General features: G+C 45.7%; 1 protein-coding gene across 1 annotated transcript; it reads left to right on the forward strand.

The window, feature by feature from the left end:
* The first annotated feature begins 24,210 nt into the window (after window positions 1-24,210).
* On the forward strand, window positions 24,211-59,754 carry GALNT15 (polypeptide N-acetylgalactosaminyltransferase 15). Its single transcript, XM_029070017.2, has 10 exons — window positions 24,211-25,338; window positions 34,694-34,860; window positions 36,632-36,836; window positions 43,631-43,798; window positions 45,537-45,654; window positions 48,621-48,815; window positions 54,436-54,567; window positions 55,949-56,050; window positions 56,965-57,108; window positions 58,059-59,754. Exons 1-10 carry the CDS (start codon window positions 24,773-24,775, stop codon window positions 58,200-58,202), a joined length of 1,941 nt encoding a protein of 646 aa, XP_028925850.1. The 5' UTR covers window positions 24,211-24,772; the 3' UTR covers window positions 58,203-59,754.
* The last annotated feature ends 1,194 nt before the right edge of the window (window positions 59,755-60,948 follow it).

Below are 60,948 nucleotides of genomic sequence, written 5' to 3' on the forward strand. Positions count from 1 at the left end.
CAGTGGAAATCAATCCTTCCTTCCCGAAGAAAGCTTTTTACAAGGAATGGGTGTTTTTTCCCCTGAAGGCAGGTTCTATAATATTTGCTGCTTCATTTTCCTGAGTAATATGTTCCATCTCCCTTAAAAGTGATGGATTTGGCCCTGAGCCAAGATATATTTTAAGTATGTACATTTTACTTCTGGACTGTACATATTGCCACCTTGTCCAAGAATCTGCCTTCTCCTTCCACTCCCAGGGGGAAGATGAAACACTCTCTCAGAATCGAAAGGCACCGATTCATTCCTTGACTACACCATTTCTTCTTTCCTCCCTTCTCTCCGGTCAGTCATTACTCTGTCTCTTAAGACCCTGAGAGGAGATGAATACCTAGGCAGAGAGTGTGGTAACGGCCTCCAGATGTTAATAAGCATGTCAGGTTTATTAGCCCTTCAATGACACAACCTTTTCCATTCCTGCTTCTCTGCTAATGTTTTTTGGGTCTTTTTCCCCCCTTCTTCTGAAACCTTATTTCTTACTTGGGTTTCTGTCCCCTTACAGTTCGCTTCCTTTTTCCCTTTCCTGTTTTGTGCTTCCTACTCATAGGTGCAAGAAAGATTTTGGATTTCTCCATGACACTGCCCTAAAACAGCATCAAGAACAAAAACCCTGGCCCAGCTTTCAGCGGGCTGAGGACTGGATGGTGATTCTAAAAGTCCTTGAGGTTGCAAATAATTCAATATTGGTTGGGGTATGTGTGTGGCATACCTCAGTTAAAACAGTGAGCAAAAGGAAGCAAAGGGGAGAGGGGACAGCTCTTGGGAGCTGTGTTTAACTGATTTATAACACAGGAAGATTTATCATACAGCACTATGCAGACCACCTTGCATTATTGGCAGCAGGTAATTTTTAGGAATCTTGGTACGGATTTCAGCCCTGAGTACTGATGATATGACCCAAAACGGCCCAAACACAAGTAGCATCATTTCATCCTAGCTGCCTCTAAAGCATTCAGGTCTTCATCTACTTGTTATCGATTTAGTTATTCTCTTGGGCTTATTGTTTTCTTAACTATTGCGTATTTGTCAATTTATGCCATCTACATCTCCCCAGTGTATTGCAAGCTTCTTGAGGATGAGGTTTACTTCCTTTTTATTTTCCCAAGAAGCTAATACAGTGCTCCATACATTATAGGTGTTCAATATACATTATTGATGCTATTTTTGGCCAAAACAAGAATGGTCTGGGTAAGGTGGAGATTTGGTTAGGCAGAGGCTGCATCTGCCATTGAAATGACTATCTGAGTTAGGCCATTATCATCTCAGTTTTATCCCCCATTTTCTAATTTTCTGTAGTACCTCATTCTATAATTCATAAGGTGACACCTTCTGTGAGGGAGTGAATGCAAAATGTGCTTTGCTGGTGTTTTACAGCTTACTTACAATGATGCCTCCACTGCAGCTCTCTCCTTATGAAATATTGAATACTTTCTTCTCTCACTTTCAGGAAGAAATGTGGAAATGCTTTCACAAGAGGCACAGGAATGTATTGTGAGGCTAGCAGATAACATTCGGCTCGGAATCTAAGCACATTACTGAGTTTTCACATAACCTTTACTTCTACCTCTCATAGAAGCAACATGATGCAGATATAATGAACAAATAATAAAATATAAAAGACCTTTAAATGAGGTAAATCTGCATACTGGGTACTGTAACTTTGTATCTTCCCCAGTGTGTAGCACATAGTAAAGTGCTTAATAAATCCCATATCTATTAGAGCCCTGGGGGATTCCCAAACTACTTGGCTTTAGAGTGAACCAGACTGGATTTGGGAAACTCTGGTCTCCATTAGGCCTGCCCAACATGGCTGCCTACTGTCCTTCAGGGTCGTACACCCGGGTAGGAGGGTGACACCCCTCTGAGGTAATCAGCACACTGGAGACAAAGCTATAAATGGCACATCCTTGTTTGAGCAGACCTCAGGAGAACCCAGGTCGGTCTTTGTAATTACAAAAATTCACTTTATTGAAAGTGCCTCAGCTTGTCTTAAGATCACATACAGACAAGCACGCTAATTTATATTGAAAAGGTTACTATTGTGGCATTTGTCAAAATGAGTTGACAGTGATGGTATTTTCTAGGTGATTACCCCTGAAGCTCTGATAGACAGACCTAATATTGCTTGTGTCATTCAGGAGAAAGCTCACATTTGGGACTCTTTAAACAATGGTATTTATTAAGCATTTGCTCTATGTTAAGTAGTGTACTAAGCCCCTGGGATAAATACAAGATCATCAGATTGGATTCAACCCGTGTCCCATAGAGGGATCACAATCGAAAAGGGAGGGGAAAAATTATTTTATCTGCATTTTACAGATGAGGAAACTGAGGCCCAAAGAAATGAAGTGACTTGTGCAAAGGCATGTGTCAGAGCAGGGACTAGAAATAATAATAATGTTAGTATTTGTTAAGTGCTTACTATGTGCCGAGAACTGTTCTAAGCGCTGGGGTAGATACAGGGTCATCAGGTTGTCCCACTTGAGGCTCACAGTTAATCCCCATTTTACAGATGAGGTAACTGAGGCACAGAGAAGTTGTGACTTGCCCACAGTCACACAGCTGACAAGTGGCAAATCCGGGATTCGAACTCATGACCTCTGACTCCCAAGCCCGTGCTCTTTCCACTGAAGCAGTCAGGAGTGCAGTCAGGAGTGCTCCCAGTTCCAGACTTTTTCTATTAGGCCATGTCTCCCCCTGGCAAAATGCTTCACATGTTTTTGTGTGGCACCTCTGCCCATGAAGGGACCCTGTTCATCTCTGTAGTTTTCCATTTCTAACTATGTGTCCTGCTAGAGCTAGCCCCTGGCCAATGCTTGCTGCTCTGTGGGAATCAACTAGCGATTCAGTGCCACTGAACCAAAGGCTGATTCATTCATCCATTCAATCAATCGTATCTATTGGGCACCTACTGTGTGCAGAGCACTGTACTAAGTGTTTAAAAAATACAATTCAGCAATAAAGGGAGACAATCCCTGCCCAGACCGGGCTTATAGTCTAGAGTGAGGGAGACAGATATCAAAACAAGTAAACAGGCATCAATATAAATAAATAGAATTATAGATATATACACATCAAAACAAGATTCTGGATTCTGGATCTTCCTGCTGGGGGCCTGGTGAGATGTAGAGTGAATTAAATTGTTGCCCCCAAAACAATGGCTGTCAAAACATTAATCGAGGGTAATGTGAAGGGCCAGGGCAGTATTGCCTAACCATTCAACCTTTGGGTGTGGTGGGGTAAGAAAAGGAGAAACAGGTGAAGAGGAGGAATAGGGGTAGTAGTGGGACCAGAGAAAAAGGTTCTCCTTCATGTGCTTTCATTTCTCTTGTCTTCACCCACTGTCCAAGGACAATATTTAGAGGATCATCAGTCTGCAGGCAGCCAACCGCTGTTCCCTCTCCTTGGCCCGTACCCAGTGAGAAACCAAGATGATCTAGTGAGGCATCCAGGAGCCCCCAGATTCCCTTCAATAGGGACTGCAGGGGCCTGACGGGCCCCCCCTCCCTTCAGGGCAGGTCCAGGCCAGAATGGACCACGGGCCCAAAGCTGGGGTGGAGCTGTGCCACAGGAAGGCAGACTGAATGAAAGCCAGATTTTTCAGGGTTTTAAAGGTGCACAGCCCCAAAGTTAAAAACTGGAAGCTTGAAGGTGTGATCTGGAGAACAACGAAAGGCTTGAAACAGCTTGAGAGGGTTCCAGACTGTGCTCTTTGGATTTAATGAGCCCCTGCAATAAGAAAAGGAAGCTGAGAAATTTAACCCCAAATCTAAGATGTTGACCTTTGTGCCCCAAACAGCCTGAGCAGAGTCATTAGCGTGATGGGACAATACATGCCATATTCTTAAGTGACCAGCAACTTGACTCTTCTTTACCCAGCCTAGAGGTGACAGTTATGCCTACATACATAGATTAATCACCAGTGGTATTCACTGAGTGCTTACTGTGTGCAGTGCACTGTACTAAACACTTAAGAAAGAATACAACGGAGCTGGTAGACACGTTTCCTGCCCAAAGGGAGCTAGCAGTCTTAATTAGTGCCATAAACCAGGTGGCAAGATTTTAATATTCTTTTCCTCCACAGAAATGTTCTGTTTACCCTAAAGATTCAGATGCTTTGCCATAATCACAGATAAGACACAAACGACCACATAGTGGAAAGAGCATAGTGGAAAGAGCATGGCCTTGGAAGTCAGAGGATGTGGGTTCTGATCCTCTGCCACTTGTCTGCTCTTGGGCAAGTCACTTCATTTCTGTGTGCTTCAGTTACCTCATCTGTTCCATGGGGATTAAGACTATGAGCCCCATATGGGACATGGACTGTGTCCAACCTGATTATCTTGTATCTATCCCAGTGCTTAGAACAATTCTTGGCTCATAGTAAGTGCTTAATGAATGCCATAATTATTATTGTTATTATTCAATCAAGTCCTTGATCCCAAAAGCAATTTTTTGAACCTTGATCTTTTATCACCATTTCCCCACCTGCTGAAGGCTCTTCCCCTCTTTTCCCACACCACACCTAGACACCTTCATTCTAGCCATCAGTAAGTCACAAATGCTCCCAGCCTACCACCTCTACCTCATATTCATTTTATTAATTCAGTAATACAGTAAAGATTAATACAGTACAGTGGTACTCTCTCTACCCTCTCTCCATTCTCCTCAGCTGTGAGCATCTTTCTCAGTTTTTTTCATATAATCCTTAGACCATAGTCATCTATGTCAGAAAGGCCCTGGTCCACCCCTTAGGGCTCTCTGTAACCTGGTAAGGATCGTACTGGATCTTAGCAGGATCACTAAGGCCCAGTTCCTTATTGTCTGGTCAATGGCCAGACAAGATAGTGTGATCCCTTGGCTGGACCCTCTGCCCAGGATGGTGGCCCCCTTTCAGATATCCAGAGCCTTGGTTCAGTTGCCAGTTCCTAAAGGAGGAGTGGGTCTTTCTCTTGTAGGCAGTGGTCGTTCAAAGAGGCAGATGCAGGAGCTTCCTAACAGGAGTCACTAGTTTGGAAAGGCATTGATTATCAGGTAAAAACCCTCTGATTTGAGGGTAGTTTAGGGTTTTTTTATTCTGGTAAATATCAGGGTTGTTTTTAATTATTATTAATTTGGATGTTATTTTATGGTTTTGTTTGTCATATTTCCCCAGTTCAGGAAATCCCGGCAAAGGGAGCTAGTGGAAGGGTTGGAGAGGGGCTCACTTACCCTAACAAGTGGGCTGTGGGGAAGGTGCCAGTCGGGGCAGGGCACTGGTGTGCAAGAGCTTAGTGGAGCTCGGCACTTTGAAACAGAATTTCTCTTTTTAGGACTTCCTGTGCCCAGAGGTAATGCTGTTGGCTCATCCCCCAAGGTGGAAAGGGAGACAGGGGAAGAGAGCAGAAAAAGAAAAATGGGCATAGATTGCTCCAGAGCTCAAGGGCAGGCAGATTGAATTCAGGGGATTTTTGTGTTTAAGTCAGGTAGAACTTGAAAAATCCCTAACCTATGGTTCAGGGTGGCAGGTGCCAGATCTCTCTTAACAGGTGGCACTGTTCTTTCCAACCCAGACCTCCAGCTCCCTCTCTGACTGGGTTTAGTGGTACCCTCCCATGGGACCACACACAGCATTAGTCATGGTCTCTCTTAGTGTTCTCTTCATCTCTCTTGTCCGGACAGTGGCCTCTGGGGCAGCCGGCCCGGCCTTGCTCTTATTGACCTCCCTAAGTAGTCTGTGGATACCAACTCTGCTCCCTAGAAGTCCTAGAAAGAAGGTAGTTTCCAAATCAGTGATCATTATTATTATTATTATGGTATTTGTTAAGTGTATACTATGTGCCGAACACTGTTCTAAGTGCTGGGGCAGATACAAGGTAATTAGGTTGTCCCACAAGGGGCTTACAGTTTTAATCTCCATTTTACAGATGGGGTTACTGAAACACAGAGAAGTTAAGTGGCTTGCCCAAGGCCACACAGCAGACAAGTGGCAGAGCCAGGATTAGGACCTGTGTCCTCTGACTCCCAAGCCTGTGCTCCTTCCACTAAGCCACACATTCCCTGGCATGACCAAGTCGGAACTGAGTTCAGCCACTGGGGAGCCAAAAAGCCTCTTGACCAAGAAGCCCCTCCTGCTGCAGAGAGTTCAGAGCAATTTCAAAACCTGGTGAAAACATCACTTCTATTTTAATACAAATGCAAGCTGCGCCCCGGGCGTTTTATTCACGACCATGGCAACGGCACAGACATGAGAATTTGCAAGGTAGTAAATTTTCTCTCAGCTCTGCGAGCTCTGGTTCTGAGAAAAAGCTTCAGCTCTACCCCAGAGCACAAACAGCCATATCCTCGCAGGACCCCCCGGCCACTGCCATTGAGTAGACAGGAATTATTGGTGCCATCCTCCCAAGGCCACTGATTTTCTGAAGAGTCACGCTACCTATTCCCTCAGGCCACTGGATGGAGCTTCCAGGGGTGGGACTTATGTGGCTTGGTGATGCCCATAGTAACGTCATGAGATGAAAGTTTGGGGGCCAGGCAGAGATGTAGCTCAGCAGACAGACACTGAGGTTTCTATCCATATTCCAGCCCAGAAGGAGTGAGCTTTCAAGGGCTCTCTGGGGCATTCCAACATTGACAATCTGTGTTCTGGAATCAGGGTGGCAGTAAAGGTTGCCCTGCTGGTTGTTCTTACAGCCAAAGTGGGCCAGGTGTGTCAGTACAGTCTGAGTAGCACTGTGCAGCACAGTGCAGCTATCTTCAGCTGCATTCTGAAATCTCAGGTGGGGATTTGATTCAGTAAACTGACTAAAAAAAAATAATCTATTCAGCATTTCACCAGGTTACCCTACCATGGCCCTAGATGTCAATCACAGCCAACTGCATAAATGACATTTTCTTGTCTTTTACTTTTCAGAAGAGAAGGCCTCCTGGGCTCCACGTGCAAATCTTTGCCCAGTTGATCCATTCCTTGCAATTTTGATTTGAGATCTAGTATTTCCTTTTAACAGGGCTATGCACAACCGGATTACTGCTGAACACAGATAGTCACTTGGCCCCTTAACTATGTTTTCTCAGATGTTAGAAACTGAAGAAAACAGAAGGACCTGAAGGCAGATTTACAGAGGGAAGATTTGCAAGAGTGATAGAACTTTGTGGAAGCTACAGATAGTTGATGTTTAATTCACATAGCTCTTCTCTTCAAGCTGGAGGAATGAGGAACAGATATCCTTAAGCTATCCAAGCAGGCAGGACCTTCCATTACAGACCATTCTTTACACCTCAGTAACTAATACTTGGAAATCATGACCAATTGTCCATTACCCACTATCCTTGAATAGCAGAAAATCCTTCCCTCTCTGTGCTCTTCAAAATGGCAGGGGCTCACTCCTCTGGAGCACTGTGGACCTGCTATCCCAGTTTATTAGAGAGTGGGTCTGCTCAGTTCTTCCTCCTCACCTTTCAGTAGTTCCCATGTTTCAGGAATCTTCTCTGATAAAAGTTGTCTTTTATAGGGACATACTCCTGTTTTCCAATAAGATCTTAGAGAGGTTCCAGGAGGTTCATCCACCCCACCCTTCCCCCTAGGGCAGGTGACTGGAATATTCTGAGGGGCAGGCTGACCATTAGGAGTGAACACCCTCCCCTGAGTTCCCAAGAAGACATTCTCAACCTCAACTAACTCCACCCAGGATTTCTAGTCACTTATAAACTACATTTCCTTCCTCCCCCTTGCCTCCCACCCCCACCCTCATGTGAGCTCCCCTTCAAGGCCAGTATTATGAGCAGGAAGAAGTCAGTGGATCCTGGATTACAATGCAGCTTTATAAAGGGGAGTCCTGTGTGCATGGCAAGTGCTCCCAAATAACTAGGCTGGTATTTTTAATTTTCCTGCCTCTATTTAGACTGCCAGAAATTCATCTCCTTCCTGGAATGCACTCAAATCTACCAAAATTTTGGGCGGTGAAATGTCAGCTATTCTCTCTGTCCTCTCTAAACAGCAGCTAAAAGTAGAACAGTTTGAACTTGGCTGCTGCCAACAAGTCATGGGTTTCGGGCGTGTGACCCATTGTTTTGGTCTCAGAGTGGTAATGCTCCCGTCTAGGTTTGTTTCAGAAATTCAAACCATTGATCCAAGTCTCCAAAAGGAAGCAATGCAGAAACTTTCCAAAGCTCTGGTAAACACTGAGGTCACAGTCTGCTCATCGCGGACTTTCCTGGACCCAGCAGATACCCCGTGGTTATTGAAAGGCTCAGAATCATGGCTGCCAGAGTCAGGCTCACGTTCTTTCACAGGTGGACTAAAGAGGGGGTGGGCCTGCCCCAGTCTTTTCAGAGAGGGCTCTCAGGAGAGGCTAGCCCCTCATTGAACACCACATGCTCATTCTTGGAAGCATTTCAAACATGCAGTTGGTTCTTCAGCTGTGGTTTCTCAAGGAAATTAGGTTCTAAGAAACTGAGTTTTCATTTTTCCTAACGATCCATCTGCTTCAGTTCAATGGGCAGGCCTCCATTTGGGGACGGTTAATGGGAAGCTTCCTTGCCCTGAAGTGCCTCTGGAATTTATACCACCCTATTGGTCCCGATACTGAGTGGCTCTCCCACCTCCTGCTTAGTACACAGTACTTGGCACCCAGTAAGCCTCTTACAAATACCACATTTTTCTCAGCAAGAATCACAGACGGCACGTTTCAGAAACACATTCCTCTGTGTCGCAGAGGAAGCCTACTTCACCCTTTGCAAAGTTAGATGGGTGTGGTGGCAATCTGGGCACCATCTGCAAATGGAAGTCTCGTTTAGGAGACGCAGAGTGGACTGACCATATGTGCAGACAAATGGCGGTGGACCACCCCCAGAGAGCGGGTTCCCGGATTGGGGTCGCCGTCTAACACGTGGGTGGTTGGGTGGTTGAATGGAGTGAATCCATCCTGTAGTGAGAAAGCCAACCCTGGAGTAGGAAGCTACTGGCAGCTCAAGGGCAAAGAGTTGATAGATGGATGCCCTTTGGCTTCCTCTCCAGGTGAATATCTAGGGAGAAAATGGCCAAAGGGGGATCAGCTAGCAGGGTAGTCTTTAGGTTTCAGATCGGGAAGCTGTTCGATTCCCATGCGAGCTTCGGAGAGCCTGTTTCTTTGAGCACTCTAAACCCCTTCAGGTGAATAAATCAAGTGAATCAGTCAGTAATCTGTTGAGCACTTCCTGGTGCAAAGCACCATACTAAGCACTTGGGAGAGTACAATATAACAAACATATTCTCTGCCCACAACAAGCTTTCAGTCAAGGGCTGCCAGCCTCTCTCTTGAGAAATGATGCCAATCAATCATATTCATGGGAATCATTTGTCCTCGAAGATTTGAATGTGCTCCTGTGAAGCCACACTGCCCATTCCATTGTTTTTTCTGAACAACGATGATGCCCAATGTCCAGAGGATGCCTCTTCCTGAGAGCCAGGATGTGGGCCAATCTGGCTGTGATCCTGGCTCTTGGGAGCAGGCATCCTCTGGACATCGGGTATCATCATTGTTCAGAAAAAAAGCCCCTCCTCCTCCAGATTGGCCCACTGCAGTACTGGGACCCCCCAACCCCATGCCACCCCACCCAAGTGGGGCAGTGCCTTGGCAGCTGGCCTGGACCCCATCCATAGCCCTGGGAAACAAGTTGAGGGTGGAACTGCCTCACAGGATCTGGACAGCTCCTCATTAACTGTTGAGGAGCACATTTACAGGGTGAAGAAGAACTTTTAAGGGCTGCTATTTCTCTGCTGTAACTGCAGGGACAGGGTCAAGGATGGACCTCCCTCAGCCCCTTTCCCAGATTTCCCAGGGCAATGGAAACTGGCCCTAGAACACCTCAGCCTCTGCTTTCAGCTACACTCTGGGCAGTGTGGTAGCCAGCACTACACTATTTATTGATTAGTGATGTGGAGGGAACCAGAGAATGTCCCACCCATTCATATATGCAACCAAGCTTTTTCCTTGGTGAAATGGTTAGAGAGGAAATGCTTCCATATGCATTCAGGCAATAGTGATTGATCCCTCCCTTGCTGAATTTAACCAGAAAATCTGGCCAGATCAACAGATGATTCCATCTGTGGATTCTCTGGGCCCTTAATGTCTTCTTCTTTGGTCACTCCCTTCTTGGGCTATTTCACCTGTATTCATTCAATAGTATTTATTGAGCGCTTACTATGTGCAGAGCACTGTACTAAGCGCTTGGAATGAACAAGTTGGCAACAGATAGAGACAGTCCCTGCCGTTTGACGGGCTTACAGTCTCCTGTAGTGAGCACCTATAAAAAGAAGGATGGACCAGACTGTGTGAGTCAGGGCAAGAGTGTTTGCTGAAATTCAATCAGATCATCTTGCTTCTTGTCTATGCCAGAGGCAATCTGGGTGACCAAATTTGGGAATAATCTGACTATCCTCACGTAACTAAACATGCACAGTCATTCAAAGTCATTCAGTCAGGTTTTCCCCTAAGGAAATCAGGCTCATTTCCAGCAGTCAGAGGAAGGCAGTGTCCAACTTATCAGTGATCATGAAAATACTGACTTCCTTCTGTCAACCTGTGGTGATTTTTGTCTCAGGTCTCCTGGGAGTGGGTGGGGTCATTATCTTCAGGCTACTGTCTGCTTTAGCCTAACCCACCTTCCCAAACCCTTGCTCACATTCACTACAGCTCCTTTATGTCCTCAATATAGGCATCTTACTGGCACTGTTTCCACCACTAAAGCCTTCTAAAGTCAGAGTTCAATGTTCTGCTTCCTAAACTTCAAACCAGGGAGCCTTCATTATAAGTCCTGAAGTAAGACCTTGATTGCCTTATTTAATTATCATATAATATTTATGTGTTACAAGCCCCAGCCCCAACAATCCTTAGGTCTGAGCAGCTCAATCACTGTTCACAGCCTGAAATTCAAGCCCACTTTGGTCAGGTTATTGCTGAACAGTACATCTAGATCCTGGCATCAGCAGAACAGATGGAGTAGTCTTTAGTGAAACCCCATCATATTCAGTAGAATTATCTCTCCATACTATTTCATCTCAGCCATGCCAAGGGATTTAAGCACAAAGCTTTAAGCCTCAGAAGCTGAGCTGGAATCAATACTCTTCTAATTCATTAACGCATGCTACTAGAAAGTCTCTTTGAAAGCACAACAGGCAGGCAGCTGATGCCAACTATGCAAGATAGCTGCAGCTCTGGCAGATGCGTGTCACTTACTGATGGTTTTCCAAGATATCACCAGCTGTGAACAACAGTGAAGGTTATCAGCCAGGATGTTGCTGTCAATATCCAAATTCAGAAAAATCAGGTGGTTTTTCAAAGTTAGCCCTTCTTTCTTCACAGCCATATATGTGAAAAGGCTGAAGACAATGGAGGATTAAAACACCAGGAAGGTCTGGTGCTCAGATTTTTGCCTTTGTTTTCTGAAAACATTTTTTCTGAGAACGTGGAGATTGGAGCAAATACATTAAAGAAGGATTTTTTCTCACAAAGAAAAGAGAGGGTTCATTCCACTAAAAGAAATTACTGATAAAAGATATCTTACCCTGATAAAATTCAGGACGTTTCTCTATTTTTCTATTTATGATACCTTCTCTCTGTGCACCTAAAGCCTCCCTGGAGGCTTATACATTAGTCGGCTACACATCCGTGTGGCCTAATGAAAAGAACATAGGCTTGGGAGTCAGAACACCTGGATTCTAATTCTGGCTCTGCCACTTCCCCGCTGTGTGAGCTTCAACAAGTCATTAATAATAATGTTAATAATGTTGGTATTTGTTAAGCGCTTACTAGGTGCCAAGCACTGTTCTAAGCACTGGGGTAGATACAAGGTAATCAGGTTGTCCCACGTAGGGCTCACAGTTCTTCATCCCCATTTTACAGATGAGGTAACTGAGGCACCAAGAAGTTAAGTGACTTACCCAAGGTCACACTGCTGACAAGTGGCGGAGCTGGGATTAGAACCCATGACTTCTGACTCCCAAGCCCGTGCTCTTTCCACTAAGCCACGCTGCTTCTCTTTACTTTAAAATTTATTTTACTTCTCGATGCCTCCGTTTCCTCATCTATAAGTACCTATTCTCCCGCCTACTTAGACTGTGAGTTCCAAGAGGTCCAAACTAAAGTCACATCTCTTTCAAAGGGCCTTCCCAGACTAAGCCATCATTTCCCCTACTTCCTCTCCCTTTTGCATCACCTATTCACTCACATCTGTACCCTTTTAAGCACTTGAAATTCAACCCACCCTCAGCCCTACAGCACTCATGTACATATCTGTAATTTGTTTTAATGTCTAAACTGCAATCTTCTTGTGGGCCAGAACCTGTCTACCAACTCTTTTGTAATACACTCTCCCAAGCACTTAGTACAGTGCTCTGACCACATTAAGCACTCAATAAATACCACTGACTGATGGTATGAAGGGACAGGGGATTGTGTTCAACTTGATTACCTTGTGTCTATCACAGTGCTTAGGATAGTGCCTGGCACATAGTAAACACTTTACAAGTAGTCCAATTATTGTTATTGTTATTATCACAGTTTTTCTGGGGTGACTTTAGGATGTAGGGAATGCTTACTGGCATCCCCTACATACCTCCAGAATACCCTAAAATACAAAGAAATGGTGAAAATTTCCATGAGCATGTTTGAAATTCAAGCAAGGGTTTTTGAGAACTGTAGTCTCAGAATTAATTTCTAACTCTTTGCTCAGTGCTGTTTTTGAGAGTAAGGGCGTTGGGAGGTGGAGCGGTGGGCATTTCACAAACTGAAAACTCCTTGGGACCTTCGCCTCAGTCCATGCTTCTAATTTGAGATCTCCGATTTATGAGCAGTGTATGAGCGTGTATGAGCAGTCTAGGATGATGATTACCTAGCTTTCAAGCCACTATGTAGCTAATTGAGTGAGGAGCTGATGGAGTCAGACAGCTTGGGACTCAAAGCCAAGATCTTCCTACTTACCGCTCTTTTCCATGAGTAAAAGTCAGGCAGCCTTCACATTCAAATAATGGAAACTTCATTTGGTTGGATGACTGGCACTTCAAGATCCTTCCACGTCAAGTAATATCTCTTTGCCTCAGCTTCTCAGTCTGAAAAATGGAAATAGCAAAACTCAGAGATGCCGAGGTAATGAATTCACCCATTTTAATGAAACTTTTAGAGCTATAAAAAGCAACATTTGACAAAAGTATTATTGTTACTTACAAAACTGAGATCTTTTCAGTCAAGCCAGGAGAGCTTCTTGCTTCCAGTTTTCCCTTTCACATAAAACCCAGAAACTTTCTCAAACCCACTTCTTCCCGGAATGGACAAAGAGATCTCTTGAAGTGGTTTAAGTGGTTGAAGGAGTGAAGTGGCTCTTTCACTCCTGGATCTGACAACCATAGAAAAACCCCACGAACAAATCATACTAATGGAAAAACTAGAAAAGAAAGAATGGAAAGCCTGACATTAAAAAGGCATCTGCCTTGTTTCATTTCATCAGAATCTGAGCTCAGAGAGGGCCAGTCTGTGGCCTCGTTAGGTGTATGTTAGCCATCTTGTCTTATCCTGTCGATTCATCTCCGACCCATAATAATAATAATGTTGGTATTTGTTAAGCGCTTACTATGTGCCGAGCACTGTTCTAAGCGCTGGGGTAGATGCAGGGTAATCGGGTCGTCCCACGTGGGGCTCACAGTTAATCCCCATTTTACAGATGAGGTAATTGAGGCACAGAGAAGTAAAGTGACTTGCCCACAGTCACACAGCTGACAAGTGGCAGAGCCGGGAGTCACCCATAGTGACTCCATGGACACATCTCTCCCAGAACGCCCCGCCTCCATCTGCAGTCTATCTGGTAGTGTATCCATAGTGTTTTCTTGGTAAAAATATGGAAGTGGTTTACCATTTCCACCTTCTGCACAGTAAACCTGAGTCTCCGCCCTCGACAGTCCCATGCTGCTGCTGCCCAGCACAGGTGCGGTTTGGAAAGCAGCATGATGTAGTGGATAGAGCATGGGCCTGGGAGTCAGAAGGTCATAAATTCTAATCCCTGCTCCCCCACTTGTCTGCTGTGTGACCTTGGGCAAGTCACTTCACATCTCTGTGCCTCAGTTACCTCATCTGTAAAATGGGGATTGAGACTGAGTCCCACATGGGACAGAGACTGTGTCCAACCTAATTCACTTGTATTTACCCCAGTGCATAGTAGAGTGCGTGGCACATAATAATAATAATAATAATGATGATGGTATTTGTTAAGCTTTTACTGTTTGCCAAACACTGTTCTAAGCACTGGGGTAGATATGAGGTAATCAGGTTGTCCTACATAGGGCTCAGTCTTAATCACCATTTCACAGATGAGGTAACTGAGGCACATAGAAGTGAAGTGAATTGCCCAAAGACACAGCTGGTAAGTGGCAGATCTGGAACTAGAATCTATGACCTCTGACTCACAAGCCTGTTCTCTTTCCACTAAGCCAGGCTGCTTAAGCGCTAAACAAATACCATAATAACTATTACTATTTTGACTTGTAGTAGATTCCCTTCCACTTGCTAGCCACTGCCTAAACTAGGAATGGAATGTATAGGCCTCTGCTTGACTCTCCTTCCCGAAGACAAGACTGGTAGAGTGCTGGAAACCCTCCAGGTGCGATCCTCAGAGGGACTGTTAACCATCACAGTTAGTTAATACATTTGGAAAACAACCTATAATTATACAGCAGGAGGACCAGAGCTTTGTGAGGGTGAGAGAGAGAAGTAAAGAGGAGCAGGTTTGAGATATAGATTAGGTCATACAATCCAGCCCCCAGTCTCCACACAGGTGAAAAACTACTGGAAGTGAGTGTGTGTGGGTGGGTGTCTCAGATCCCAGCAACCCATTCCAGAGTTTAAAACCTTTAGTGCTTGCTGGCAGCCAAGATCTGTGTTTGCTTAAAATCATTATAATCGTGATGGTATTTGTTAAATGCTTACAGATTGCCAAGCACATAGTTTCTGGGTTTCTCTGTTCCTTTATAGCATTTCTTCTGACCCTGCAGCCAAAAGCCCCCAATCTTCTGGCCTCCGGGGCCTGTAGGAGAGCCACTGAGGACCCTGACCACATTCTCCCTCCTTGCTGACTATCTCTGTGGGGAAGGAGGAAGGAAGAAAGAGAGGGAGCCTCACAGACTAAGACATACAGACAGCGGTTAAAGTTTTCAACACTCAGCCAGACACAAAGGCGTGTGCATGTGTACGCACGCACACACATGTACAAACACACATACACATTTTCTCACCAAAAAAGACATTTTTGCCAAGGAGCAGAGTAAAAGTGGGAACCCATTCGATGTCTTCTGCCTCTATCTATCTGCCTCTTGGACAGTCACCCCATTCTTTCTCACCCAATAAATATGAATGACTCAAATGCCCAATATTTTAAAATAGAGGGTTTAGCAATACTAAATAGGAACACAGGCTAGTGGTGAATCACACAGTGGCTCAGTTTCCACCTAAACCAACTATTATCTTGCCTAGAGCTGCTAAAGCCCAATATTAAAATATACAACTGGGCCAGAAATAAAAAGATAATTTTGTTAGGTTGTCTGGCAAGAAGATAGCAATGGTTTTTGCAGGATGGTGTGTTGTGGAGGGTGGGGGAGGGGGTTGTTTTTATTTTTTGCTTCTTATTCTTCCTTTTCCTCTCTGGTGACTATGGGACCCAGTAAAACTGAACGGGCTGCAGTTACTGCAGCCAATTCTTTTCAAATCATCTGGAACAGGCCTCTCCATTTACATTGCAGTTAGTCTTTTGGTAGCTGATATGCACTGTTATTTTAACGAAGGCTCTGGAACTCCTGATGTGTTCCATGCAAATTTGTGCTGCTACCCTACAGATTTAGAAACACCAAGTGCTTTTCTATGAAAATAAGTACAAAAATTAGCAGTGTTTGCCCAATAGCCTTCTTGGCACTGGAAGTGGGCTGGGCTATGAAAGACAAATGCAAGGAAGAAGCTAAATAAATCAAACCAAACCACCAAAGAGACCCACCTGCTCGCTGGGTTCTAATAATGATGGCATTCATTAAGTGCTTACTATGTTCCAAGCACTGTTCTAAGCGCTGGGAGGGTACAGGGTAATCAGGTTGCCCCACATGGGGCTCAAAGTCTTAATCCCCATTTTACAGAAGAGGTAACTTGTAAGAAGTTAAGTGACTTGCCCAAAGTCACACAGCTGACAAGTGGCGGAGCTGGGTTTATAACCCATGATCTCTGACTCCCAGGCCCGTGCTGTTTCCACTGAGCCATGCTGCTTCTCTAGGCCCCTGCCTGGTTCTGCATAGCCTGGGCTAGAGAAACAATCAATTCCCTTCCCTCTCCAGCAACCTGGATTAGTTTAACCCCTTGGGGAGTGTTTCTTGGTGGTGGTGGTGGTTTGAGGGCACTGTTCAGTTGTTAATCTAATGAAGTTAGGTAGGCAGTAGAGCCAAAACGCATCTCCAGGGCTGCAGGAATGTTACTGACCTAGTTGTGACTGGCACCAGGTGCCGGGCCCACCACCTTCACCCCAGAGTGATTGTGACAAGATGTCTTGTCTATGTTGCTTACCAGGCCACTGAGACTGGTGCTGCCCTTAAGAGAGCACTGACAGACAGGGAAGGGCAGACTCCAGGGAAAAAGTCAACAGTTGAAAAGTTTCAACAGCAAAAATGATGCACTGCATTTCAGTCGGCAAGGGTCAGTCACCGGGCAACCCAACACTTGATCCTCAATGATGGTTTGCCACAACCTCCCACTGGGCTACCTGTTGTAATCACTCAATCAATGGTATTTATTGAGCACTTAGTGTCTGCAGAGCACTGTACTAAGCGCTTGGGTGAGTACAATACAACAGAATTAGCAGATATGTTCCCTGCCCGTAATAAGCTTACGGTCTAGTGGGGTAGACAGACAGTAATATGAATAAATTATTTGCAGTATATAATTTAAAGATATGTACCAAGTGCTCTGGGGTTGGGGGTGGGGAAAATATCATATGTCCAAAGGTCACAGATCCAAGTGCATAGATGACATAGAGGGAACATGATCTAGGAAAATGAGGGCTAAAATGGGGAAGTCTTTTTGGATGAGATGTGTCCTCAACAATGTTTTGAGGGTAGAGAGAGTGGTGGTCTGGCACATATGGAGGAGGAGAGAGTTCTAGGCCAGAGGAGGATTTGGGAAAGGGGTAGGCAGGGAGGTAGATGAGATGGGGGCACAGTGAGTAATCTGGCTCTAGGTGAGTGGACTGTGTAGGCTATGCTGTAATAGGAGATTAGTGAGGTGACATAGCATGGGGCAAGCTGATTGAGTGCTTTAAAGCCAATGGGAGTTTCCGTTTGATGCAGACATGGAGGGTCGTGAGGAATGGGGAGATATGAACTGAATGTTTTTGTCAATAAATAATCCATGCAGCAGAGTGAATTATGGATTGGAGTGGGGAGGGAGAGCAGGCTGGGAGGTCATCGAGAAGGCAGATGCAGTAGGCAAGGCAGGTTAGGATAAGTGCTCGGATCAGCAAGGTAGCAGTTTGGATGGAGAGGAAAGGGCGGATTTTAGCAACGTTGTGAAGGCAGAACCAACTGGATTTGGTGACAGATTGAATATGTGGGTGGAATGAGAGATATAAGTCGAGTAAAACACCAAGGTTATGGGCTTGTGAGATAAGGTGGATATTGGTGTTGTCTACAGTGATGGGAAAGACAGGGGAAGGAAAGGGTTTGGGTGGGAAGATAAGGAGTTCAGTTTTGGACATGTTTAATTTGAGGTATTGGCAGGACATCCAAGTAGAGCTGACTTGAAGGCAGGAGGAAATGCAAGATTGCAGGGAAGGAGAGAGAGATCAGGGCTGGAGATGTAGATTTGGGAATCATCTGCATAGAGATGGTAACTGAAGCCATGGGAGCGAATGGGTTCTCCAAAGAAGTGGGTGTTGGGGGAGACTAGAAGGGGATTTAGGACAGAGCCTTGAGGGCCCCTTACTTTCAGAGGGTGGGAGGCAGAGGAGGAGCCTGCACAAGACTCAGAAAGAGCCGTCAGAGAGATAGGAAGAGAACCAAGAGAGGTCATTGTCAGTGAATCCAAGGTTGGTTAAAATTTCAAGGAGAAGGGGGTGGTCTGCAGCGTCAGAGACGGCTGTGAGGTCTAGAAGGATTAAGATGAAGTGGAGGTCATCAGATCTGATGAGAAGAAGGTCACTGGATACCTTAGAGAAGGCTGTTTCTGCTCAGTGAAGGGGGCAGAAGCCAGATTGGAGGGGATCTAGAAGAGAATTGGAGGACAGGAAGTGGAGATAGTGGGTGTAAACAACTCTCAAGAAATTTGAAGAGAAATAGTAGGAGGGTGATACGGTGATAACTGGAGGGAGCTTTGGGGTCAAGGGAGGGTTTTTTTTAAGGATAGGGAGACATGGGCATGTTTGAAAGCAATGGGGAAGAAGCCATTGGAAAGTGAACAATTAAAGATGGCAGTCAAGGATGGAAGAAGTTAGGGGGCGAGTGCCTTAAAAAGGTATGAAGGGATGGGATCGGAAGTACAGGTGGGAGGGGTGGATTTAGAGAGGAGACAGGAGACTTCATCTTGAGTTACTGCAGGAAATATAGGGAGAGTCGAACAGAGTGGAGGAGGTTTGGGGAGGAGCAGGAGAGATTTTAGGGAGATCACACCTGTTGCTTTCAATTTTTTTGATTATGTGGCCAGGCGATTAGGGGAAAGAGATGGTGAGACCAGGGGGACAGGAGGTTTGAGAAGAGAGTTAAAGGTCTGGAAGAGCAGTGGGTATGGGAGTGAATTAGGAAGGAGAAGTACTTTTGTCGGTTAGGGGAGAGGGCTGTAGTGAAGCAGATAAAAATGAATTTAAGGTGGATAAGGTTGGGGAGATGTCTGGATTTCCTCTGACAGTGCTCTGCAGCTCAGGCATGGGAGCAGAGGAAGTATACTGCGGAGGTGATCCAGGTAGCAGGTTAGTGGTATGACACTGGCGGAGGAACTGGGAAGCAAGGGGAGTTGATTATAGGTGAGATAGTGGTGTTGGGTGTGTCAATTTATGTGTCACGAGAGGGTAGTTTAGTTATGGAGACCAAACGGGGAAGGATGTACAGATACCTTTCATCCACCTGCCACTCCTGAAGGTTGAGGGTGGGACTTCTCCCCAGAGGTAGCCAGCAGGGTGGGAGAAATGTGCTCAGGGTTCATAGTGATCCTCCCACAGATTCTTAAGGCCAAGGGCTTGGGGGCTCTGGGCTGCAGCATCTGAAGAAATGCTATCAAACCCAGATCCAAGTCCTGAGAGCATGGCTGAGGATTGAAATTAGGGCAATGAGGTGATCAGAAAAGAGATGCTTGAGAGGCAAAGAGACAGAACTTCAAACAACTAGTAGACTATGCACGTAGTGGCTAGAGATACAAACCAAAAGCTAAGAAGCAGCGTGGGCTAGTAGAATGAACCCAGGGCTAGCAGTCAGGAAACCCATGTCTTATCCCAACTCTGCCATTGGCCTGCTGTGAGGCCTTGGAAAAGCTGCTTAACCTCTCTAGGCCTCAGTTTCCTCATTTGTAAAATGGGGATGAGAGAGTACGAAGTGGAACAGGAACCATGTCCGATCTGATAGCCTGCTATATACCCCAATGTTTGACACATAGTCGGTGCTTCCTTAAATGTCTTTATTATCATTATTATTATTATCACCATCATCATCATTAATATTATTATTTTATGCAGCATGGAAAAGACTGCCAATCAGCAAGGGTTTGTCAGTCATACTTCACACAGTCAATAGGGTAATTTCTGAAAACTCTGGATATATGATTCTATCTACATGCCACTAGAGGTGCAGAATGGTGTCAGACGTACGTGCCAAATGAGAATCACTGATTTATAAAATCGACATTTGGACAGATGTATAAACAGATGCCTACTTCATTAATTCCCCACACTTCAAATTAACACCTTTCCATTAACCTTACCTGCCTGCCACACACAGAAAATGCATTCCATTTGTCAAATTAAAAAAAATTTCTTCAGAGATGTTTGCTACAGGGTCTCGAGGTTCCTGCTTTGGTGAGGTTTAGCTGGTAGTTAAAGGTAGAGGAGGGAGAGAAGGATTTAGGGTCCTGGAAGAGAGCAGGGTTGGTGGAAGGTAGACTGCAGAAAATGCAGAAAACTATTCCACAAGCAATCAATCATATTTATTGGGTGCTTACCGTGTGCAGAGCATTGTACTAAGCACTTGGGAGAGAATTCATTCATTCAGTTGTATTTATTGTTTATTCTGTGCAAAGCACTGTACTAAGTGCTTGGGAGAGCACAGTATAACAATTAAAGGTCACATTCCTTGCATACATTAATATAAATAAATACATAAATAGATAGTGCAATGAAACAGAGTTGGCAGACACTGAGCTTACAGTCTAGAGGCGGAGTCAGAGAGAGGCCTCTTTGGTCCAAATTTGAGTCGTCAGGGCTACACCTAGGGCCTTCTGTACATTAGACAGGTTTGTATTTCTATGTCTCCTCTATCCCAGCTCTGGGATCCCTCTCCCCAGCCTTTAGGCCCCACTCCCCCACAACCTCCTTCCCTCTCTTTCACCTGCAAAATACATCTTCATCTCTTTCTCTCCACTCTCCAGTCTGAAAGTGAGAGGCCCTTCTGGTCCCCAGCCTCCTGATTTGGCCAGAATGAGTAAGTGCTGAGCTTCAATAGCAAGATATCTTCAGGAAAAGGAAATAAAGCTATCAGTTAAACCCGAAGTCCAACAATTTGTAAACTAGCCCCAGGTCTTCATCTCCCCGACTATTTGACCCTTTCAAATATAGGACACAGTCCCTGTCTCCCATGGGGCTTGGAGTCTAAGGGGGAGAAGAACAGGTAACTTACTCCCATTTTTACAAAAGAGAAAACTGAGGCACAGAGAAGTTAAGTGATTTGCCCAAGGTCACACAACAGGCAAGTGACAGAACCAGGAATAAAACTAAGTCTTCTGACTCCCAGGCCTGTGCCCTTTCCACTAGACCACACTACTTCTCATTGCCAGCATAAGGAGAGGAGAAAGGGCTGGAAAGAAGAATAGAATGGGGAAGAAAATCAATTAGTGGTATTTTTGGAGCATCAGTTAGTGGCAGAGCACCAGTCGAAGCACTTTGGAGAATACTCCAGAAGCTAAGTTTTTGTCCTCTGAGTTTAAGGAGTTTACAGTCTCCTGGGGAGACATAGACACAGATTACTGACCAGTAGTTGAAGTAGAAGGAAGAACTGCAAGGATTTAACAGCTGATTGAATGTGAGGGCTGAAAGAGTGAGTTGGATGTAAGCAAGGTGTGGGCAAGGATTGTCTCTTTTTATTGCTGAGTTGTACTTTCCAAGTGCTTAGTACCATGCTCTGCACACAGTAAATGCTCAATAAATACAGTTGAATGAGTAAGTGACACCAAGGTTGTGACTTTCTACCTAGTGATGGTGTCATCAGAGATAGAAGTTATGAGAGGATAGTGAGTGGATTTAGGAGAAAAGAAGAGTGGTACCTCACATTGAGCCAAACTCAGAGAGGGGTGTGTGGGGAGATTGGATCAGGTCTGGCCCAACCCAGGGGACGAGAATCAGGGCCAAAGAGGGTGATGGGCAACCAGAGGAAGAAGGGATACCTGGGCCTGAAGAGTTCTCTAGAGGCCAGCCTTTTCTGGGCTGTATTGGAATCCAGATTTTTCTTTTTTTAAGCAAATGTTAAGTGCTTACTGTGTGCCAACCACTGAATTAAGAATTGGGGTAGGTACAAGATAATCAGGTTGGACATAGTCCCTGTCCCTCATGAGGCACACAGTGTAAGTGGTCCCTGGGATGAACCTAAAGTAGAGTCCCAAGAGTGCCCATCCCAATTGGCTCACTTAACAGAGAATCTGGAAGATCCAGTCTCTGGGTTCTCTGGGCAGGGGATAACGCTGGTGCTCTGGACTAGAGTGGGAGATTCTGGTCTGCCACAGTTGAGACTCACTATTTGTGGGGACTGGGTGGGATGGATCCAGATGGTTTCTAAGGATGGGAGAGCAGGGCACTGTCAACCTCCCAAGCTAAGTGCAAAGCTGGATAAAAGAGAAAGGCAACCGGAGGTGGGAAGAAAGCAAACACAGCAGACCGAGACAGAGAGGCTGCTCGGTCATTCATCACTGTCCCATTCGGCGCACACCCACACCGGTTGCTCTCTCATTAGTGAGCAAGCCCTTTGCCTTACTGACCTTTGCTCCAGAAGGTGAACCATCACCAACAAATCAAAAGGCTGGGAGTTTGAGGAGCAGCTGGAAGCAAAGCAAGTTTGGCAGCTTTTCAAGGTCACTAATCAGCACCAGCCTTTTCCCTAGAAACTTCCCCAAAGAGAGCGGTCCAGAATCTAAGCTGTGGAAGTCCAGGGAGGGAAAGGGAGTCTCCGGCTAACATGGCACTGTTTCTTGTAGGTACCAGCAGGTCGAGGGAAGTCATTAGCCATGACAACTGTCCTACCGAGCCCAGGGAGAGACCTGGTCTCCTCTTACTGGTCTGCTGCTCAGTCTGCCTTTCCCAACACTCTCAGCACTGGCAAATGCCCCATGGAGAAGGGGCCTGAGGCAGGGATGGGAGCAGGGGGTTGACCTGTAAAACCTGCACAGGGTTGTGTTGAAGGGTGGTCAGGGTGGCCAGAGCTGGGAGTGAGGGACTAGCCCCAGGGCTGGGCAGTGGTCAAATGTGTTGCAGGGATTTACTCTGAGCCCAGAACAGGTCAATCAGAAACATTTTTCTATGTTCCCAGTTCTCAGAATGAGGGGAAAAATGCTAGAGAGGCTCAGGAATGAAGCCTTATTGGGGCCTTGAGGTTGTAACCCCTCCCAACCCTTGAGCCTCAAAAGGACTCAAGGCAAGGTAAGGTCATGTTGTTCCTTGACCCCTGACCTCTCTCTCTTTCCCATAGAGCCCTGCATGAACTGGGCTTGACCCAAAGGGCCCATCAGTCCTTATTAGGAGGACCAGATTTGGGGCCACCCAGGGCAGGATGAGAGCAAGGCCTGAATAGCATCCTAGAAATATGGGGGGACAGAGATGGGGCAGCATCAAGGGGAGAGGCAGAGAGATGTGGGAGACAGGAGAGAAAGAGAAAGATAGATCAGAGAGGCACAATTAGCATCTTCCCCTGCACTGCCATCCTCCATCCCTATAGCCGTCCTCCCTGCCAGCAGTTGCTGATTCTCCCACAGGCCTAGTCGAACTGGCTCGGCCTGGACATGGTTGGAATCCCATCATTATGGCTGCAAAGGAAACTCTGAGTATCAGCCCAGGGAGGGCCGGGTGAGTCAGAATGATGGTGGCAGCGGCAGCAGGAATGGCTTTTGCTGCTGACCCTGAATAGGAGGAAGAGAAGAAGGCAGCACAGTCTCTCACTGTTGCCACATCGCTGCCACTGCCTTCACAACCATTGGGTTCCCTCCTGTCGCTCCAGCATGGTAGGACAGAAGCCTGTGGTTTCCTGACGGAGCACGATTTGTCCCTTTCACCCAAAGGGCGATGCAGAACTGACCTAATGACCATCACCACCATCATCCTTAGGCGAGCACGAAGGGCAGTCCCTGGCCTAGGGGAGCCCCCCATCTGATGGGAAAGATAGACTGACAGAAACTGATGAAAAACTGGTTAAAAGAGTGTCAGAGTAGATTGATAATCTCAGTGCTAAGCTTTAAATGATAGTCAATAAATAAATAGGTCGGTGCTCCAGGAATAGCATGAGGGACTTACCTTGTGACTAGGGTTAAGGGTTTCCTTTTCCAGTGTACAAACAAATAAAGGGACACTGAGGAAGTTGATGGTGTTATGTTCTGGTTCACAGAGGGGTTGGGGCAGAGCCTGGATTAGCACCTAACTGCAGGCTGGTCTGCTGGATCCTTTCAGAAAGAAGTTTATGGCTCTCCACGTACCTAATGTGTATATGTAGCCAGTCAGATCCGTATCGGTGCACGGTATCGGCCTTTCTGAAACCAGGAAAAATCTTTCCTGTTACTCCCAGGGGGGAAAAATAAAAACTACCCTATTAAGGAAATTCTAATCCAAGCACACGAGCTGTTCCTGTTTTGATTTGGTTTTGGCAGTCCCTACATTCATTTACTTCCAAAATTGTTCTGCACAAAGTTTGGATAGGACAGGGAACAGTGAGGGCATTAGGACCAAGAGAAAGACACACACTTTGCTCAGTATTGTGTCTGGCAAAAGGCTTCCTGACTAAGTGCTGGAGTTATGTGTGAAAGAAAGTCAGGGACTGACTAGTTTACATCTGTTCATCTGACCTGGCTTGGAGCGACAAAACTGGGAAACGCTGTCAACTGTGCTTTGAAACAGGACAAACCACCTCGCTCCAGGCACCTATGGGAAACTTTGGCTGCTTCAAGAAACCTTGTGGAATGAAGGACTGAGCAAAATGGAATCTTTTTTTCTCTAGAGGGAAAAAAGGGGCAACAGATTAAATCCAGACTTGAGCCACCCTGAATGGACTCCGTGGGTGACGTCGCCAAGGCACTTGCCGACGATCGGAGTTGTGGTTTGTGTCCTGAAAGGTCTCCCAGGTCTGACTGGAAGCAAGTCACCTCCTAGGAGCAGGTACTTCAGAGGGGGCCGACCAGTGAGGTCAGCAGACCCGGAGACAGGCAGCCTATTATCTGCTGGGCTTGGGGAGGCTTGACTGGGGATAAGGAAAGATGAGTTGAGGGAGATGTAACGTGATCTGCCGCACCTGAGGGTCGTCAGCAATATGCCATTAAGGAAGAGGTGCCGGTACGGATCTCGCCAGCTGCAGTTCCTTTTACTGTTCCTGATGCTGGGATGCTTCCTGATGATGGTGGTGATGCTGAATCCACCATCCCAGGACCCCCAGAGGGCCAGGATTTCCCGCCCTGAGCAACTTCTCCCTGAAGACAGGTACCAGCTGGACTTTGGGGAGTCCCAGGAATGGGTGCTGGAGACCCAGGAGGAGAGCCAGCAGTACTACCCCCTGGAGGGGCTGGCCCCTTTCCTCTCCTTGCGGGAGGATGAGCTTCTGGTCGCCAACCCCACAGCCCGGAGGAACCTGAGCAGGGGGAGGCGAGGCGGGGGCTACCGGCTGGTGAAACAGCAAGGCAGGAGGCCGGGGGAGTTTGCTGAGGTCAGGCCGGGGGCCGGATGGCGGGGGATGTTTGTAGCTTTCCCCCGCCCGGATGGACGTGACCCAGGCGGGGATGAGCCCCTAGGGGAGCTTGGGTTAGAGACTCACGGCTTCAACGAGGCACTGAGTGAGCGGATCTCTCTGCACAGGGAGCTGCCTGAGGTGCGGCATCCTCTGTAAGTACGGTTCATGTCTCCTTCCCTCCCACTCACTGTGAAACCCGTCCCCTCCTCATCACCCTTCTCTGGAAGGAGCTCTCTCCCTCCATCCTGTCCCAAGAGGCCTGCTGCTGCCGCTGCCACCACTGTCACTTTCACTGCTCCTAGAAACCTCCCTCCTCTACCCTTCCTGCACCTTGGGGCTTGGTTCATAGTGGCTGCTGAAAGGGGGCTTTGGGAAAAAGGAACCAAGAGGATTTCCCCTCCAAATCCATGCTCGAATCAAACTTTTCCATCAGTCTTCAGGGGAGCACTGTGCCCAAAGCAGAGGCAGAACCTAGGGTATGAGAAGCCTCCCTTCCTCTTCCCTATCTCTTCTCCTTCCCCTCCCCCTTCCTATTCTTTTTCCTCTCCTTTCCCTTTCTATGTTACAAGGAACAGGAACACGCATTGCTGGAATTTATCACAGTGCTCTCGTAATTTGCTGCTTTTCCTGCCTTAGATACTTGGTCCAAAGAATTAAATCATGATGTTTAGAGACCCCCAGGGGCCCCTGTGGCCCCTGGACTGAGCTTTCCAGCCAGCGACCAGTCGCCCTCCCAGCTGGAGCTGGGCCGCTGTCCCAAACCGCATAGTGGGAAGACCTGGGTGATGGTGCCAGCTTGGCAGTGGCCAGAGGCCGAACAGGGAATTGGACCTGGCTCTAAGACATCCAACATGCCTTTCTGTGCCTTTCTGACTCAGATCCTTTTCCAGCCCTATAAACCAGCATTCCCATTTAGGGGACTTGCAGAGATTATCCAGAACATAAAGAAAACTCTCTAGGTGAGCAACGGTGTGGAGAGCAGCTACTGCTGAAAGACCAGTTTGGACAGAGCCAGCTAGGGGTATGACAGGCTTAACAGGTCCCTACCTTGTGTGGGATCAGTTAAAGGAATGCCTCTTTACACCACCCATCTGGCTAGCTTCTACTCCTCTTCCTCCTTGTCTTCCTCCTCCTCCTCCTCCTCCTTCTAATAATTATGGTGTCCGTCAAGTGTTTACCATGTGTCACGCACTGTACCATGTGTTGGGTGAGTTAAAAGACAATCAGGTTGGACACGGTCCCTGTCACGCACATGGCTCACAGTCTAAACAGGAGCATGAACAGGTTATTTCATCCCCATTTCACAGATGAGGAAACTGAGGCACAGAGGAGTTAAGCGACTTGCTCCAAGTCACCCAGCAGGGAAGTGGGGGGAGCCGTAATTCGAATCCAGATTTGACCGTCGGCCCCTGGCTCGTCCTTCCAGGTGGAGCTGTTTTAACCTATCCCGCTGCAGGGCCTGCTTTGCCCAGGTCACCCCAGTCTTGAATGGCTGCAAAAGGGCAGGAAGGCTGGGCCGTTTCCTGAGGTGTGTGGCGGCCTCTGCTGGTCCAAGGAGGCCTGGGAAGAAAACCCAAGCAGCCTGGCGGAGCAGGTGTTAATGGTCAAACGCAGTTTAATGTCCCAGTTGCCAGCAGCCTCACCCTTGGAGGCTGACCCAGTTGGCAATCATCACATGGGCAGTCTGAGGGGATGGGGGTGGATGCGTGGTGCCTTTTAAATTAATATGCGAGGTGGGGGAACGTGTTCAAGAGGAGGGTACAAGGTCATCAACTTGTCCCACGTGGGGCTCACAGTCTTCATCCCCATTTTACAGTTGAAGGAACTGAGGCACAGAGAAGTGAAAAGGTTTGCCCAAAGTCACACAGCTGACAAGCAGGGGAGCTGGGATTTGAACCCATGACCTCTGAGTCCCCAGCCTGTGCTCTTTCCACTGAGCCACAGTGCTTCTCTCAAGAGCCTAGAGACAGGGTAAGGGGACCTTTCGGCCTGTCACTGACAGAGCATTTGCTGACCCATCTCCGGTTCTGAGCAGCACGCTGCTCTCCTCCCTATCTACCCTGTGCTGGAAGCCTCTTGGCTCCTGGCAGCTTTTCTCTTGCTAAATGCAACTCTGCACTTTCTCTCTCCCACCATCCCCAGCGCCTGTTGGTGGCTTTCATCAGGCTGAAGGGCAGGAAAACTGATTTATTGGAAAAAAGAATAAACGATCCCCTTTCCATTCATACCAAAGTAGAGCCTAGATTGTTTTGATCTGCTCTAGCCCTGGCATTTGGTTAACCGATAATCCGGATAATTCCTAGAGGCATTTAAATGGATTCTAATGTTGCATATGGTGGATTTAAGCCAAATCTGGAGCTGGGGGTTCCCAGAAGAGGTAGAAGGTGGATTGGGGTCTTGTACAAAGCTGCCCAGATTCCCCCAGTGGCTGGACTGGAACCATGGCTGGGGCCTGACTTTGGCTTTTAGCAAGACTCCAGTTCTTCTGGATATCTTCTGAAAGCCCAAGGGGTTAGTCCGGAGAGGCCCCGAGAGAATCCTTAGGCAAGTGTGGGCTGAACTAAAAATGGTTCTGCTTATCCAGGGATCCGGTAAGTATTATTAGTGGCATTTTAATTAATAATAATGATCACATCCTCATGGGGGTAGCAGAGCCAGTAGCTTCACATATGTAACTTTGGCATTATCTCGATTCATCTCTCTCATTCAATCCCGTTTTTCAATCTCTCAGTTCTACCTTTGCACCATCTCTAAAAATCTGTCCTTTCCTCTTCATCTAAACAGCTACCACACTGATACAAGCATGGACCCACCATGACTACTGTTTCAGTCTCCTCTCTGACCTCTCTCTCTCCTCACTCCAGTCCATGCTTCACTCTGCTGTCCAGATCCATTTTCTGAAAAAAAGTTCAGACCGTGTCTCCTCACTTCTTCAAAACCTCCAGTCATTTCCCATCTACCTTTGCATCGAACAGAAATTCCTTACCATTGGCCATAAAGCACTCAATCTGCTCTCCCCGTCCTACTTCACCTCACTGATCTAGTACAACTCAGCCCGGGCACTTTGCTCCTCTGCCAGCCTATTCAATGTACCTCAATCTCATCTATCCCACCACCGACCCCTGGCTCATGTTTTCCCCGTGGCCTGGCACTCCCTTCATATCCATCCGACGGTCCACCACCATCTCTTCCTCCAAGAGGCCTTCCCTGACTAAGCCCTCATTTTTCCTATTTGTCCTCCCTTCTGCATTGCCTCTGTACTTCAATCTGTGGCCTGTAAACATTTGATATTCACCCCACCCTCAGCCTCACAGTACTTATGTATACATCCTCGTATTTTGCCACTTCCTGTACCTCTAATTTATTTTAATGCCCAACTCCTACTCTAGACTGCAAGCGCCCTGTGGGCGGGGATTGTGTCTTCCAACTCTATTATATTATACTCTCCCAAGTGCTTAGTATAGATGTCCCAGATGTCTTTCTCTAATTTGGTAAGTGGAATAGTGTGGGGTTTTGCAAGCATGATTCTGAGCTGAAGTCGACTGTAGCTATTTAGCTTTCCTATCCCATATGATCCAGTGTTTTTTTCCCACATTTCAGAGTGTTGCTGACAGTGTGTTGCAGTGTCTCACAAGGCAATCAGTTTGTCAGATGCTACAGCAGTTGGTAATGCTGTAATGCGTTTATCTAGAACCTGTACATAGACTCCAGCCTCCGTTTTGTGTCTGTGTTGGGGGGGGAGTATAATAGGCACTAAGGACTAGAGCATTGCTCTTCTGTTCTAAAGGAAGGTGAAGGGTCATTAGAGACTCACTCATCCCATTTGGCGTATGCGGAAGGCTTGAAATGAACAGCTGTCTGGTTGCAAAGCCTATGTCTGACCTTCAAGGGATGGAAAAATCTCCTGAAAAGGTGTATCCAGCACCTTTCTGTATGATATCCTTCATCAGCAATTCTTATTTTGCTCAGTGCTGTGATGTTCATTCCATGCTTGATTAGCTTCTATCATTATCAGCAGCCCAGCTTTTATTGAGCATCAGCTGTGTGCAGAACACTGTGCTAGGCACATGGAATTTACCAACAGAAGTGAAAGATGTTGTCCCTGCCATTTCAACCAATAAATTCTGTTCTCCTTTTGGGGTGACTGCAAGTCTCACCACGTAGCAAACTGATATTCCAGACTCTATTATATTTTACTCTCCCAATCTAGGTACTGTGTTCTGAACACAGTAAATACTCAGTGAATACATTGATTGTTTGATTTTCCTCAGTTTGAGGGGTGTCTGTTGGATTTTGCACCTCAAAATTAAGTTAAGTCCGGCGTATCTATTGTAGTGCTCTGGTTTGCCTCTCTTTTGGATGAGCTGGTATATTTGTTGGTTGGGGGAGTCACCTTTTCTTTGGGGACAAGGAATGCCTTCCTAGGTGGGACCTCCCAGACAGCTTCTGAACAGTCTGCTGCCTCTTCAGCAACTGAGAGACTAATGGATTTGCCCATCTGGTGGTCACTAAACTGTTGGATAGATTTTCCCACCAGGGTCAGAACATGAGCATCCTCGAGAGATGATAACTGCAACGTAGGCACTTTTCATTCCAATCCCACTTGAGGCTGGTGGCATCCCACAGCTGACGAGTTTCCTCCTCATCTTCCTCCCCACTTCCACAACCACCAGCATCGGATGGGAAGTGGAAAGAAGACACTGGTGACCCTGCTGGGGGGAGAGGCCACATCTCCTCACCTCCCTCCCCCCATCATGAGGATGCAAAAGCCTGACCTGTGACCCTGAGACCAAGGTCCCTTCGCCCTTAGAGTCTCAACTGGCAAAACTGAAAAAGAGGGAATAACCCAGGGACCACCTATCAGAGAGACTTGGTGCAGAGCCACCAGTTGGCAGGGTCGGGGAAGGGGACCTGCCAAGTCCAGGCTTTCTCAGCATTCCGCTCATCCCTGAGCTTCCAGGGCTTCAGATCGGGCTGGCTTCCCTCTGAACCCCTTCTGGGGCCCCTACTCTAAGCTCTGATTTCAGTAGTCAGGCAGGGCTACCACCCTCATCCCCAGTTTATGCTTTTGCATGTTCTGAGTGTGGAACATATGGGTGAAAGTGCAAAAGCAGCTTTTTTGATCCAGAAGCCTTTGCAGAGAAATTTTAAATTAGTAAAAATAGAAAATCAAAAATTAAATTTCTTTTCGGAAGTGAGTTCTAGCCAACTGGCTACAACCAGTAGAAATGATACACACTTACTATAAATTTCTACGGACTCTCCAGTGGCCTTGGGCCAGTCACTTAATCTTTATGCCTCAGTTTTCTCATCTGTAAAATGAGAAAGATGCCATCCATTCACCCTTCCTTCCTCCTTGCCTTCTTCCCTTCCCTGCTCCTCATGGGTGGTTAAGGAGGATAAACAACATAGTAGTTTGGAAAGCCTTTGATCTTTCTCTAGATTCCAAACTTCTTGTGGGCAGGGGACATGTCTACCAACTCTGTTATATTTTACTTTCTCAAGTGCTTAGTTTAGTGCTCTGTACCCAGTAACTGCTCAATTAATACAATTGATCAATTGACTAACTCTCATAAAGAAAGGTAACAGTGTTCTGCCACGGTGTTGTGACTAAGTGAAATCAAATCTAGTCCCACCAGTGGTTTTCTTGGCTTTCCTGTAGCATCCATTAAAAGAGAACAAAAATAGGACAGTCATCTCTGCTGTTGATCCAGAGTGGGCAGTTCACGCTGCTGGTGTCCCACTTGCATCCCTTGCTAATCTTCGCTGCACCCTCCTCCTCAGCCTCCACAGTAGTTTGGTAGCATCCACAAGCCTGCAAGGCATGTTCTCTCTGCTCAGAGAATCTCAGACTCAGGAGACCCAGGCTCTTGCCCCGACTTTGCCGCTTGCCTTCTGTGTGACCTAAGGCAAGTCACCTAACTTATCTAGGCCTTGGTTTCCTCACCTGTCAAATGGGGTGAAACTATACATCCTTCCTTCCTCTTAGACTATAAACCTCATGTGGGACAGGGTGGTGTCTAGGCTGATCATCTTGAATCTACCCCGGGCCTTAGCACAGTGCTTGAAACATACTAAGCAATTAACAAATACCATCATCATCTTCTTCGGAGAAGCAGCATGACCTAGTGGATAGAGCATGGGCCTGGGAGTAAGAAGATAATGGGTTCTAGTTCCAGCTCCGCCACTTGTCTGCTGAGTGATCTTGAACAACTCCCTTTACTTCTCTGTGCTTCTCATTTCATTTCTCTGTGTCTCAGTTCTCTCATCTGTAAAATGGGGATTAAGACCACGAGCCCTATGTGAGACGGGGACTTTGTCCAACCCGATGGTCTTCTGTCTACTCCAGTGCTTAGAACAGTTCCTGGCACATAGTAAACGCTTAACAAATACCATAATTATTATTCTTCATCACCACCTCCACTATTTGTCTTGTACCTGGCTTCTCTATGTAATTTCCGTGCATGCATTAAGCTATTTAACATAGCATAACCTAGGTGTATATTTTCTAAGGCTTAGCTTTTTGATCAAGGCAACAAGTCAATGTTGGAAAGGTATGCTGAGCCCACAGAGCTTGACGATGGATTGTTTGACATACTTGCACCACTTCAATTCAAAGAAAATAAGCCTAATGAATGCCCAGTAGAGTAAAATAAACAGATATTTTAGTGGGTGGTGTTTTTGCCACATTTTTAGTTTCCTGGCTGGTCACGAACAACAAGTCTGTGATTCGGGTTTAGTGTTCTCATTTAAGCCTTTTTCTCCACTCTAACATTTGGAACGCTCAGGCTTCAGGCCATCCCTCTGCATCCTCCAGTTAGCAGTTCCACACTGTTTTCCAGAGCTCTTTCATTCCATATCTTTCCACAGATCTCTGCTAAAGTCAAGCCAGCAATAATGTTTTTCACACTCCTCCCCTTGGGATCCATAGAGGTCAGAGGGTTAAAATGACAGAACTCAGCTGCATCGAGAAGCCATGGAGAATTGGTGGGAGGGAAGAAGGGAGGAAGTGGTGTCTCTGAGCTGTCCCGGTGAGGACAGGGACCCTGGTTGGGCGGGCTGGGAGGATGAGCTGTGCCATCAGACTCTGTGCAGAGTCACCCACCCCCTGCAGCCCTCTGGGGGAGAGATTTAGAGAACCTGCCAAGTGAGATCGCTTCTGTAGCAGCCCCGAGCCATTCTTCCCTTCCCTCTGGATTGCTTCTCTTCCTTTCAAGGCACCTCATGCTGCAAGGATAGTATTTTTGCCTCTCCTTACGAATAGTCAGAACACCATTGTTCATGTTCATAGATGAGGCTGCCAATAGTGTTGCTAAGCCAGTGTGCCTGCCTGGGTGGTTGCCAGTCAATGTGTAGTGTGGCCTCCAACTAGCTTCTGCCTGCAGAGTTTCTCTCTCCATTCATGGCTCAGCTTCACCCCCATGCTTGTTATCCCCTTGGCTGCTTCAGCATGAACCATCTGTCACCATTTTACCCAAGCCTCAGTGGCTCCACTGCAATAAGTAGATGGGTTCTTTGATATGTATAATATTCATATTACCATAGCTTAACTCCAACTTGAACATTTTTTCCCTGGGCAGATATGAGACTGACTGACTGATATTTCTTTACTGTAACCCAATCCAATAGGTGGGGGTAGGTTTGACCACCCTTTTCAGTGGGACTGGAGACATCAGACACATATTCAAAAGCTCCAGCAAATTAGCAGTGGATCCAGGCCCGGGTCAGGGTTCTTTCCACCACCTGCCCCATATCACTTTCTCTGAGAATGGAGCTCCTGGCTGAGGTGGTGTTTTGGCCCTCAGCTTCTCCAACAGGTGAACGGTGGCAGGCTGCACATGCCATTCAGATTCTGCACAAGAGGGGGAGGAAAAGAGGGAGAGAAGGGGTTACTGCTGAGAGGACTTGAGGACCCCTCTTCCTCCATACTATACAGGTGATAGATTTATTTTCTTGGAAACATGATCTCCCCTTGACCTCCTCAACTTCACAAGAGGTTTTGTTTTCCTATGATCCCAAAGCAAGCTGGATGTCCCATTTCCGTAAGAGTTCCAATCTGCCCTTGTAACTAATTATGTGGAATAGAGCAGGACCAGTAAAATTTGGCTGATGCTCAGTGAACAAATGTGAAATAAATCTGAGGTATTCTGGACCCCTAATTTCCAGAATGACCTATGACTGTATTGAGGAACTGTTAAAAATAAAATGCATTTACTGAACCTTCAGCCCAGACCTTTTACGAGAATAAAATAATAAATCTTGGGTTTCTCTTGAAAGCCTCTAATGGGCCATAGTCCAAGGTGAAGTTGAACTGTTTTCATCTTTCACACAACCCCCGATTGGGTTCACTTAGAGCCGAGTATATTTCTTCCCTGCACACTGATGCTTTGTGGTCATTTTCTGTTCCCTCTCAGTGGTGAATTTGGAAAGGTGCCCAGCACAATCCTGGGAAATGAAGTCTTCTGTGTATGCAGAGAACCCAGGGTGAGAGTCCTTCCCAAACATGTCCATATAGAATCCTTGGTTCCAGGAGATCTGGTCTCTTCCTTGGGCTCTACAGCTAACTGTAAACCTTGGCAGATTCCCCATTTCCTCAACAAGGCCATGGCCAGTGTGGCTAGGTGATGGGTAGTGAAATGCATGGCCTTTGCCTCCTCCTGCTGTTGCTCCAGACCATCCATCGCCCTAGGGTCTGCTGAACTCCCTCACACTCAGCCTTACAGCAGCATTCATAAAGATGGGAATCTGGGTATGGAGGCGAGGTAGGGTGCAGGGGGTGCACAACTTTAAGCTGATCCTGGAATGGAAAAACCTCTCCAGCAGCCTTGTAAATAGCTTTCAAACCACATACATCCATTAAAATCCTATCCAGTCTATAAAACTCACATTTCCCCACCTGCATTTATTAGTCATTCACCACTACTTACTAGTCACTCACACCACTTACTAGGCATTCAATATCTCCTCCTCACTTTCCCCTCCTCCTCCTCCTCCTCCTCCTCCTCCTCCTCCTCCTCTTCCTTTTCCCAAGGTCACTGGACTAAGAGAACACAAGCTTCTGGTTGAAGCAAAAGATCTCAGAATTCCCCTACTGACCCAGATTCCCATACAAATCAAACCCGAAGGGAATAGGAAAGAGAAACCTGGAAGATCCAATTTCTTTCAGTCCCATGGCCCAAGTTTTATTCAGGCAGGCCAAAAATATCACTAGTTCCAAAGGAATTTAGATAAATCCATGGGCATGAGCTCCGCAATGGGTTAATAGAAAGAAAGTAAGGGATGTTAGATGGTAACATTCCTATTAGGATGAATACCAAGGAGGGCAATCTTCATACAATTCCTCCCCAAATGTTGTTTCGTGTTGCTAGTCAGAGACAGAATATTGGGTTGGATGGTCAGACCATCCATTGGTCTGACACAGTAATGGCATTTTTCATCTCTTCCCTACTCCAAAATTAAGGCTCTAACACTTTTTCTGCACTTCATCCTTCATTGTCTCACCCCCAGGTGTCGGCAGCAGCATTACGGAGACAACCTGCCCTCAGCCAGCATCATCATCTGCTTCCATAATGAGGCATGGTCCACTCTCCTCAGAACAGTGCACAGCATCCTGGACACCGTCCCCAGGCCCCACCTTAAGGAGATCATCTTAGTTGATGACCTCAGCCAGCAAGGTAGTACCCACTGCCTTTCAGTTCTCTCTGACTTGGTGGGAGGCGGCTAGGAGAGGCCCCCTAAAAGAAACCATGCACAAGTGTAGGCAGAGCTACCTGGTGGCAGTGAGTGTGAACCTTTACCTCAAATGCTGGAGAAGCTGGATGTTTTTTCCGGCTTGTCATCCTCAATGACCGAATCCACTCACTGTGCCTTCCTCCCTGGTTTTTCCACCGCAGACCCCTTGTTCACATCCTTCCTCCTGCTTGGAATAATAATAGCAATAATAGTAATAATGATAATTTGGTATTTGTTAAGCACTTACTATGTGCCAAGCACTGTGGTAGATACAAGGTTATTAGTTGGGGCACAGACCCTGTCCTGCATGGGGCTCACAGTCTAAGTAGATTTCACAGTCTAGTACCTCCTCCCTCTTAACATCTGACAGACCACTGCTCTCCCCATCTTCAGAGCTCTTCTGGAATCATATCTCCAATTGACTTTTCCTCTCTCCAGATTGAATTTTCCCCACTACCACCTCAGTGTTCCTGAGCCAATTATACACTCTCACAACCACCTGTAGAATTTTGAACATATTGATTTATATACCCTGCTACTTACACACTCATCTGCATATCCACTGTTAGCTTCTTCCTCCTATCTGTAGTCGATTTTAGTGCCTGCCTCCTCTCGTAGATTTGAAACTCCTTAAGGGTGGGAACCGGATCTATTAACTCTAGTGTACTCTTCAAGTGCTTTGTACAGTATTCTCTACACACTACCACATCTCCTCCTACCAATTCCCAGGAAAATCAGCCCCAGCCTACAGAGTGCCTCACAGACCCATAATCCCATGAACAGCAAACACAAAGGGACTATGAAGAAAAGAGTTGGTAGATTTGATTTTTTTTAGGCTTTCTGCTATGAGTCCTTTTAAGTCCTCTGCAGATAGCCCCGGGCTCGGTGTTTTTTTGCCAAATTGCAGAAGAAAATGTTAGATGGTCAGACCGTGCCGACCATCTTTAAACCTTAGAGTGGTGGCCTGCCCCAGTCCCTGCCTGATGGGATCAGAGCAGGGCTCCTCCTCAGCCATTGCTGAGGGCCGTTGCTGCTGTCTCATGTAGTCAGTGGGCAGCTTCCTGTAGAGATAGGGGTGTGGCAGTGATGCTGTTGAGCAGTCGCGGCAGGCAGGATTTGCAGGAGGGGTGGCCTGACCTCCTCTTTCCCTTTGGGGCTGGTTCCGAGGCTCCGTCAGGGAAGCCTGGTTCCAGATAAACGTCGAGAGGATTCATTGCATTCCTTAGACTTCGAGCCACATGTGGGACAGGGACTGCATTCAACCCGATTACCTTGAATCTACTCCAGTGGTTAGTACAGTGCTTGGCATTTAGTAAGCACTTAAATGCCACAATTATTACCATTATTATTATTTTTTCCTAGGGGCCACAATTCACCCCCAAATCCCAGGGTAAAAAGTGATTGAAACTATTTAGAATGAGTGACTCCTAGGTCTGGGTGGGCCATACAAGAGGCGATGCTCTCCAGCCCAACTCCCTATTTCCTGGCACGTCCTTGAATAAGCCATTGAGACAAATGTTCGAGGATGCCATCCCTAAAGCTCCTTGGGAAAGAGGTTATATTGCCTCCATCAGGATCCTAATCCAGCAATTTCTCAGGTGTCCTTCCACATGTGTCTCCCTATCATGCCTGGTTGCAGCTCAAGCCCATTGTGGTAACCCGCTAAGTCCCAGCGCATTGGTCACGTCGTTAACAGCATCCCGTTTGTTCCAGATCACCTCAAGTCTGCACTTAGTGACTATGTTTCCAAGCTGGATGGGGTGAAACTTCTCAGGAGCAATAAGAGACTGGGGGTCATCAGGGGGCGGATGCTTGGAGCTGCTCGGGCGACAGGGGATGTGCTGGTCTTCATGGACTCCCACTGCGAATGCCACCGGGGCTGGCTAGAACCCCTGTTGAGCAGAATAGCCAGCAACAGGTAACTGCAGGTGGGGAGACGAGGGTGAGGGGGGAGGGACAGTGCGAGGGAGGTGGGAGGATTGGAGCCAGGTCGGGGCGGAGTGGGGGACGGAGTTGGGGCCGAGAGGCAGCTGGAAGAAGATAATGTCCCCAGTCACTGGTCGAGATATGGTTTTCTCCCTGATTGAGGGCATTTTGGAGAAGGAAAATTAGTAATTGCCAGAATTGGGGTTATTTTATCAGGGAAACCCATCTTACTTCATTTGTAAACTAACAGGTGAGATGTTTGGGTAGACTTATAGTGACTTTAAGATTTACTCATTTTAACATCCAGAGCTAGGTGGAGTGTTTCCTGAGGTGAATGGAGTTTAGTAAAATTTGAACAAGATATAGCTGGGACAAAGGTCCCCTCCCATGGGGTGGGTCCAAGCAGGTCAGAATCCATTTTCTTTCCAACCTTGAAGGTTTTCCCAGTCCATGTTGATGGCATGTAATAATAATAATAATTGTGGTATTTATTAAATGCTTACTATGTGCCAGGCACTGTTCTAAGTGCTGGCGTGGTTACAAGTGAATCGGCTGGACACAATCCCTGTCCCACATGGGGCTCACAATCTCAGTTCTCATTTCACAGGTGAGATAACTGAGGAACTGAGAGTTAAGTGACTTGACCAAGGTCACACAGCAGACATGCAGCAGAGCTAGAATTAGAATCCAGGCTCTGCCACTTGTGTTCTGTGTGACCTTGAGCAAGTCATTGTCTGCTCAGTTATCAGCTGCTTGGATTCAGAGCAGGGAGGGCAGGGTGGGCATACCAAGTATTGGTAGTCTCTGTGCACTGGGAGAATTCATTCATTCATTCAATAGTATTTATTGAGCGCTTACTATGTGCAGAGCACTGTACTAAGTGCTTGGAATGAACAAGTCGGCAACAGATAGAGACAGTCCCTGCCGTTTGACGGGCTTACAGTCTAATCAGGGGAGACAGACAGATGAGAACAATGGCAATAAATAGAGTCAAGGGGAAGAACATCTCGTAAAAACAAGGGCAACTAAATAGAATCAAGGCAATGTACAATTCATTAACAAAATAAATAGGGTAATGGAAATATATACAGTTGAGCGGATGAGTACAGTGCTGTGGGGATGGGAAGGGAGAGGTGGAGGAGCAGAGGGAAAGGGGGAAAAGAGGGTTTAGCTGCGGAGAGGTAAAGGGGGGGTGGTAGAGGGAGTAGAGGGAGAAGAGGAGCTCAGTCTGGGAAGGCCTTTTGGAGGAGGTGAGTTTTAAGTAGGGTTTTGAAGAGGGGAAGAGAATCAGTTTGGCGGAGGTGAGCAGGGAGGGCGTTCCAGGACCGCGGAGGACGTGGCCCAGGGGTCGACGGCGGGATAGGCGAGACCGAGGGACGGTGAGAATCAGGAGCACTGTTGTTGAAAGTGGTTCTCAGCATGCTCTGTATAAAGCCTACATTTCCTGAGGCAACATAGAGAGGGGATAGGGATTTTGAGAGGTCTCCTAGTCCCGACCTTCTGCCTCCATAAAGGCTTCGCTCCCTTGGAACTCCTCTCACACTACTTGCTGAGCCTGACAACCACCTCCTTTTTGTCACTGAAATAGAGCCTGGTAAAGAAATACGGTTTCTAGCCCATGCAGTCAATCACTTAGTACAGTGCTCTGCCCACAGTAAGCACTCAATAAATCCCATCGATTTATTGATTGCAATCTCCACTCCCCAACCCCCAACCTACCCACTGGGGAGATGCGCCAAAAATAAAATGAATTGAGCATCTTTTATCACTCTCCAAATGTACATGGATACTCCCTGTAGACTAGTAGATGAGGCTAATTTAAAAGTTACGCTCTTCATCTTCAGAATATCCCTTGCTGGCAGGACAACCCTCCTTCCTCCAGCCATTGGGCAGCCCAAGTAAGAGGGGAAATTTTAAGACACCAGGGCCGAAGGCCGCTGTGCTCGCATCTCTCAGTGATTGGAGTTCGTCTCTGGCTCTAATTCCAGTCACTCTCATAAAGAAAAAAAACTGCCATAAAAAAGAATGGAGCAAAAAGCCTGGTTGGAGAGCCGTGATCACATTCTTCCTACTTTCAAGAACTCCCTTTGAACACAGTGTGGGAGGATATGGAAGAGTCACTCAGATCTGGTAGTGCTTACAGGCTGATGTTTCTCTCAGCGATTTGCCCTTCACTGTGACCATGGTCAAGGCCAAGGATTGAAGCAACCAAGCTGTGAAAGCTTGGCTTTGATATCTAACTAGCTCCAATATCAGTCAATCAATGAATCATATTCATCGAGCACTTTCTCTGTGCAGAGCACTGTACTAAGCACTTGGTCAGTAGACGCGTTCCCTACTCACAGTCTCGTTGCATCCTTCATGTTCCCTGCACCCTTTTTGCAGGTGTGGATAGGAGAAAAGCAAGCCAGGAGAAGACTCAAGCACATAGTGTCAGGCATACTAGAATGAGCTTTTTCATCCAGAAAGCTTCTTTTGTGTATCCTGGGAGGTTAGGGCAAGACTATTTCCCTGACGAGTCTTTGAACCCTCCAAAAATGTGGTGTTTTTATAGTCTTTTTTGAAGGCTCCCTAGTTGTATTCACTACCCTGTAGTGATCACTACCCAGGTCTGCAGATGAAAGGGAACAGAAGAAGCCATAGCTCATTTTTATTTATGAAGCATAAATATTCAGGATATATGCTTTAATATAGAGTTATTACTAGGGGTTGCCAAATGCCTGTCAATGGCATAAAAGAGCTCCAGCCCTCGTAATTTCATTATTCCTCATCCTAAACATTATAGAAATGAAAATCCAGGTGGGTAATGCAGAAGCAGTGAATTTTGATACTGAAATAATGTGCAAAATAAGTATTCTTAGTAATTCTCTTCTGATTTTATTGTGAAAATGACTCCAAGGCATTCAAAATGTCTCTCCCTCCTCCTGCTTTCTTAACTCCTCTCCCCCATTTTAAACCCAGATTAACAACCCAACACCCATTAAATGCTTCTAGATTGGTCCATAGTTAGGAGGAAGAGGTGCCAGAGAAAATAGCTTCAGCATCTAAAGTGCTCAGTAAATGCTGCTGCCCGTGGGGATAAGAGCTACATGAAAGTCACCTCACAAAGGCAGCGCAGAAGAAAAATGACCAGGAATAAACTATCCAGGATTTTTACGAAATCTTTCCACAGGCCCAGCCTTAAGAAATATGTAAGGCCTGCAGTCAGGGTTGTCGAAATCAAGTTTTAAGTCATATAGGTTATTATTTCCCAAACACACTACCTGCTTAGCCTTCCTGTTCCCTCCTTCCTCCCTCCCCCCTTGGCACACACAGACGTCCTCCACTTCCAGCTCTAGTATCCTCTTGATTTTGCTTTCTTCCTAATGGTTTGGATTTTCCTTTAATCATACCTCACTTTCTTCAGGCTCAAAGCTTTCTCCACTATTGTTTTCCTGTAGTCTCTGTCCTGCTCTCAGGACCTTGACTGGGTGAGAATCTGTTGAAGCAAGAATAGTGATTCTGGGCCTCCTTGCTAGAGTAACAAAAGAGTCTCTGAGTTTTGAGTGGACGAAAACTCCAGTTTTTCTTTGTTACTCTCATCAGCTTTGCCTTTAGCATTTTCTTTTCTCTGAAAACACAATGCAATCCTTATTATGAATTTGAGTAAAGATGCATGCTTTTTGAAAGCATCATTATTCCTAATGATTTTCCAAGGGATGAAAGATCTGTATGGATTCCCAAGACTGGAGACATTCCGTAGTTCAATGAGCCTCTCTAGTCGAAAAAATAGCAGGAAATCAAGCCAGTTTAGGAAGAAAAGCAAAAAGCAAAATGACCTATGGTAGGCACGATGTGCATCAAACCAAGAATTTCAAATAGTCACTAATTAATATTACCCTGGTCGGTGGTTCAGAACATTTCCAGCTATGTTGTGAGGGTCCTTCTGTTTCCACCTCTGGACTCCACAGAATCGAATGACTGATGCTTGCCAGGGCAAGAGTTTTACTTCAAAGGGCTGTCCGAGGCAGGGGCTGACTTGCTGCCAGTGACTGAAAGAAATAAGTAAGAAAAGGAAATTACGGGCAGCAGCCTCCTGCTTCCAGTTACCTTCAACTGAAAATGTACACATTATCAAGGAGTCATCGTAGAGCGGCAGAAAGCCAGATGTGTCTCACTGGAACATTCTGTGGTTGAAGTTGGGAGCGCTGAATGAGAAACTCAGCACCAAGTGGGAGCGGTCCGTAGCCAGAGATGCCGGTGGGCTCCACCTAACCATTACTGACTGATGACTTTTCTTGTCTTCTATCCACGAGGCTGTAAAGCTGACCAGGAAGCATTTGCCAAATTTACAGAGATTACTCACGGAACTCTGCTTGACCTATATGGGTCACATCTGTCCTGAAGACCCTCTAAGTTACCCCCCTGCCCCCCCCAAACACACAAGCAAACAAACATTCATGGGGACTAAAGGGAGTGAGAATTTGATCCTCAGGAAATACTCTACAGGGGCTGCACACACAAATTTTGAGTATATATACACACATGCACATACCTAGTTTGTGTACACACATCTCAGTCCCATCATCCCCTGATTCCTTCCCTATGGCCATGGTTGGAATCGGCCGGTATGTGCATGGAGCTGCCCTCCAGAGTTTTTCCAGTGCTCTGATTGGCCAAGCCCACCCGCACACATTCTCCAGTTGACATGCTTACGTCTTTTGGAAACTTGAGGCAAGTTCCTTTTTTTAAATGAAGCTGAATTTAACTTACTTTCACATTGTCTAGAAGAGTGCCACACAGGTATAATACATGCTTTTAGATTAGTAGAAGAATAGAGTTGGAAAGAACCTCGAAAAATCATCTGGCAAAGTTCCCCGCCTCCAGGCAGCCAGATTATAGAACCGCCAAGGACAGATAGACATCTAATGTTTTCTTAAAGTGCTCCAGGAATAGAGAAACCCCAGCCTGCTTTGCTGCGACATTTTATCTGAAGCTCACTTCATTTCAAGGAGTTAAAATATTCTTCAGGGGCTTGTTCAGAAGGAATCTGTCTTCTTGTTGGAAATAGAGAGATTTGAGATGCCCCAGTAATGTTCCCAGTCAATTCTCTCACTTTCTAGATTATTGTGATTTTGAGGGCAACTTTGAAGACTTATGATGTTTCCTCAGTAGTTCAAATGTTGAGGAATACCCCATGCCACCATGTAGATGTCCAAACATAAACTTCCTTTTTGCAGGTTTCTTTGAGACTGCTATTAAAAACAGGTCCTTCAGCATTCATTCCTCTTGGTTTTGATTGACGTAATTATTTACTCAAAAGCCTGGCTGATTCTTTCTGCTTCATAGGGCCTCATCCTGTAGAGTGGGGTGAGAAAATCAGTGGAATGTTGTTCAAGCTCTGCAGGATTCTTTTCTGGTCTTTGATGAGGTGGATTCTATCCTGCTTCTTTGGGACTGTGATTGTGTGTATGGAATCCAAGTGCAGATATTGAAGCCACAGATCTCCAATTGTGAAAAAATTTTGGTTGACCCTCTCTCTGGAGTCTGGGATTGTTTCAACTCTGCCTGTCTCATAAAATGGATGGAAGGCAAACAATAAATCTCACTGTTAGCCTCTCTGGCATCTCTCTCTATTAGATTCTTGTGCTGCTTCATGCCAGACTTTTCTGTTTAGGGTCTTACTCAGTTCCTTGGTTAAAGACTGATTTTCCTCCCCAGCAACTCTTAGGAGCAGAATTACCTCGAGATTCTGCTATTGAATAGAAGGCATAACATTCTTAAAACATTTGGGCTTATTTCAGCTTTGGTTCTGTTGTGAAATTAGTCTGGTGATGCCATGTTGAGAGTCACTCTAATGTATATGGTCCCCTAATGCAAACATTGAGCAGCATTAGAAATTAATATGGAGCAAAAATGCAGAGAGCTCTGAAATTCACTCTAGATAGTCTCCTGTGAAAGTGCCTATCTGGCAGATTTATAAGTATTCAGTAGCTCAGGATAAAGCTGTGTGTAGTTGGTTTTGATCCATCAGGTAAAATGATTTTGTCTATTGTTTTTTTGGGAAAGTTTCTTAAGCCTGATGTATTCAAAAGGATGACAAAAGGATTTTAGTAGCCAAAAAGGAAACAAGAAACCAATTTGACACTAGGGTGGACTCTAACAAGTGATCAACCAGTAATATCATAACTTACTCTTAAAGCCATAAGCTCACTGTGGGCTGGGAGTGTGTCTGTTATATTGTTATGGTGCTTAATATAATAGTAAATGCTCAATAGTACTTGGGGCCTGGGTTCTAATCACAACTCCACACTTGTCTGTTTTGTGAACTTGGGCAAATCACTTAACTTCTCTGTCCCTCAGTTACCTCATCTGTAAAATGGGGATTAAGATTATGAGTCCCATGTGGGACATGAACTATGTCCAACCTGAATAATCAGTATTTAGTCTAGCACTTAGTACAGTGCCTGGCACAGAGTAAGTAAGCACTTAAAAAAGTATGATTTTTTTTTTAGGGAGCTTATAGTCTAGAGGGCGAGACAGGCATTAATATAGAGAATTAATTTATGGATGTGTGCATAAGTGAAGTGGACCTGAGGGTGGAGTGAATAAAGATTATAAAGCAATAATAAGATTATTATTGTGCATGGGTGACACAGAAGGGAGTGGGAGAAGAATCTTGCCCTATTCGGCCCCACGCTTGTCAGACCACTGTCTAATCAGTAATTTTACTGGTTCAGCATGTGTGATCCCTCTATATTTAAATGATTTCTGCATGAATGTATAATACAATCCTTTTTTTTCCAGAAATCGAGTTGTCACTCCTATCCTAGATGTGATTGATTGGAAGACTTTCCAGTATTTTCACTCAGAGGATCTGCAACAAGGGGTGTTTGACTGGAAACTAGATTTCCACTGGGAACTGTTACCGGAACAAAAAAGGAAGGTACGCCAGTCTCCCATCAGCCCAATCAGGTAATACTCCATTACACAGAATGCTTTTCTACCCTCTCTACTGGGCCACCATGAAAATTAGAGTTCAGCCTAACAACTGAAAGGGATGAGTTGCTTTAGTTACTCTAATTTATGGACAAAGGCCCTGAATACTCATACCTCATGTCTTGTATGAATGCTAAAATAATGCTTTGTCCAGGGGGATTTCCTGGAAGTTTGTAAGGGTATTAGGTTTCATTTTAAATAACTTAGACAGACTAATGATGGTACATATTAAATGCTTACTATGTGCCAAGCACTGTGCTAAAAACTTAAGTATATACAAAATAACCAGTTTGGACATAGCTCCTAACTCATATGGGGCCCCCAGTTTGATGGAAAACAGGTGGAAGAGGAAAAGTGAAAGGGCTAGCTAATCCTCGAATTGTTACTCAGCCCCTGAGCAATCAATAGCTGACTCCTCTTGGGCTCTTGGAGGGAACTCTATTATATTGCTCCTTTAAGGCTAAAAGCATATTTTTCAGACTGAGATTCAGATCCACCAAGAAAGAAGGAAAGGGCCAGGTCTGAGAGCCTGTCCCAGGGACGTTTTCCTGGTTAAGGCCCCATTGGTACAGAATACAGTATTTGGCTGAAGAGTCTTTTCTTTTAACAGCCAGTGCATTCCCATAATCCCTTGAAGCCACAGTGTTCCTCTGTGTTCTTCCCTAAACCCAAATGCCAGGAGCTGGGTGCCAGATGGAAAAAGTCAGGGCAGTCAGGGAATGGAGGGAGGATCTCCCACCCCAACCACGGGAATCAGTAAATGGCAGCAACTCAGTTTCGATTTCCAAAGCAAATCACACCCAGATGGAGAGGGTCCCAATTGTCAACCCAGCGAGGCCCTCCACTTCTCAGTTACCCAGCCCTCCAAGACCCTCAGCTGCTCAGCCTCTGAACTTCAAGAGAGCCCACTGGTAAACTTCTGAGATTCTGTTTAATTTCACTCTCCAACATCACTGCTCCTCCACTGTGCCTCTGCCATCCCAGAGTGCACTGTCCAGACTAGCAATATTAGATTGGGAGCCCAAAGTCCTGTGACATCTTCCCTGACTAGAGCCTTGTCCACTTCTATGTACGACCCTGACTGCCACTGGTTATTTTCCTCCACTATCCACCTAGTGAGCCTGGAAAATCTGTTTTTCACTTATGGGAGCCTAACCTCCAGCTGTCTGGACAGCCTAGTGAAGGTGTCCCCTTATTGCCCACTGCATTCCTTAACTCTGGCTTCAGCTTGAGGTAGCAAGATCCCCAAAGATTTGGAGGTGGCACCTGTTGGCCTAGGAGGACCCCTAGCTGAACGACCAGCTCAGCTGCTAGGCACTGGGAGCTCAGAATCATACTGACTACCATTTCATTCTGGGAATGCTTGTAGTGGCCCTTTTCAGAAACAGGGGAATGGACTAAATGACCTACTGTGGTCCCATCCACACTTTGGATTCTGTGAGGGTCTCTATTCAAAGTCTAAATGGCAGCTCAGCTTCCCCAACAGATCTATTGGTTCTCTCTGCCTGCAATTCTCCACTCCTGTCTGAACGTCCTCAGCTGGTCTGCTGTCCAGCCTCTGAGGTGATACCCACAATAAGACTTGCCCCTGTCCTGCCTTCTATGGTCTCAGTGTATCCTAACACCCACTCCCCTAGTTCTGGGGTGTAAAAAGCTCCCAGTAGAGTTAACGTAGCTCAATGTCAACTGCAGTATTGCTTTCTCCTTTTGTTAGAAGTCCTGTGGTACCTGGAGGAGTGATGGCAATGGACAGACATTATTTCCAAAACACTGGCGCGTACGACTCTCTCATGACCCTGTGGGGAGGTGAAAACCTGGAGCTGTCTATACGGGTAAGGGCCAGAGGTGAATGTCAGGCCTGGCTTGGTTGACAAGGATCATTGCTGTGTTCTAACAATCAGTCAGTCAGTCAGTGGCATATATTGAGCACCTACAGAATACTGAGCACCAGAGGTGCCCATTTTACATTTTCATTCATTCATTCAATAGGATTTATTGAGCGCTATGTGCAGAGCACTGTACTAAGTGCTTGGGATGTACAGTTCGGCTACAGATAGAGACAATCCCTGTCCAGTGACGGGCTCACAGTCTAAACGGGGGAGACAGACAGCAAAGCAAAACAGAACAAAACAAAACAAGACAACATCATCAAATTAAATAGAATCAAGGAGATATACACCTCATTAACAAAATAAATAGGGTACTAAATAATATATATAAATGAGTACAGTGCTGAGGGGAGGGGATGGGGGAGGAACAGAGGGTGGAGGGGAGGTGAAGCAAAGGGAAAGGGGGCCTCAGTCTGGGAAGGCCTCCTGGAGGAGGTGAGCTCTCAGTAGGAGAGCATGGGGGTGAACTTGGGACAGAGCTTTGAGGGAGCGAGGGGCTTGAAGAGCAAAATGGGGAGAGTAAGAAAGATAAGGAGATAAAACTGGGGGAGAAAAAGGAAGAAAGGGGAAGGAAAAGGAGAAGGGGTGAGGAAAATCAGTGTGGAGAAGAAGGTAAGAGAGCACTAGACACTGTCTCTTTTGATTAAAGCCTCCGTTGTAATCATTTCCTTTGTCTGGGTTTACGGTCCTGAAGACTTCTGCCAGATCAAGGCTCAACTGTCATTTTGTTTGAGAACGGAGACTCAGGTCATTATAATCACTCTCCTCAGAGACTGGTTCAGGAACATAATAGGAGAAAGGACCCAACAAATTAAAACTTCCCCTGCCTCCTACTACTTTGTTGTGGTGTCAGTGCTCCCTTCACCACCACCTCTGCCACCTCTGCCTCTGCCATGGCTGCTCCGATCAGTACATCATTAAGTGGAGGGACCGGAGAGTGGATGCAGCCCGTGTGGGATGGGCTATCTTCTTCCCCAGTGCCCATGGGCCTGGGCTGCTATTATCGCTCACCTTGGTGCTTCCCTGCCCAGTAAACAGCCAGGATCAACTGCTGCGGTGCCTGGAATGGGAGGCTACTATTGCCCCTCACATCACAGGGATGATACATCCCTTCTGTCTGTGGTAAGTTGCCCCCATGTCCTCCCTCTCCCTTGGTCCACATCCCACAAGAGCGTGGGACTTAGTGGCAGGCGCCCTGAGGCAGGGGTATGGAGGCAATCAGCCTCTGGTGAAGGGGCTGGATTACCCCCACGGAATCCATTTTAGCAGCCCCTTGAGGACAGTGAGAATCCCACAGAACCCCCATCTGTCACCAACAAGAGAACAAGGAGTGGAGCTGCCATCTTGACTACGCATAAATCAATCATATTTATTGTCTGCTTACTTTATGCAGGGCACTGTACTAAGCCCTTGGAAGCGTGCACTATAACATGGTTGGTAGACATGTTCCTTGCTTACACTGAACTTCCAGTGTAGGGGCCTTACGGCTCCTTTCTGGCCCATGGGTTGGGCAAACTACCCGCGGCTCAAAAACTTGATGGGAGAAAGCTGATAGTGTCGACCCTTGGTTCCAGGTGCCAGATTTATAGGGGGTCATTGTCTCTGTTGAGAGAAGATGAGTAGGAAGGCACATACTCCCTGCCGTCAAGGAGTTTACAATCTAAAGGGGGAGATATTCCTGAACTTCACTGTGTTTATGTGTGGGCAGCGGGGTTGGCTGCAGGCCCTCAGTGAAATGAGGACTTGATGTGTAATCCAAGAAAATCCTATAATACCGATGTTGCCTCACACTGTTACCTTTTGTAACTGAAACATCAGAACTGTTTCTACTCTTAAGATCAAGGGGGCCATGGCAACAGGAGGTGAGGAAACAGAAGGTTTATTATTAAAATCCTAAGGTTAAATCCTATTTACCTCTGATTCAGGAGAGCCCATGGCATTGCTCATCAGATGGGAATGGTACTTAAGGAACATGAAACATACTTTAGAGTGATTTCAAAGGAGTCTAATGGAATATGCACTGGGAAGGGAGAGCAGGAGACTTGGGTTCTAACTCTAGCTTTAACAGTGTGATCTTGGGCAAGTCATTTACCTTCTCGGTGCTTCAGTTTCCACATCTTTCAAGAAAGGATAATAACCTCTCCCCATTCCCTTATCTCCAGGGGTTCTTGTGATGATGAATGAAATCATAGGTGTGAAAGATGATATGTAATAATACCTGGATTTTATATAACAGTTTCATTTGCAAAGCACTTTCACATTACTCATCTCATTTTTGTCCTCATACTTTACCTGTGGGGAAGGGAAAGGCAGGTAGTATCTCCATTTTACAGATGAGGAAACTGAGGCAAAAAGATGTTCAGTGGTTTGCTTAAGGTCACAAAAGACTGAGTTGGGACTCTCCAATCCAGTTCCTCCAACTACCAGTTGCATACTTTCTGCACCACAAATTATTTTTATTTATAAACCTCAGCTCAGCTAAAAGCTAAATTAGACATAGACTAGGATTTAGGAAGATCAGTCTGAATTTACCTCTCTTAAAACTGCCATCATTTCCAATCACTTTGACCTGATAGTGAATTCAAACTCAGTGTTAACTTGCAAACGCAGGAGAATGGAGGTCCAAGTCACCAAAAGCAGGTAGAACTCATTGCAAAAGAGAATATTTCCCACTAGCTTTGAAGTGAGTTTCTAAAAACTGTGAGAGAACCAAAATGAGTGACAGGATTTCTCACATTCCAATTCTCTATCTTCCCTTCTGACTTGGTGTCTTTAATTCAATTCACTGTACATTGCTTGTTACTTATCATTCACTGGAGGTCCCAGTATACTGATATCTTAAGAAAGGATCAGCCTCAAAGCACTTTGTTTTCTTATAGAGTTTACTGCTCACTTTCTCTTTATTCTAGGTCTGGCTCTGTGGTGGTTCTGTAGAAGTTCTTCCCTGTTCTCGTGTGGGACACGTCTACCGAAACCAGGCCTCAGACACCTTACCTAACCAAGAGGCCATCCTTAGGAACAAGATCCGGATTGCGGAAACCTGGCTTGGTTCCTTTAAAGAAATCTTTTATCAGCACAGTCCTGAGGCTTTCTCACTGCGCAAGGTAAAGGGAAAGCCCCAGCAAGGGTGTGGACTGGGAAGGTTTGTGGCCCAGGGAATCAGCACAAGAGATGGAACACAGATGCTTCATTCATTCAATCGTATTTATTGAGCACTTACCGAGTGCAGAGCACACTACTAAGCATTTGGGAGGGTACAATACAACAATAGACATACACATTCCCTGTCCACAAAGAGCTTACAGTCTGGTGAAGGTGATGATCAGATCAAATTCCATGCTTTAGTTGCCTACTCAAGCTCTCTCTGCTCATCTGCAATGCACAAACTCCTCAAAAAGGAGATTCAGGAGGGAGGAAAGTAAACCATCAGAGAAGCAATGAAGGACTGGAAAATAACTGTCTTACTACACTCTAGGTCAGTAGTACCGCCCTACTTCTGAGCCATCCTAGTGAAAATTGGCAACCAGTTGGGCCTGTGGGCAAAGAAGTGCTGAGGCTACATGTTTCTCTGGGCCACGTGCTCCAGACACTTCCCTAGACTAGAGGCTGGTGACCCCATTCTAGCCAATCCATGCTGCAAGATACTTTACTTACACTGCACCAGGGTTTCCTCTACACCCCAGAGAGAGGGATCAGTTTAGGCGAATTGCCATAGCATTGGCATGAGAGATTCCCCTAAAAAAACAACAAGCATATGCCCTCCAGTTGCTTATTTAGCTCCTAGGCATTAGTCACAGGCTCTGGTTTGTCTTCCCATTAATACCTCATGCATTCTTCTACATTAATGTGGCCAAACTCTGCCCTGTCCAAATCTGCCCCCAGAATATCCTATTAGCACAAGCCAGTTGAGTTGGGCAAATAATAATAGTAATAATAATTGTGCTATTTGTTACATGCTTACTATGTGTCAAGCACTATACTCAGCAATGGGGTAGATTCGAGATAATCAGGTCCTACATGAGGCTTACGATCTAAGCAAGAAGGAGAACAGATATTGAATCTCGATTTTGCAGATGAGGGAATTGAAGCACAGAAAAGTTAAGTGAATTGCCCAAGATCACACAGCAGACAAGTGGTGGAGCCGGGATTAGAGCCAGGATTAGAGCCCAGGTCCTCTGACTCCCAGGCCCATGTTCATTCCACTAGGCCATGCTAAACTAAGCACAGGTTAATGTTCTGCAGGCTTATAAATGGCTCAAGAAATTTACCAGCTCATGGAATTATTTTTAACCAACTTAACTCACTCTCCCAAGAAGACCCAGAGAAAAACATCTTTTAAACCATCATTCCTTACTAATTCCCCAGTGTGGATCCTTGGGCAAGGGTATCTACAAGATAACCCCATTTTTCATGATGTCTTTACACCCATTCAGGGATTAAAGTGAGCTTTCAAGAGGCAAAGGCTGAAAGCTTTCCTCTGCACTTGTTGGTCCTTATGAAAAAGAGGAAAAAAAAACCCTCTAGACTTCTCTGAGAGGTTCATTGATGCACTAATCTTCTAGGTTTATCTAAAGACCAATTACACATTTTTTGTGGACAGGACACCTGTACTAGGTACCTTGATTATTTACTGAAGAACACCATGTGATCCCTGCCCTGTAGGAACTTGCAGTCTAGTTCAGGAGGACACAATAAATGAAAAGACACACAAAAAAGTCTTCACAATACCTACAAAGTAAAATCATCTTCATCCCCATATGTCAGAAATAGAATTTTTCCCAGAGATCTGCATGTGAGCTAAGTGAAACTGAAGGGATTGGTGTGTGCACAGTCATGTGAGATTCTTGGGAGGCAGGTGAGTCTTTAGTAGCATTCTGAAGGGGTGAGGAAATCCATTTGGCAAACAGGAGGAATCACAGGATAAATAAATAGGTGCTTTTGTGTTCGTTTACACATCTGATGTTTGACCAATCTTGAATGATCAAGGATGGGGATGTTCTCTTGTTTACTTAGAGAACATTAAAAGAAATTTGAATTAATTATAATCAGGTTGGTGAGCCTTTTGATTCATTTCCAGAAGATTTAAGACAATCATGGCAGGACAAACATTTGTTTTCCTTTGGTTTAAAATGCATTGTTTTTAAATTATTTATAGAAACTCAATCAGTCTCAGTTGTCTGTGAATGAATACACTGATGATTTACACTGGCTCTTGGAAGGTATCGTGGAAATAGGAGACCCCCAGGGCAGCAGCAGTTCTTTGAGGCTGCACTTACCTACACCAATTTTTGACTAGTGATGTGTGAGAGGGGCTAGGGTGAAAGATGAGAGGTGTATCCTTTGGTCACCCCTTAGGTCGTTCTGTGTGATTCCGTGGAGAACAATTTTGTTAATCCGAGGTGCTGCATTTCGAGCTGTGGACTGTAAATCTTTCTTGAAGCATTTTCCAACTCTTCATTTGTTCATCTGTTAGTACGAGAGTCCTGTTCTATCACACCTACGAGCACGTCAGTTACATGCCTGTCGCAGCAAAGTATAACAATCTCCTTTGATGGAGGCCTGGACCCCAGAAATTCATTGCCACATAGTTTTATTTAGTGAATAGGGCCATCTTCTGGTGAAAGGAAAAATAAAGCCGAGACAGCTCTGTTTCAGGGTGACCTGAGTCCTTTTCGCTTTTAGGGAGACAAGCTGGGCCACAGGCTATGCCATTCTTCTATGCAGTGTTCCCAACACTGAAGCCCCCACGTTGGTGCACAAAACCCACAAAAATATCTTTGTTTCCTACTCTTTATCTCAGTTAGGGAAGAGAGGTTGAGTGTTTCGTTTGGTTCTCTAGTCACAGAGAGAGAAACAGCATAGCCTAATGGATAGAGCACAGGCCTGGGAGTCAGAAAGACCTGGATTCTAATCCCAGCTCTACCACTTGTCTGCTTTGTAAGCTTGAGCAAGTTACTTATATTCTCTGTGTCTCTGTTACCTCATTTGTACAATGGTGATTATTATTAATAATAATAATAATCATGTTGGTATTTGTTAAGTGCTTACTATGTGCTGAGCACTGTTCTAAGCATTGGGATATATGCAGGGTAATCAGGTTTTCCCACATGAGGCTCACAATCTTAATTCCCATTTTACAGATGAAGTAACTGAGGCACCGAGAAGTTAAGTGACTTGCCCAAAGTCACACAGCTGAGAGGTGGTGGAGTCGGGATTATAACTCATGACCTCTGACTCCTAAGCCTGCTCTCTTTCCACTGAGCCACGCTTAATACTGTGAGCCCCATGTGGAACATGGACTGGGTTCAACCTGATTATCATGTATCTACTCCAGAGCTTAGTACAGTGCCTGGCACATAGTAAGTGTTTAATAAATACCATAAAAAAGAGAGAGTTAACGGTGGAGTTAGAGTGGTTGTTGAAGGCTGAGAGAATCAGGCCTCATTTCTTCAGGGTACCTAGTTCACAGAGAATTGCAGTTCTCATGCTAGTTGGTTCCAACATCCCTTCTTGGGATGGAAAAGCAAACTAAATGTCCCAAACAAAATCCAAATAAGGGTTCATCTTCACTGTTTTGTTCAGTCTGCTCACCATTTCACTGCCAAGTCAAGATGCTGTTCGGTTCTGTCACATTTAACTCGAGAGTGCTTTTAATGTATACTTAACCAACCACTCTTTTTAGGTTTAAGTACAAGCTGATTTATCTGGTAAATGGCAATTGACATCCCCCCAAAGCTACCTCATCCCATCTCTTACCTTGTAAGGGCTCACCTTAGATAGTCTCTCCCCCTTCAGTCTCCTCCATTCCCCATCACGGTACATTCTTCAAGGAAAGTGATGTGGTCAAATGTTTTGTCAGATGCATGAAGTCGGAAACAAAGCTGCTTCCAAACACAAGATTAATCCTAATTTCTTTATCGCATTTCACAACAAAGGAGTTTGCTGCATGTTCCTGGGAAATGCCACCTAGAAAGCCGGGCTGCTTCTTGACAGGAAAAAAAGCTGCTAAATCCAGAGAAGAGATAATATTGGCAGGATAGCAGGGAGGTCTGTAAGTGCCAGCTCCTAAATAACCGGAATGATATTGGCAACATGGGTACAATGGTCTATTACATGTCCTTTGATGGATTTCTGGGGGGCACAGCACATATTCCTAAAATGGGTCACTCTCCAGGGCCTGTTAAGACCAGCTAGAATCAAAATGAAAATGTGCTTTGGGTAGTTAACTGCTTGATAAGATTAGTTATAATTATAAAAATAATAATGAAATAACATTGTGGGGAGCCAACCCCATTTAAAGAAGAGATTATACTCTTTTGACCTCTGAAGTAATAGACTTTCTGTATTCCAGACCCTGTGCTACAGTCCTTATGCAGGAAAATGCCCTTTTCTTCACCTCAATAGGGGGCTATATTGGAATAGCTACAAGATCAAGTGGTGTCCTTTAGATAGTAAGTTCATTGAGGGCAGGGATGGGAATTCCTTTGTAATTATGGTTCAACAGAGAGTATAAATCCAATAAATTCTCACTCCGCTTTGCGTGGTTTCACCCTTCTGTTGGGTGGCGCAGCTCCTCCCTGCATCCCTGCCCTGACTTCCAATGGCTGAGGGATCTCTGAGTCACACCAGTTTCAGACGCTGATCTGTACCTATAAGGGTGGAAATTCCATTTGCTTTGAAGTTTCTGCAGATGTGCCAATGTCTTTTGTGAATACTACTAATCCATGCTGATCCAAGCATTCATCATTTCCAGCCTCAACTGCTGCTTCAGCCACCTTGCTGACCTCCCTGCCTCCTGCCTCTCCCCACCCGGGTCAATAATGCACTCTGCTCCCCGGATCATTTTTCTGAAAAACCATTCAATCCATATCTCCCAACTCCTCCAAAACCTTCAATGGTTGCGCATCTATCTCTGCATAAAATGGCAATTTCTTAACAATGGCTTTGAGCCACTCAATCAGCTTTCTCCCTTCTCCCTAACCTCACTGATGTACTATAACCCAAACCACTTGCTTCTCTCCTTGAATACCAACCTTCTCTCTGTAACTCAATCTTGTCTATCCCACCACTGACTCTTAGACTATGTTCTCCTTTGGGCCAATAATTTCCTCCCATTTCATATCTGGCAGTCTACCACTCCTTGAAAACCCTCCTAAAATCACTACTCCTCCAAGTAGCCTCTATAGACTAAGCCCTTTATTTCCCTATCCACCCTCCTCACTGTGTCAACTGTGAACTTGGCTGTGTATCCCTTAAGCAGTGTGGTGCTGACCTCGGCCCCATGATATATTCTTGATTATATTTATTGCCATTGTTCTTGTCTATTGTCTGTCTCCCCTGATTAGACTGTAAGCCCGTCAAAGGGCAGGGACTGTCTCTATCTGTTACCAATTTGTACATTCCAAGCGCTTAGTACAGTGCTCTGCACATAGTAAGCACTCAATAAATACTATTGAATGAATGAATGAATGAATGAATATATATGTAAGTTTTCTTTTATTCTACTATTTCTCCTATCCTCAATCTAGTTTAAAGTCTGTCTCCCCCTGTAGACTGTAACCTCCGTGTGGACAGGGATCACATTATCAACTCTCTTGTATTGTGCTTTCCCAAGCATTGTACTTTCCCAGGCACTTAGCACAGTACTCTGCACACAGTAAGTGCTCAATAAATACCACTGATTCATCAACTGCTGGATAATCCACTTGTTGCCTCCTCATTTAGGTGGAGAAACCTGATTGCAGTGAACGTCTTCAGCTACAAAGGAGACTGGGGTGCAGGACTTTCCACTGGTTTCTATCCAACATATACCCTGAGCTCTACCCATCTGAACGCAGACCAGGATTCTCTGGAAAGGCAAGAGTTGATTTTCAGGATGTATGGAAAAAGAGGGAGGAGGCGGAGGACATTCGTGTATAATTTTTATGTGGATTGTAACACATGGATGAAAGTTGGCATGAAAGGCTAAATTAGTATCAGAACTTGATTAAAGATTTCTCAGAAATAGCAATAAAACCTCCAATACCCACTAGGCAGGGTTGTATCACTCCAGAGGAAGTGTAAGTTGGATGTTCTGCACGTTTTCGGAAGTGTGATCATCATACATAGAGAAGCAGCGTGGCTCAGTGGAAAGAGCCCAGGATTGGGAGTCAGAGGTCATGGGTTAGAATCCCAGCTCTGCCACTTGTCAGCTGTGTGACTGTGGGCAATTAACTAAACTTCTCTGTGCCTCAGTTACCTCATCTGCAAAATGGGGATGAAGACTGTGAGCCTCACATGGGACAACCTGATGACCCTGTATCTCCCCCAGCACTTAGAACAGTGCCCTGCACATAGTAAGCATTTAACAAATACCAACATTATTATTATTATACATCAGCAGTTTCCAGAAGCCTGACTCTTGGAAATGGTGCCCTTCCCAGGTGTCCCTGATACTTGTCCAGCCTTCAAGGTGGAGTTATCCACTCCTAACTCCTAGAAACATGTCTGACCTCAGAATCATAAAAGCAAGACCAGGAACTGCAAATATTATCCAGATGAGAGTTCAGATGGTTTCTTTATAACTTGTATCAAGATAAGTCAGAATTGTTCTAGTCGTCTTTCCAAACCTCACTGTGTGTTGACCCACTGCCTAGTGCTTGGTCTTAATTGGAAATCAGAACGATGCCCAGGCACGGACTAGGGAAAACCATATCTTGTGTTCTCCCAAGCCATAGTACAGTGCTCCTCATATAGTAAGTGCTCCATAAATACCACTGATTGATTTTTGTTGTTATTGTTTTTGTTATTTTATGGTATTTGTTGAGTGCTTACTATGTGTCAAACACTGTTCTAAAGGCTGGGGGAGATACAAGTTAATTAGATTGGACACTGTCCCTGTCCCTCATGGGGCTTGGGAGAACAAGAGAGCTGAGGCACAGAGAATTTAAGTGACTTGCCCAAGGTCACGCAGCAGCAAGCATTTGGCAGAGCTGATGCTAGAACCCAAAACCTCTAACTCCCAGGCCATTAGGCCATGCGCTTCCCACTGATTGATTGATTGATCTCGTGATGGGTGTCTCCTCTTTGATTCCATTTTGTTTCTGTGCACCAGGAAGAGGATTTTGCAAATGGCAGCTGAATCCTGCAAGCCTCCCCAAATCATCTCATTTTAGTGATCAGGGAAGAAAGCTACCTGGGAAAGCTACCTTTCAAAGCATAGCCTGGAGTTCATTGCAGTCTCAATCTCTGTTTCCAGCTCTTCAGCACTAGAGTTGGATTCTGTGTGGATGGCGGATCCAAAGGGAAAATTCCAGGCTCTTCCATAACGCTGCTTCCCTGTAGTGACAGTCAGCATCAGGTAGGATGGTCAGTCCTTCTAAAGATGACCTGAATCCAGATCAGTGACTGTGGGTCCAGGTGTCATGGGGCCCGGATGAACGGTGAGGCCGACTGACATATTAGGGGAGATCTTTTCCAATGAAGACACAGAAGAGATAATGAAGATCAGAGCTTCTGAACTGTCAGTGCCTGCTGGCGTTTTGGGTTGGGGAAAGGCTGGGGTGGTGGGGAGAGAGATGTTCAAGGGGTTGATTATGGATGGAAAGTATCAGGACAGGGCTACTTTAGGCTCATGCTAGTATGGAGCAGAGGCAGATGGGGAGGCCTTTGGAAAATGATCCCAGGCTGGGTTGGATTGGGAGACAGAGAACCCATTTATTATTGGGAAATTATTTCCAAGAGGGCGCCCCTCTGGTGGCGATTAGACTGTAAGCCCATCAAACAGCAGGGACTGTCTCTATCTTTTGCCGACTTGTTAATTCCAAACGCTTAGTACAGTGCTCTGCACATAGTAAGCGCTCAATAAATACTATTGAATGAATGAGTGACAAAGAGCCCCTTGCTTGCCAACAGAGAGCCAGCCACCTGGTGCTGGTAATGGCTTCTCCACTGAGCATGAACTCCTACTGCAAGAGATAGAGAGCTCACAGTCACTGCTGTTCTTGCTTCTTGTTCAGTAAACTTGGAGTTGTGAAGGCACAGAGATCTAGTGGGGCTGGCAGAGGTGGATCAGAAGTAAATCCCATCTCTAGCACTGAGTCACTGAATAACCTTAGGAAAAGCACATAGCTTCAAGTGTCTGTTTCCCCATTCTATAGTGGGATATTAGTCCCCTGCCCATCTTAACCACCGAGGGTTTTGGGGAAAACTAAGATACTCTGTGATGAAAATGCTGAATAAGGTCTAACCACGTGAACTCATCCCATATCACAGCACCTGGAGTACACCAGCAGGAAGGAAATCCGCTCCGGAACCAAGCTGCAGCTTTGCTTTGATGTTAGAGAAGAGCAGCTCATTCTTCAGAATTGTTTGGAAGAAGCACACACCATTCACCAGCAGCTCTGGGATGTCCAGGAGGTAGGTAATGTCTGTGGGAACCCACCGCCAGCCTAGATACCATATGAGCGGGCAGGGGACATTTGAAGAAACTTCAGGTTTTCCGAAATATAGGTCATCCCATCTGTGACCGTTTGCTTTTTAGAACACGGTCAATCTGTTGACCTCTGTTGTTTAACTTGCTAGAAAAGGTCATTTATGATTACAGATGGACTCAAGCCTACAAAGTAAATCTAAAACCCACTCACCTAATCTAATTATGCCATTTCTCAATAATACCAATGTGTTACTCTACAGAGATTAATTGTATTTGATCCTGCAGTTGAGAATAAGGTGAGTAGTTCACAATTTGAAAGTACGTTCACGGTGGCCACTGGAAAACAGTTATTCAATTTCTTCCTGCTTTATGCCAAATTCAGCACTGAGGTGGTCTGAAAGAGTTAAAATATTCTTCCTGAGATAGGTAGTTCTTCCTTCCCCATGTTAGCAGCAGGCTCCTTCCTTTCACTGTATCACATGCAACTAATCTGGAGAGGAACTGTATGAAGTAAAATTAATTAAGAAAGGACTGTGCCTCTAGGGACAACAATGAGCCACTTAAGGTAATGGACAGAGTCACAGACATGAGTCTCCCCATCCATCACTGCCAAACCAGAGAAGCGAGAAAGTATAAAGAGCTATTGGTGTCCCTGAAGTCCCCGCTCATTGATCTCTTCCCTTCCAGTAACCAGGAAGCACCAAAAACTCTGAATCTCTGAACTTTTGTTACTGGTTTTGTTGTAAGAAAGATGGTGCTGCCTAACAATAATTTAAGATAAAACCTTTCATTACTTGTTAGAACACATTTTACCAGAAACTACTAGTGACAGCCATTTGTACAGTTGGTTGGAGACCTCTCTTTTCTTTTTTGCTGATAGATTTTTTTCTTCTTTTTCTTTTTTTTTTTTGCGGGGGGAATTCTCTTTCTCTAGAATGGGTGGATTGTTCACATCCTTTCTGGGAAATGCATAGAAGCCGGGGAGAGTGAACAAGAGGACTTGTACCTACGGTTATGCGACCAGAAAGCCAATCAGTTGTGGAGGTTTGAACATATCAATGAGGTGGACGTAAGATGATTGTCCTGAGGATCAATCTGAAAGCGGAGTCTCGTCTTCAGCCCCAGAGAGTGAAAAATGACAAAACCTTGCATGGGAAAAGAGGCCTTATTTCTGTTCTTTGTGACAGTAACAGAAAGCTCCTAGGATGATGCATCATTTCAGAAATGCAGCTGGTCTCTTGTTCTTCTGAAGTATTCACTGCTCTTCTAGTCTGAAGGCCAATAATGTTCCTCTCAACTATAAAAGACTAGGGCTCTGAATGTGCACAGTAACATTTAGCTCTTCAGCTATGACCCTGCAGAACTGAGTCCTTCATGAAAGTCAGATTCATAATATATTCTGAGAAATGGGCCTAAATACCTTCTGCCTTGGTATCCAAGTGGCCTGTTTGCTTTATTCCAATACCGCTTTGGCCTTCTCCCTAGTGATTGCCTGCAGGGCCTTAGGGGAAGGGCAGAGAAAGAGCAAGCACATGCAAGAGGAGAGTTGGACTATGTCCAGCAGTGGGAAGGCAGCAGTCAACCGTAGCCCAATCTCCTTAAAATCTAGGTTTGCGAGCCACCAGAAGAGGTTGTCAGAGGTTTAGAGGCTGGGGAGAAAGAGGGCTGGTTGAGAGGGCAAGAACTGGAGTTGGGAGAATAAGGTCCTAGGGTCCCTGGAGGCAGCCAAGATGCAGGCAGAGCAGCCTTCTGAATAGTCAGAGTAGAAGAGTCAGGTAAGTCTTCTCCATATTAGTGATTTTTGCCTCCAGTGATGTGTCTTCCTATTGCCCCTCTCTCTGATCCGTTCCTCTTCCAAATCCTCTCATCCCTTCTTCTCCTTTCCCCACCTTTCATTCTTTTCCCTATCTTTCATATTTCTTTCTCATTTCTCTTTTGTTTTTCTGTCTCTTTTGTGCTCTTTCTTCTCTTCCTCTCTCTCTCATTTTTGCTCATAGAGAGGATTGAATCTAGCAGTTGAAACTGGCCATGTTTAGTGGTGGAAGCAGGTTTCTTTTATAGGTGAATTGTTCTATTGGCCTGTTTTAGTGTGTGTATCATGTAGGGAACCCCCTGGTAGGGCAGTTTGGTTGCGCTGGAAAGAAAATCCCATAGGATGTGAATGAGCCAGGCTGACCCTCTGGTTTGGCTAAGGCCTCAACATTCTCCTAGGTGAGTATCCTCTCAAGAAGAGTCAAAAGATGTAGGATGTTTGGGATGAGTCTATTCAGAAGGGCTTGTTTGTATGCAAGAAATAGCTAACAACAAATATCATACTTGTATTACCTCTTCTGCTTCACAGCTTTCAGTTACAATTTGGATCCCTGATACTTTGCCACTCAAGGAAAACAATTTCCTTGTTTCTTGCTTTGGGTTTGTTAGTTTCCAAGCAAATACTCAGCAAAAGTTGAATACTCTGGCAAGCCTGTTAAGCTTAAGGATGGGTAGTAAACAGAGAATTTAGAAGCTCTTAGGGGTTAAGAAAGAAGCTCTATTTTTTGAAAATAATTTTATTGTCAGAACCTTGTGTTTGTATCATAAATCATTGGTATAAAGTAATATAATAAAATACAATAATAAATTTCATGAAAGAGGTCTGATTAATAATATTTAATGGAAGGGACAAGGTTGTTTATTCAGTTGAAAAAAGAGTGGTGTTTCTTGCTACCCTCTTTTTTAACCACCAGATTTGCCACTTGGCCAACAGAAATGGTGGACCTCATCAGCTCGGCCCTGGCCCTTTGTTTTCAGAAAACTGAAGCTCCAGGAAAAGTCCTGCTGGTATGCTTGTAACAGCTCCCCAATGCTCCTACTTATTATGGCTCTCCCTCAGTGTGGGAGCTTCCTCAGTCATCTAGCCAAGTCTATGGTTGGCACCTTGGTCACCGAACAAAAGACAAGGAGTGATCTCAGAGATCAGGGACTGGTTACCTAGAGCAAGCTTCTGTGCCCCATGCCTCCACCCTCTTGGACAGCACCCCTGGGATTCATTATCATTCCTCCACTTAAGATCCACCAATCGCTATGTCAGAACAGAAAAAAGAATCAGAGCTTGGAGTTGGAGATTCAGCGCCCCGAGGGCTTTTATTCACAGCAAAAGAAGCGGACGTCATTTAGGGCTGTGTCGTCCCACAAGAGTCCCCGGTAGGGTTCCTGTTTGGTCTGCAACCCGCAGATCCCCCCCCTGGGGCACGCGTCACTCCAAGAGGCGTATTCACCATAGGGCCCACCAGGGTTCTCGAGGACTACGCCGGTGCTGCAGCGGAACCTGATGTTGTTCACCGCTGTGTCGTCGAGGATCCCTTGCGGGGACTCCACCTTCAACTGGAAGGAGCTGAGGAAGCCTGTGGGGCACCAAGAGATACGGGCCCAGTATCCAAACCTAGGAAGAGGAAGACCCTGTCAGTGGAGATTTCCATAAACATTTCCTTACTCTTTTTCCCCCCACACGTTTGAATGTCTCGTCTTTGAATCCTCTGCTAACAAATATGGTTCATTTAAAGTGTTATTCCCTTGCTATAAAAGGCAAGAAAGCAGAATAAGAATCAGTGAGTCGATGGGCTAGCGGCATTTAGTTGGGGCAGCCGGGTCCTGCTGGGCAGCTTTGAGGCACCCGTTTCAGGTCAAGCTGTTGTAGGCGGGACCCTGTACCCAAACAAAACTACTGTCACACAGCCAGCCTTAGAAATCTAGCCCAAGTCCTGCTATCTTAAAAGAGCCATGTGCATGCCAAGATGGCACTTGTCCTGCAGGAGCCTGACCTGGAAGGAGATCTCTAACAGCAG

This window comes from Ornithorhynchus anatinus, chromosome 8 (assembly GCF_004115215.2).
Source record: "Ornithorhynchus anatinus isolate Pmale09 chromosome 8, mOrnAna1.pri.v4, whole genome shotgun sequence".
NCBI lineage: Eukaryota > Metazoa > Chordata > Mammalia > Monotremata > Ornithorhynchidae > Ornithorhynchus > Ornithorhynchus anatinus.

Bases quoted from the DNA above. Each gene is read 5' to 3' on its own strand.
- GALNT15 (XM_029070017.2), top strand. From the start codon at position 24,773: ATGCCATTAAGGAAGAGGTGCCGGTACGGATCTCGCCAGCTGCAGTTC. The intron at 25,339-34,693 runs GTAAGTACGGTT...TCTCACCCCCAG, and splicing joins CCTGAGGTGCGGCATCCTCT to GTGTCGGCAGCAGCATTACG. The intron at 48,816-54,435 runs GTAAAGGGAAAG...CTCCTCATTTAG, and splicing joins AGGCTTTCTCACTGCGCAAG to GTGGAGAAACCTGATTGCAG.